The sequence below is a fragment of the Garra rufa genome, chromosome 9, assembly GCF_049309525.1.
Source record: "Garra rufa chromosome 9, GarRuf1.0, whole genome shotgun sequence".
Classification (NCBI taxonomy): Eukaryota; Metazoa; Chordata; class Actinopteri; order Cypriniformes; family Cyprinidae; genus Garra; species Garra rufa.
This window is the reverse complement of record NC_133369.1, coordinates 47885983-47958071: the sequence shown is the minus strand read 5'-3', so window position 1 is coordinate 47958071 and position 72089 is coordinate 47885983. Positions and strand designations below refer to the sequence as shown.

General features: G+C 35.1%; 2 protein-coding genes and 1 long non-coding RNA gene across 3 annotated transcripts; 1 reads left to right on the top strand and 2 right to left on the bottom strand.

Moving 5' to 3' along the window:
* The first annotated feature begins 32581 nt into the window (after positions 1–32581).
* csf3r (colony stimulating factor 3 receptor) lies at positions 32582–48719 on the top strand. The gene is made up of 16 exons (XM_073846831.1): positions 32582–32753; positions 33089–33157; positions 33651–33944; positions 34179–34305; positions 38356–38531; positions 39379–39536; positions 39642–39795; positions 41230–41294; positions 41504–41702; positions 41794–41982; positions 43103–43201; positions 43345–43491; positions 43586–43720; positions 46067–46163; positions 46247–46328; positions 46448–48719. The coding sequence occupies exons 2-16, from the start codon at positions 33100–33102 to the stop codon at positions 46928–46930; spliced, it is 2463 nt and encodes an 820-aa protein (XP_073702932.1). The 5' UTR covers positions 32582–32753; positions 33089–33099; the 3' UTR covers positions 46931–48719.
* Positions 35580–37800, bottom strand: LOC141342389 (uncharacterized). The gene is made up of 3 exons (XR_012356686.1): positions 37707–37800; positions 36314–36358; positions 35580–36195 (listed from the first exon to the last, which is right to left on the bottom strand). It is a non-coding gene; the product is annotated as an uncharacterized lncRNA (long non-coding RNA).
* Positions 48720–50867: 2148 nt separating the features above from the next.
* Positions 50868–64768, bottom strand: cyb5r4 (cytochrome b5 reductase 4). Its single transcript, XM_073847139.1, has 17 exons — positions 64557–64768; positions 62882–63000; positions 62603–62756; positions 60643–60743; positions 59042–59126; positions 58772–58807; positions 58587–58659; positions 58077–58134; positions 57861–57954; positions 57725–57757; positions 57402–57524; positions 56630–56770; positions 56364–56513; positions 55766–55916; positions 55087–55173; positions 54625–54786; positions 50868–52185 (listed from the first exon to the last, which is right to left on the bottom strand). Exons 1-17 carry the CDS (start codon positions 64660–64662, stop codon positions 52131–52133), a joined length of 1728 nt encoding a protein of 575 aa, XP_073703240.1. The 5' UTR covers positions 64663–64768; the 3' UTR covers positions 50868–52130.
* Between the last annotated feature and the right edge of the window lie 7321 nt (positions 64769–72089).

Here is a 72089-nt window from a genome sequence, read left to right as displayed (position 1 = left end):
ACAGCACCAACGCTGTGAGGGAAGTGAGAGCGACTAAACAACAAAGAAAAGGCTGATGCTGACAGTTCTCATCTGTGGTCAGTGTTTTGTCATCTGCTGTGTTCTGGTTAAACTTTCCAGACACGAAGTCAGGAGCATCTTTAAAAACAACAAAAAAAGCCCTGGCTCACATGGCTGTCTCTTACTGGCCCTCAACAAGAAGAAAACAGAGGGGGGTTAAAAAGCATATTAATTATTAAAAAGCATATTACTATATAATCGATGTTACACTATATGGACAGTTTTCAAGTACCATTAGTAATTGTAAATAGTAACTTTTTTTTGGAAGTTGCATTCAAAATAAGCTTGGCCTGAAAAAAATAAGTTTGCCAAATTTGATGATTTCTTGCTTACCTTTTTATAATCTGAAGAACTTTATTTGCCACAAAGAACCTTTTGTGAAACAGAAAAGTTCTTCAGATGTTAAATGTTCTTTATGGAACCATTTAGACAAAAATGTTATTCTATGGCATCGCGAAGCACCTTTATTTTTAAGAGTGTACAGCCACCTTGTGCTTTGAAATTTGATTGGAGTAATATGTATATTAATCCTGATTAACTCAAAACTCACATCAGATGCTAGATGCACACTAAACAGTTAAAAAAAATAAGTACAGTGAAATTATACTTTAAAGTGGTGCTTGATTCATCAACAAGTAGTTCAAATTAATTAAAACAAATAAGTTTTATTAACTCAAAAACTAAAAAAAAGTCCCAGGAGCTCAAAATATCTGAGTTAGTAGAACTTTTCTTAAAATATAGGTTTGCTCTACTTAAACTATTACTTTGAACGTTTGGGTTTACAGTGCAGTCAAAAACAGTTTTAAACTATTTTAGTGGATCTTAATATGAACAGGGGATGGACTTGGCCTGAAAAAAATGTGAGCTTTACACTCTGGCACAGCTTAAACTATAAGTGATTTTTTAAAATCATTTTACATGGGGTTGAATGAGTTTAGTGCAAATCATCAATACAACATGTAACACTTTTAAAAAGTGTTAAAAAAGAAAAATAACTGCTGACCTTCTCTAAGCCAAACATTGGAATTGCACCAACAGTATGACTCATATGAGACAAAGATTTGTTAGATTAAAGGAAACAGAGGTTTTGAATCAGAACACAGAAGAGTTAAAGAAATGATTCAGCTTTTTAAATTATATTTTTTGCTAAAACATTTTTGAAGCTATGATTGCTTTGCATATTGGGGTTTGCCATCAATTTTGGCAAACTTGACATGGCTTCATTTATGCTGCTTTTGTTAGACAAAGTCATTATATTTTTCTGCATGTCACTATAAACCATCAATCTACAGAAAATGTCTGTGGAAGGATTTAGGAAAAAACATTAATTCATTAACCCTGCTTTGTTCAGTTAATAGTTAATAGTTTGGAACATTATGACATTGAATACATGATGATGAAAATTAAATTTCCTGGCTTGTCTGACACATAACACATTTTATTCTCTGGAACTATGTTTTGGTGTGTATCCACCTTCTTCCTCACTTCACCATGGGTGGCAACATTACTGTAGGTTGCTCCACACTTTCATATAGATGTTGTAATCAGCTAGACAATTGTACGTTGCTAAACTTCTAGAATCATCTGCCCTCTTAGAGAGTAATGACAGGAACAAAATGCTTTAAAACCATTTCAAATGTGTCAACCACAAGCCTAAAACAAAAGAGGAATGCCAATTATCATCAGCTGAATAAGATTTTATTTTAAAATAAGATTTTATTTTAGAGAAAAATGGTAGGAAGCCTTTAAGAAGTTGTCAACAAAAAATTTTAATGAGCTTTTTTATTACAACTTTCTGTCCTCAATTCTTTTTTTTTTTTTTATGTGACAAACTTCATAAACAATTCTAACGCAAAGCTTAAAAGCTTAAAACTATTTATTATGAGCTTTCACTTTAAATCACTCAGCAACTTACACTCTTAAAAATAGAGGTGCTTGAAAAGGTTCTTCACAGCGATGCCATAGAAGAATATTTTGGTCCACAAAGAACCATTCAGTCAAAGGTTCTTTAAAGAACCATCTCTTTCTTACATTTTAACAATCTGAAGAACCTTCTTTCGCCACAAAGAACCCTTTGTGAAACAAAAAGGTTCTTCAGATGTTAAAGGTTTTTTATGGAACCATTTGAACAAAAAGGTTCTTCTATGGCATCTTGAAGCACCTTTATTTTTAAGAGTGTAGATGGGTGAAACACATACAGTGAGGATGTTTATGGTACGTCCTAAATGAATATGGCATTTGGAATGTGAACACACATAAAAAATGAGGGCACGATTCCAAAAAAATAATAATAATAATAATAATAATTTTAATTATTCTCAATGGCAAAAAAATGGATATTAATTACAGCATAAATATTAATTATTACCACAAAACCCTCTCAAAATGCAAAATGCAAAATAAAAAATATTATTAAACAAAAATGAATTCGAATGGTTTTACTGAAAAAAATTACAAGATGCGTTACAGGTGTCCGGTCACTTCTGACCGCGAAGAGCACAAGTGTGACTCCGAAACGAAGAGCACCAGAGGGTTTTAAAGAACCATTTCTTGCTTACCTTTTTATAATCTGAAGAACCTTATTTGCCACAAAGAACCTTTTGTGAATCAGAAAAGTTCTTCAGATGTTAAAGGTTCTTTATGGAACCATTTAGATAAAAAGGTTCTTCTATGGCATGAAGCACCTTTATTTTTAAGAGTGTATGGCCGCCTTGTGCTTTGAAATTTGATTGGAGTAATATGTATATTATTCCTGATTAACTCAAAACTCACATCAGATGCTAGATGCACACTAGTGTTTAAACTGTTAAAAAAATAAGTACAGTGAAATTATACTTTAAAGTGGTGCTTGATACATCAACAAGTAGTTCAAATTAATTAAAATAAATAAGTTCTCAAAACTCAAAAACTAAAAAAAAGTCACAGGAGCTCAAAATATCTAAGTTAGTAGAACTTTATTTTAAATAGGTTTACTCTACTTAAACTATTTGATTACTTTGAACATTTGGGTTAACTGTGCAGTCACAAACAGTTTTAAACTATTTTAGTGGATCTTAATATGAACAGGGGATGGACTTTTTCACTGAGGAAGTTTGATTATGGATTATATTTTGGCGGGGAAACAACGATTTAAAGGTAAAATGCCTTGATGATGGATTTATTGCAAATACACAGCTTTTTGCTTCACTATATGTTAATTAATGCTCTGGAGTGGTGTAGATTACTTGGGGATTATTGTGATTTTTTATCAGCTGTTTGGACTTATTCTGACGGCACCCATTCAAGTGGTGTACTGCTAAATTTCTCCAAATCCATTCCCATGAAGAAACAAACTCATTTATATTTTGGATATCCTGAAGGTGAGTAAACTTTCAGCAAATTTTCATTTTTGAGTGAACCATTCCTTTAATCATTCCTGTGGTGCCATCGCAAAATAATTTCTAACCCCTGATATAATGGACATTGAAACCATAAATCTAATTACAACATCTGTTTCTGAGCTGTCCGGGTAGCTTGGTAATGCCAGTAAAACAAGTTACGAACTGGAAGTTCATAGCATTCTCCAATGCATAATGCAGAAAATCATACATCAGTGTTTTTAGGTGAAAATTAGACATGTTGTCTCAGGTAAATCACTCAAAGTTTCCATAAATTCCATTCATTACAAAGTTACACAAGGATTCTGAAGTAAGGATGCTTAGCCTCGTGCTTGTCTTTCATCAGCTATGCATTGTTTCATTCGACATTGTGCCCAGGATTCGAAAATTGTATGTAGAGAAAATCACAGCGTTTATTCCCTCTGGAACATTTCCTTTTCAGAAAGCTTTTGTAATTTCCCATTTTGTCGAACCAAACCACAGGTCCGAAAAGAACACAACCATTTGCAAAGCCATTGCCTGAAGACAAAGGAAATCAAAACTCACTCTCTCCCCAATGTGAAGTAATTATGGATATTTCATAATGGCAGCCTGCAATTGTAGCTTGCATGATTATGCGCCACTTTCAAGCTCGTTATGTAAGGAGTACTTCGCAGCAATCAATGTCTGTTTGTGACTATTCATCGAAGCTCCAGTAAAACTATTCTATGGAATGCATCCAGGCCCAGACCATGTTATTGCACCATTTTATGACAAACTTAGATGAGGAAATGTTATTTTATTTAAGGAAATGTGTTAAAATAGGCATAAAAATGTCATTTATTATTTAAACATATGTGACCCTGGACCACAAAACCAGTCTTAAGTCGCTGGGGTATATTTGTAGCAATAGCAAAAAATACATTGAATGAGTCAAAATGATTGATTTTTCTTTTATGCCAAAAATCATTAGGAAATTAAGTAAAGATCATGTTCCATGAAGATTTTTTGTAAAATTATTTTTAGAAATATATCAAAATGTAATTTTTTGATTAGTAACATGCATTGTTAAGAGCTCAATTTGGACAACTTTAAAGGTGATTTTCTCAGCATTTTGATTTTTTTGCACCCTCAGATTCCAGATTTTCAAACAGATGTATCTCGGCCAAATATTGTCCTATCCTAACAAACCATACATCAATAGAAATCGTATTCATTGAGCTTTTATATGATATATACATCTCAGTTTTGTAAAATTTAACCTTATGACTGGTTTTGTGGTCCAGGGTCACATATTATTGCACCTGTGGTGCTATATAGTACATTTACATCTCTACGTTTAAAAGTAAAAATGTAAAATATGAGCCACAAGTATTCAAAACAATTATGTGAATGTTCAGTAGTAAGTCTTTGGAAATTATAAAAAAAGATTAAATTGGAAGCATACAGTGCCTTGCGAAATTATTCATACCCCTTCATTTTTTTTCACATTTTGTTATGTTGCTGCCTTATGTTAAACTACTTTAAATTACTTTTTTCCCACATCAATCTACACTCCCTACTCCATAATGGCAAAGCACAAAACAGGTTTATAACAACTTTGCAAATTTATTAGAAACAAAAAAACTGAAAAGATCCCGTTGCATAAGTATTCATACCCTTTTCTGGGACACTCAAAATTTAGCTCAGCAGCATTCATAGTGCTTCTAGATGTTACTACACTTCGAGTGGAGTTAAACTGTGGCAAATTCATTTGAATGAGTATGATTTAGAAAGGCACACACAGGTCTCTCAGAAAGGGTCTAACAGCTGAAAATGCATATCAGAGCAAAAACCAAGTCCTGAGGTCAAGGTAACTGCCAGTAGAGCTCAGTGACAGACTTGGGTTAAGGCAATGATCTAGGGAAGAGTTCAGAAAACAATCTGCTGCATTGAAGGTTCACAGAAGCATGTAGCCTCCATTATCCATAATGGAAGACGACTGGAACAACTAGGACTCTAGAAAATGTCTGCCAGCCCCCATCCAAGCTGACAGAGTTTGAGAGGTGAAAAGGTGAGGCAAAGAATGGCAGATAATTGCCAAATGCAGATGTGCAAAGCTTGTCACATCATACCCAAAAAGACTTGAGGCTGTAAAGGTGCTTCAACTATGTACTGAGTTAAGGGTACGAATACATATGCAATGTACTTAATTCAGTGTTTTATTTTTAATAAATTTGTAAAATCTGCAAATCTGGTTTTTGCTTTGACATTATTATGGTGCATGGAGTGTAAATTGATTTGGGGAAATCTTAACATAATGCTGCAACAAAACAAAATGTGAAAAAAATGAAGCGGTATGAATACTTTTGCAAGGCATTGTATATGTCTCTTTTGTTCTCTGATGGAATCTATGCGTTGCACACCTGCACTGGGGCTATAACGTAGCTTTGCCTTTAATTTAGCGGTTCACTGAGCATGCCTGTAATAGGCTTTGAAATGTTGCATGTAATATGCGTGCATGTCAGATATTTTTAATTAAACATTACCTATTCCTATTATATACAGTGCTGTGGGAAAAAAATAGTACACCACATAACAAGTTTTAAAACTCAAAATAAATAAAACCTCAATACACTGGTCTGGTTTGGTCAAAAACTACTTCATATGCAATTCTACTGCTGCTTTAGACATGATAGGCCTAAAATCTGTTTCCATCTCCCCAGTAACAGCCTGTACGACATGCTGCTGTGTAAAGCCAACTGAGAGATCTTTATTCTGAGCCCCATGTTTGTTAATGAATTATCTATTTGATTGGCTCAGAAAACAGTCACCTGCCACCTAAAAGCCAGATCCATTTTATCACTGCCAGGGCATCCAGCTCATAACAGCACGGCGCATATGAATGAAAGCTTGTGTGTGTCTTTGTTGATCCAATCAATAATCACAATATGGTGTTCCTGGCACCAGCTGTCTGAGGTTCATTAAAAGCAGGGCAAGTGTCCGCTGCACTGTACTGCACACTGTGCCCTGATAAGGGGGCTCAAATATGGAAAGAGCAACTGAAAGTCAAAGAATCTGTGTGGCGTCTCTAAACTCCTTCAAGGATGCTGAGGACCAAAAGATGCATGAGATTAAAAAGAGCGGTGACACCAATAAAAACTGCCCTTGCAATTAAAGTAAACTAAAATTGGCTTTTTGATCTTGTGTCAAAAAAAACACTGACGCTGAGCTGAAGCAGCTCTGCAAAGAGGAGTGGGCCAAAATGTGTTTTTGTTATCAAGTTATTGTTGCTAAGAGGGGTGTAAGTAGTTTTTGACTCTGAATAGTTACAACCCATTTTCACATTTTCAGGAGCACCGAGTGTTACCTAACTTTTGTTGTTTTTGTTGTTCACTACAGGTCATTTTCACACATTTTTTACTTTCTGGCTGAAGATATGATTACTGTCTATGTAAAAATATATATTAAAAAACTCCTAGACCCTCCCTGTCCTAAACTAGCTTGCTAGAATGATGGTCAAGTGATATTGTGACATTCTACAATTTAAAATAACTATTTCCTATTTGAATATATGTAAACATAATTTATTCTTGTAATGGCAAAGCTCCAGTCTTCTGTGTCACCTTTAAAAATCATTCTAATATGCTGATTTGCTGCTCAAGGTGTTTAGTAATTTAGTGGGAAATTGAAGTGATTAGTTTGAGGACATTTGTCTTTAGTGGTTACCTTACGTCCATAAACAGAAATAAGAAGAGTGTTTGCAGCTTGTTCTTACTATAGTTATAATTTAAGCTTGTCATCACGGTGGCTGTTTTTAATTGGTAAAGTTTTAATTGGCAAACTTTGTTAATGTGAGAAAAACTTGTTGTGAGAAGAACCTTTTGTTGTTTTCTTGTTTTGCTATGGTCAGTGAGGTAAATTACACTTATTTTCTGCTTGCAATGCCTGAGAGAGAAAAGGCAAGCAATTCTACTCTGTGACCCTGTGAGTAAATGTTAGAGTGAAATGCCAGTAACGTAATTTAAATCAGGTAAAGATTTACTTTTTATTTTTTGGTCAGAACAAAAGCAGCAGTTATTTTACTTACTTGTTCAGATGACTTTTTTTCTTCGGTTATATGTCTACAGGACGTGTGTGGATGTACAGTGACAGATCTGCTCTGGTATGGTGATTACAAATTCATGTTACCTAAAAAAAATAATCCACTACAAATTACTAATTACTTTTTTTTTTTTAAATTGTAATTTGATTACAATAGGTTTAGGTTTGATACAAGTTATCAAACCTTAAAAATACACTACAGAGTGAATCTCCTAGTTCTTTCAGTAATTTAATATTGACTGAAAATTACATAAGTATCAAAACAGCAACTTGAATGATAACTTGCATTTTTTCCTGAAACGAAAAGAACTTAAAATGTTCCGTCATTTTTTTTATAGTACAGACAAGAGTAATACATCATTTAAAACCACAAAAATGAACCAAAACCAACATAGGCTCATTGGAAAAAAAAAAAAAAAAAATCATACCCATGTGTATGAATCACTGCAGTTTCCAGTTGAAATTAACACCAGAGGCAGTAAAACTCCAACGACTTTCATTTATTTTCACACAAAGTATGATTTACACAGTTTTGAGTTTTGATTAATATAACCTAATTTTCACACAATTACTTGCAGAATATTATATGACTTCTGAACGTTGTCGTCACATATACAGCTTCATATGCATGAGTTTTCTAACTCAGCAGGTTTGCTTGGTAGCTCACACAATAAGGTGTTGCATTTGAGTGATGAAGTGCTCTGGTTCAATCCCCTTGAAACTATGATTCGACAAAAGAGCTCAAATCCACATAAGGAAGTTAAAATAACATGGCTGCCTCAACAAATGCGTTTTTATATCACTTTTTGTTAACAGTGTCAGTTAGGTTTAGGGTTGGGTTTGGTATTGGGGATATTTCCAACACGAGAGCATTAACCTTTAGTGACACGCCTGGATATTTGAATTCTGAACAGCCGCAATGCATATATCAAGCAGTGTAATAAAATTGCAGCAATATGTGCATATACCAACATAATAAAAACATGCCACGATCACGTATTGAACGTGTGTTTTAGCACCACTCTCTGGACATTTCATTTTGAAACTGCCGAGAACCACGATGAAGATTCATCAAGTTCATCTCAGCTACTTTTTGAAAGAAGACAGGCTGAGAGGAATCAACCTTGTGTTTACCTCAGAAGAAAAACTTGATGCAGTGTGCAGCTTGAACCAGCAGAGGATATAATTCTGATAAGTCATTTATTCTTACTTATATTAGTGTTATTGTGACATAAACTTCTATGCATTTATTAGTTGGACTTTTCCCAAACTATAATGCCAGACTAAAACATGTGAAATCAAGTTTAACATTTTGAATTTAGCTCGCATTCTCTGGTGATTTATTATTTTCTATTTCAAGTACATACAGTCCTTCTGAGCTTTCTATTCATAAAATCCTGAAAAAAGTGGACCTATTACATTTTCCACAAAATATTAAGCAGCACAATTATTTACAACATTGATGATGATAATAATAAGAAATGTTTCTTAAGCATTAAATCAGGATATTATAATGATTTCTGAAGGATCATATGATACTGTATGATACTGAGTAATAATGCTGAAAATTTATCACAGGAATACATTACATTTTAAAATATATTCAAATAGAAATCTGTTATTTCAAACTGCCATTTTAATGTTTTACTGTGTTTGTAAATGCAGTCTTGGTGAGCATGAGGAACATCTTTAAGAAAATTCTTATTATTAATATCATTTTAATAATATTATAATAACGGTTCCAAACTTTTGACCACTATGTGTATATATATATATATATATATATATATATATATATATATATATATATTTATTTTATTTTTTTATTTATTTATTTTTTTTTCACTTAAGCACTGGAGACAGTATTGGAAATATCTTTATCATCTATCAGTTCCTTTGTTGTCATGCATGTTAAAGCTTTTAATGAGTGCTCACTGTGCACTGCTGCAGTGCTGTATATCTTCACAAGCCACATTTGAGCTCACAGCTGAACCTTTGCATCTGTAACTTTCCTTTGAGTTTGAAGCGTATGGAGGGCATGAGACCGGATTAATTAGTCCCCAGACACAAGCTGGTACTCAGGGGCCAGTGCTACACAGATGCACAGACTCTCAGCATCCACATGAGCCATCACACAACACAACATCCTCATGCTCACTGACACAAATTGCTGCTCAGGACATGTGGGCATATCAATTTGAGAGAGATTGTTTGCATTCACTGCCAAAAGGCTTTTTCTTAATTAGAACTGAATGTAAAGGTGGCATCATATTGTCACAGGTAATTATCAGTCTGTTATGTGTGCCTTGGGTATCTTTTCTCTCTCTCTTTCACCTTTGCCCAATTTGCTGGGTAATAGAGACAGATGTCTGCTGTTGACTCACTCCACATGACCAAAGCAGAAAAATGGACAATGGAGATTTTTTTTTTTAATTTCACTGACAAATTGCTTGTATATAAATGTGACAAGTAGTGCTTCTTTTCTCATTGTATTGTACTATCTACTTATGAATGAATTTATCTCATTTCATGCAAGCAAGGATATTTGCACTGAATAATTCATCAAAGGAAATTTTCAATGCCTTTTTGTAATAACAGGGCTGGGCAGTATAATGGTTTGCCGTGTGATGGTAAAAAAAGTGTTACAAGTTTTGTCATTGCAGAGATTTATTGCAGCATTCTTCATTAACCCTATAAAGCTTGATGTATCATATTGGATATGAACATTTCTAAGGCATCTAAATTATTAGGCTTTGTTAGGCTTTAATGGGTTAATACAGAATTAAAATAATGTCCATTCATGTGTGATTTATCATTTATTGTGTTGATTATTTTTGTTTGTACTCCGAAACAGGCGGAGTATTATCAGAAATGAGCTCCCAGCTAGTTTAGCATTTGCACATGTGCTGCGTGATATTACTGCTCCTGCTTCGGCCATATTACGGCAGCAAACTTCCTTGACTATTACGCCGGAATGGGAGTGTAGTTCCTAATTTTATCAGCCTAGAAAATTGAAGCTTTGCATTTCCACCGGTCTTAGTACACGATATAACTACAGAAGAGTCAAGTTTTAAATAGGACAAATATCGAAACTCGTTGGTCATTTTTGAACGTGATGCTATTGGTCTAATAGGATTCAATGATCTATGCTAAGCTATGCTAAAAGTGATATCGCCAGAACAGGAGAACGGCTGAATGGATTTCAAAACGGTAAAACTCAACTTATTAACTCGGGGGGAGTTGGAGAATGAGCCTATTTCCAAAAAAAGTGGAGTGTTCCTTTAAGACATTCTAGTCAAATGTGTGGGTTACATACATAATATGAAGTTATGCATAGAAAAGATTAGTTGCTCATAAGTCCTTTTAGCATTATTTAGGTGCATATATATATGAAAAGGCAGTTTCTGTGCCATTCTGTGAACCTGATGGTATGTCCTCTGATCTGAAAGGTCAGAAATTCTAGAAGGAGCCTGGTCTTTGTCCTGGGTGGGAGAGGCCACTCAACAAAGTCTTTGCTAATGATTTTCCTCATGTGATGGTCATGATGTGCTGTGTCGTTGACCATTAATCTTGGGTTTCTTGCCCCAAAATTGTCAATCTCCTTCCTGAGTTGGAATTGTCAATAAGTGTTCTTTTGTGTTAATGTTGCAAGCTGTTCAAAGCTGCTAGTTGGAGTTGGTTGGTTAAAGGAGAAGTTCACTTCCAGAACAAAAATTCACAGATAATGTACTCACCCCCTTGTCATCCAAGATGTTCATGTCTTCCTTTCTTCAGTTGGAAAGAATTTGTTTTTTGAGGAAAATATTTCAGGATTTTTCTCCATATAGTGGACTTCTATGGTGCCCCGAGTTTGAACTTCAAACTATCCTAAATGTGGTTGTAAACGATCCTAGCCGAGGAAGGGTCTTAAATTACAATTTATTTTTAACCTCAAATGCTCGTCTTGTCTAGCTCTGCGTCAACTCTGTGTATTCCGGTTCAAGACAGTTTAGGGTATGTCGAAAAACTCCCGTCTCGCTCAACTTCAAAATCGCAGTTTTACCTTTTTTGTTAAGGGTGTTTGATCTTCTTTGCATGTTCACTTTGCAAACACTGGGTTGGTACTTCTGCAGTGATGTAGGACAATTAAGAAAAAGAAGATGGGAGTTTTTCAACATACCCAAACTGTCTTGAACCGGGAAAAAAGTTCAGGCTGAGCAAGACAAGACGAGCAGTTGAGATTAAAAAGTATATAAATTGTAATTAAAAAAATAATAATAACCAATCGTTTTGCTAGATAAGACCCTTCTTCCTCAGCTAGGATCATTTACAACCACATTTTGGATTATTTGAAGCCGCATTTAAACTGCATTTTAGAAGTTCAAAATCGGGGCACCATAGAAGTCCACTATATGGAGAAAAATCCTGAAATGTTTTCCTCAAAAACATAATTTCTGAACGACTGAAGAAAGAAAGACATGAACATCTTGGATGACAAGGGGGTGAGTACATTATCTGTAAATTTTTGTTCTGAAAGTGAACTTCTCCTTTAAGCTTATTTCAGGCTGGCTGGATCTAGTCTCGTGTAGCCAGACCTCCAGACTGACGGCTGAATTCATGGCAGCTTTCATTGGCCAAGGCCCGCCGATAAGGCCGTTTGACCGACATGTCAAACAACCAATCACAGTTCGTTTCGTTCAACGTCACGTTTCGGTGCGTGGAAATGCCCCCACAACTACAGACTGCCGTGCAATTCAGTCATTGAAATAACCAGCATTGAAAGTTAAATAAGAAGCAGTAAGTCAGTAATTTGTTCGCGAACGTCGCATATGTGTATAACAACAATGGCGTCTGCATAAGCATATTTTAGCAAAACGCCGAGTAAATCAGTCTGCGCTTTGTTTCCCGGCGGACCGAAAATAAACGCAACACTCGCGTCTCCCGGAAATCCGATCAAATTCAACTAATCAGATGACGACTTCGACATTCCTGAAGTGTTTCCAGTTAAGTGTACCATATGCATCAGACGTTTAGCCAACATTCTGTGGGCGTGATGTCTGAGGCTGAGACTAGGCTGGATCTAGAGCCTGATTTACTTATGTTGTCTTGGGCCTCTCATTCTGCTTATCAGTTCATTAATTGAGTTCTAACCTAAACTGGGTGTGTCCAGTGAGGGAGACATCCTAAATATACACTGCAAGAAGATATTTCTAAGCCATCAATGACTATTAATTATTTCTGCTGGCTTCGACGAGAATCAAATGTGATGTCTTTCATTAAAATTGGCTGCTGAAACCTATATGAAATACAAACCTTATCTCTTTCACAGACAGATGAGACGGACTTGAGAAAGCAAATGCACTTGGAGGAAAGGAAGGTGTTTGTTCCATTTTCATTTGAGAATGAATTTACATTCACATGACACAAATTACTATAGCTTTTGTTGTGTAAGCAGTCTCTTTTGTAATGTGGGATGTAATTTTGCAGCTAACAGTATGGTACGCCTGGCATCGAAAAAAACAGTGTAACAATCAATTAAACCTGCTTTTGTAGTTATGCTAATACCACTTTCCTCATGTCGTGTGACCAATTGGACTGTGGCATTATTTGAGAGAATTCTAAGAGAAGGTTATAATACTTGAGGAAATTCTGAAACATTTTACCTTGAAATGTATATATTAAAATTGATAGGATATAAAACTAAAAACCAAACATTTTTTGAGGAAAATGTTTTGCAATACTTGAACTGAGCAATGTGCAGTATATACTGCATACTGCTTAGTAGTAATATTTAGTAGTGTGTTATATTGTTATCCCTATTGTTATGACCTCACTGCATTTTTTTTTTATTTTTTATAAGACCTCATTACAATGCATGTTTAATTCAGTGAGTGCTATTATTTTGCATTTGGCAGTTTAAAAAGTAGTCAACAGATGGTAAAAATCAATACAGTATTTTCTTTCTGGTTCTTCCATTACTCTAAAAATGGAAGGTCAAATCAAGCGCTTTTTTTTTTTTTTTTTTTTTTGCATGTAGTAGTTAATCTGGATTCTGTGCTAACACAGAATTTGCATGTTGTGCTCAGTACTGAATACTGCAGCAATAGCTTGAGTAGTATGGTATTTCAGACACAGCCAGTGCTTTGGCTTTGGCAGATGTACTGTACCTGCTGTGATGATTTAATAATTACCACAATCACATCCCTGTGCAGCTACGACTACATATACACTTAGACTCTACCATTAAAGTCATACATTAAAGCATATTCTGTAGCCTCCAGTTAAATTTCCCTCTTCTTATTACTTTCAATAACTTTCACTCATATTATTCTGATTTCAGTTAAATCTTGGAACTCCTAACAAAGCGAAGTAAAGGAAAATAATAGTAACAATATATTTAGATAAAATGCATTTTTTTGTATATGACTACATTTTCAAATGCAAATGCATATACACATCCTGTTTTAAGCAACCCCTTCGCCAAGTGGCTTGTGAAAACAAGACTGAAAACTGAAAACAGACTGTCTGACACTATCTTCCTGTCTGAGATCAACAGTGTTGACCAGAATAAGCAGCAATGAGAACCAGACTTTATGCTGCAACTCACAAGACTTGCCATGACCTGATAGATGACTCCCATTTGCTGGCATGTGGTTTAAACTTTAGCTACATCTTTAGAAACTGTTTAAAGGTGCATTTAGCTACATTACATGAGAAAATGCTGATGCTTAACCCTTGTGCGTTCATAAAAAAAGTTACACATAGGTGCAAAATGGACAAAAATGTCCATGTCCAAAAACTGCCATAAAAATATAATTTATTAATATTTTTTTCCACTTTCACTGATGTTGATTTTTTAACCAGCATCTGTTCTATCCATAGATACCAAACATTCATTAATTTCAGAATTATAACCCTTTAAATGCTGGTTTGTTTACATAATGCCACAGTTTTTTTTTTTTTTTTTTTTTTTTATGAAAAAATGAAAAATAGTAGTTAATTTCCATATACTAAATGATAAGCAGAATTTTTTTTCTTTGCTTATTAGCTTATTGGGTGTGTCAATGAAGAACAACAACATTAATTTTGAGGCATTTATATTTTTATGTAGTGTCAGATTAAAAAAAAAAAAAAAACAAAAAAAAAAAACTAACACTTAGGCCCATAATGGACAAAAATGTCCATGTCAAAAATCTGTCATAGAAATGTTATATATTAATATTTTTTCTCCTTTACTGACTGTTGTTTTTTTATCAGCATCTCTTCTATTCATAATTACCAAACATTCATTCATTTTCAGAATTGTAATGCTTTAAAAGCTGGTTTCTTTACATAATGCTCACTGTCAGTGGGCAACACCAGCTCCAGAGCTTCATCTGCTGAGTAACGTCTCTTCATCTTGCAAGCAATGAAATGACCAAGCCCTTAAGCACCAAATATGTATAGGTTTTGCTTTGCAAACACCTGTTTGGCTGTGTGAACACTCAAACTTTGTACAAAATCTACCAGACTAAACAATCAGCATTTTCTTGTGGTGAAAACAAAAACAATGTGTTTAGGGGCTTCTGAACTTCTACATCAAATTCAAGCTCACCTTTTATCTCTGTACAAAAACAATAACAAATAAAAAAATGCAATCAAGGATTAGGATGTGTGTTTGGGTGAAAAAGAAAAATCCTCAAAGCTCATTAACCTTCTTTGACCTTATTCATAGTTTTGAAATGACCCTATGACCCTGCCAAGAGTTAGACTCATACATGGAGTGGGATTTTTGATTGCCAGTACAATATCATTTCTTTCAAACTAATTACATCCATAAAGTTTTCAGTAAACACATGCAAACCACACTAAGACATCCTTACCAACATACCCACACAATTATAGCTGCATTATTTTTCCAATTGACTCTATAATAGACTACTGTATAATATGCATAAGCAGAAAACACTAAAAAGTGAGTATTTCTTTTATACAAAAATGTACACAAGGGTTTTAAGTTACTTCTTTTTTTATTGGACAGGTAAGAGAAAAGGAAGATAAGGAGTCAATCATGGTGAACCACACTGATGGATGGCAGACATTTTTTATAATAACCATTCTGAAGAGCATTTTAATAACCCTGTTAATAACCCTCTACCCTGTACAGTATAATAAATGTCATTTGACCCTAGTTCCTGCACTGTTTCTCTGACAAAAGCAGTGAGACAGACACTGATGATGAGAAAATTGGATTGATGAGAAGATTGGTTTCAATGACAAACCAGCAAAGCAATAGAAGATAAGAAAAGTAAATCACAAGACAAGCCACATATAGCTCTTATCTGCTCTAGAGCTAAATGAGGAGGAAGAGATAGTAATCCGGCTACATTCACCACATGTTCCAGCTGCACCAGGAGAAAAAACAATTGACAAATGATTTAAAAAACTCTCACCCTAAAAGGGAGAGTTTCAACAACATAAGTTAAGCTCCGTCACATTAAGTCTATTTATAATCTCCACCCTCTTGATACTTTGCACATTTACGCTACAATGGTGCTTTCGGTTAAATCCTATTTTATTTCTATAGCGCTTATCATAATGCATATTATTACAAAGCAGCTTTACAGCGATCAGTGTCTTAATACTCCCAGTGAGAAAGCCAAAGGCGACAATGGCAATGGAAAAACTCCCTCAGCTGGTAAGGGAAGAAGCAAGAAACTTTGGGATGTACATTAATCAATTAATTTGAAAATTACAATTTGTTCGACCAGTCAAAAAGTGATTGTGTTTTACAATCAACACCTATGGAGAGCCAAATTAATGGGTTCATCATGTGAGGTCACTAAAACCATTTCTTCTGAAAATCTTTTAGGACATATCTGAAAATAACGCCTATGCAACACTGGAAAACTGGATAGTATATATAACCCTTTGTATGTATGTATGTATGTATTACATGTTTTATTTCAAATCGTAAAGTAGTGCACATTTTATTGGTACCAGATTAAACCACAGATATGGGTAGGGTCTCTGTTTTGAACCAGTGAACCAGTATCTAATGTGGTTTTAACTGCTCTTTGGTCTGTTTTCTAATATATGTTCCATTTTAATGACAAACGTGTGTTTAATGAAAAAAATGTGAAAAAATGAAGTGATATTGTCTCTAAATTGCCTGATTAGCCAAGGCATCTTTTTAAAAAGCACTACAAAATAATAAAACGACACAAATTTTTATCACAAAGTTAATATTTAATGGTATTTAGCGATTTGTGGAGTTTTGTATAGCATCAGAAAATGCTTTTGCTCAGGATTGAGAGAAGCAAAAAAAAATAAATCATGTTTCCAAAATACACCTTCCGTACTGTGTGTCGGCTATTTTTTCAAACACCTGCTTTGCAGAGTTTTTGCTTTAGTGAACATACACTGCTGAGTGCCAGTGTTGTCTTTTAATTCTCTGGCTTTGTGGTTCTTCATGTGTAAGCTTTGAAAAATTAGCTTTGTGCTTGAATTGTATGCCTTACGCACTGCCAATGCTTTTCTTGCTCACTGCTCTGTTGTTCTTATTTTCAGCATTGTGCTTCGTTACTAACCACTACTACTACTGCAATATGCAAAGCTTCAAAACATGACAATTAAGCAATGTTCTTTAATATTAATTAATACTACCTGATTGGTAAGTGATACATTCTGGATGTGATGTTTCATTCGAGTCTTTTCATGCACTTTGACACTTGTGATCTAGAACATTAGCCTGTTTAATAAGTAAAATATGAATGTATTTATTTTATTATAAATGTTCTTATGTGTTTCAAATCAACATGACTAGGTAACTTTGTAGCATTTTAAACTCCTTTTTGCAGCTCAAATTGTCCTTTTGGGAATTCTGAAGGTGTCTCTTTGAAGGCATTACTTTCGTGTAATGCTCAGTCCATAAATAGGTGACTGCCTTGGCCTGGCTGTTCATTCTCAGTTTCCCATCACCTTCAATTTTAAATCCATTATTCGGTGTGCCATTTTTCAAATAATGGAAGGCCACGTTAATTACTAAAGTATGGGAACGGGATAAAGGTGAGTGTCCAATTACAGAATTAAATCAAGTTGCTGTTTAGCTTGTCAGCGCTGACAGAAATAATTCTGGTGAATTATTAAATGGTTCCACTGCTTCCCTGAAATGGAACTGTAAGGTGTCTCTTTATATTGAATGCACTGGTTCTCTACCGCAGCCAAATACAACCATTGCAAAGTCTTTCTTTTTTTCTTCTTTTTCGCTGCAAAACAGATATACAGACAACTTGTATTGCAAGCTGCTTGCGGGCTACAGTTTCTAACAGGAATAAATCCAGTCTCGCATGAGAACTTCTGTCTGACGTATGATCTTACATTATTTCCTGCATCACTTCTCACACGTGTTTGGTGGTGAAACATAGTTTGTAGAACAGGAGTTGTTGGCGATTCGTCATAATGAAAAGTTGTGTAATGTTACCCCTGTTGCTGATCCGTTGTTTTGTGTCTGCACAACAGCAGTGTGAGAACAGCAGCGATCCAATGACTTGAAAAATGTGCAGTGTCAAGGGCAAAATCAGTCACACTTTATATTAGGTGGCCTTAACTATTCTGTACTTACATCAAAAAATAAGTAATATTAAGGTGAGATATGGGTAAGGTTAGGGACAGGTTTGGTGGTATGGGAAGGTTTAAGGGTGGGTTAGGGTGTAAGGGATGGGTCAACAGTGGTAATTACAGAAATTAATTACAAATGCAATTACATATAAGTTTTTAAAAATCTAGAAGTACAATGTGAAACATGTATGTACACAATAAGTACATTGTACCAAATGATTACTTTAAATGTAAGTACATAGTAGTTAAGGCCACCTAATGTAAAGTGGGACCGCAAAATCAACAAAAATCCAGTTAACACCCCCCCAAAAAACTTATTCAGAATGTTCACACTGTGATTGAGCAATGTTCAGATCCTCTGAATGCTAACAACAACCTGATTAGTGAACAGTTTGAAACAATCAGCCAGTGTCTATAAGCGTTATTATGACTTAGTCATGACACAACTGATCTATGAGCAGAAAAAGTGGCCACAGCCTGCAAGGACATGCCAATTGTCTGCATATGTCAAGTTAACTCAATCTCACTTATTGGAATCCCTGATCTCAGTTGAATTATCAAATAACTAGCCTAAAACAATGCTTTGGAGCTGATTTCACAAACACTGGCACACTGGCAAAAGCAATTCTATCAGACTCAAAATGCAAGGTCTTGCAGACATTACACTAAATTAACACCGGCCAACCTGCCAGATGCGGGTAAAAATCAGCTGTGGCAGGTGATACTGTCAAATCACTAGCCAATTTGGCTGGTTACATTTTATGTATGTTCACTCATTAATTTTTTGGGGAAGTTCATGAAAGCCAAATCTGCACATGTTTAGCGCAAATACTAAACTTGTGAGACATCATGATGTTATGGAGTATATTGCAAAAAAACAAACAAAATACACTAACTACAGAAATGCATGCAAACACGACTATGTGATGAAGTCTGGTTGGACAAATTTAGTGCGTGTGTGCATTTGGAGTGTGTTATTTTACTGCATGAATCAGTCTATTAATATGCATTAAGAACGATCACATAATTCAAGATATGGGGCAGAATATGTATACATTTATGTCATTTCATACAGTTATAATATCACACAAAGAGTGCCATTTTTTTTTTTTTTTTTTTAATCCTCCTGTTATCCTTGGGGTCAATTTGACCCCATTCAATGTTTAACGTATGTACATATATAATTGACTTTTTTTTTTTTGCTTCAGATTGAATGACTTTTCCTAATTTAATGGGGAAAACTTGGTAAACATAAAACTAACATGATATTATTTGTTCAATGCCCTGTACACATTTTTGTTACATCGGTGTTCTTTGGGGTCAATTTGACCCCAGGTTCTTTTAGCTGTATAAAACATAAGAAATATAAAAAATTTACACACATTTGTTTTGGGTGATATTGAGGTCACTATAACATGCTATGATTTTATAATATGCACTATAATTTTATATGTTAAGTATAATAAAAATAAAAAATAAAACTAACACAACCATACCTGTAGTATTGCGAGAACCACTGTCAGTTGAATTGCTCTCTCAATCGAAAATGGCCTCTACGCAAAGGTTTTCTGTCAGTGAGATTTTGTCACAGGTTTTTGACAGAGAAAGTTGGGGGGTGTTTCAGAGTGTTGTTAAGTAGTCAACAAAGACATCAATTACCTGACACTAACCTTTTAGCAAAAAAATATCATATTCTAGAGGTTTTAAATTTGGGGTCAAATTGACCCCAGTGGGAAAAAGGTGTTAGCGGATTTTAGGGTAACAGGAGGGTTAAATCAGCATGATTACAAATGTGGTATTGATTTTATACAGTTCAATAAACATTAAGAGACTTACATACGTTTTAGACACTATATTGGCTGTTTTTGCTCTATTTCACCAACAAAAATCATTCCAAACACAGGCACAGCACTGTTTTGCATCTCAGAGCAATATGACCGTGTTTTCTTTCCTGAATGAAACAACCGTTTAAATGATTTGGTTCAATCGCAATGACTCACTTATTAACAGTGACTTAATGCCACCTACTGGCGGTTTTGATTTCACATTTAAAGTATCTTTTCGTTTTTAATTTATTAATAATTGTAAATATCAGTATTCAACATTTTATGTTTAAAATATCAAAACATTATTTATGCATTTGTAACTACAGGTTAAAGCATTCCATGACTGATTAAATGTAAGAATTTCATTCAAAAGATAATGTCTTTTTTAATAAAGTCCCAGAAAATATTACGATTTTTTTTTTTTTTTTTGTCAATATCACACACCCCTAGTACTGACACCAAATGATTTGCTCTCACGTCCGGTATAGACAGCCTCAAGCTGTTGGTTTATTTCTGTTTCTTGTTTTCTTTTCTTTTTTGGCTAGTAGAATTATGCATGGCCAGTAACTTAAAAATTTAGTAGCCAAATTGGCTGGTGAGTAAAAAAGTTAATTTCAATCCCTGCATGTATTACTTAAAAGTTTTGTTTTAAATGGACATCCCCAATATTTTCCATTTCCACAAAGTAGTTAGCAACTTTTTCACTTTTTTTTTTTTTTTTGATATTTTCCGCATCCAAATCCCTGAATCATCTCATGTTGAATCACCGGCATGAGTGGGACAAGATATGGGATCTTTTGGACCATAAAATCTGAGAGACATTGAAAGACCCTTTTGTCATTGCTGATGCCACAGTGGAGGTTCAGCTGTATTCAAGTATATCGTATCATCAGAACGAATGACAAACCTGAGTATGAGGCCAGTCACCAGACCAACTACCCTTATCACTTCCATTTGGCCTTCCAGTTCCTTGCAATTTCAGCCACATCTGTGCCACACGAAAAGGAATATTCTCAAAGGTAGGAAAAGTTTTCTTCAAAAACTTAGTGCCACTTGTTACAGAACATCGGGTAGCATAATTTCAACCCAATGTTACATTACGGCAACTACTAAAAATGCTGATGTAGCCAAATACAAATACAAAAACACTGACCTTCAAATCAGAAACAATGGTTAAGAAGACTATATGTGATATATATGATAACATAATATACCAAAGAAAATGGTGCCCACTATCTGCTTTTTTCTGTATTTTTCTTAGTTTTTAACCACCATGTGTGATGTTTCATGTCAAGTATGTGCATCACTGGCACTGTTGTCTTATTTTTAAATGAGTACATTAACTTTTTCGAAAAAAAATGCAGAAAAGCAAATGAGATTGAGAGCTAGCTGTATGTACAAACAGACTGTTTTTTCTTTCTTTTTTAAAAGAAAATACAGATGAATAGGAAATTGAGGAAGGGAGATTTTGAAGTTATGTAAACCATTCTTTAAAATTTACAGTACTGCTATATTGAATAGATTTATTTTAAATCATAGTTTGTCATAAATGAGTCGGTTCGTACTTGACATTTACTATAAGATTTAAGTATTCCACAGACTCTTATTGACAAATGTCAATTTCAAATAATGTCATTTCTGTTGTTCGCAGTAGTTTTAGCTGTAGGTGCCCAGGATCTTTGTACTACACTGAATTCAAACGTTAGCCTGTTTAATTTATTTTAGGCTATCAAAGTTTGGCAATAGGAGGGTGTGCTATTGTATTGAAAACAGCATGTAGTTCCATGTTATGACAATCTCTCATTTTCTACCCATCTATTCTCTACATTGTTCCATATTATGGTGATGTAAGTAACAATGAGACTGCTTGGCTTACCTTTGCGATTCTGTGACAAAATGGAAAACTGTCAGACATTCCAATATATGCTTACTATCCAAGATTGTAGTTCACAATAGGGTTTTGTGTTTTTGATTAATTAAAGCAGGTTTTTCCTGTGCTTCCCCAGTGCAGCCTCACACAACTCCAGGCGAACATCTCCACCTGAAAGGCCTTTCAGAATAAATAAATAAATAAATAAAAAAACGATACATTTAGTGGAAGCAAAAGGTTATGCTGAGCAGTTCATAAATCAATTGCCTTGAAAAGGGAGCTGGTTTTAAGCCTTTCTCCTGAACGCAAATGGAACCGTAATTGACAGAACAAAGTGAGGCAATTAACTATGTTTTCTTAAAGGAGTGAATATGGAACGGCATGGCCATTCATCACCATATGTCGGACTGGCGCTTCTATGAGAAAGCGTGGAATGAGGGGGGGATTATTATTATCAGCAAGCTCTGTGTTTTATTTGGCTGTGATAGTTAATGAAAGGAGTGAGCTCTTGTCTCACTGTCTCAGTGAGATAAACTAGTTTAAGAATCCTTTTTTATTGGAATTCTAAAACTTTTTTTTTTTTTCACTTAATATACCAAGTCAGATAGAACAGAATGTTAACTTTTGCAACTGTCATTGAGAATCTAATAAAATTATAGGTTAGGAACACAATGTAGAAATGAATAAATGCAAAAGTTTCAAAAATCTTTAGGCTGGCCTAACAAAAGTCTTACATTTTGATTGATTGTGTGAAAAGCTACTGAAGCTTATGAGAACTTTGAATCTTGGGAGCCTAATTGTGCTGTCAATAAGTTAGCAAAACTAAAGCCCTGCTGAACATCATCTTGACAGAAAAGATTGTTTTTCTGTGTGCTTTATGACGGGAGAAGCCCAGAGTCAATAATGGAGTAAAACTTGAGACTATCAATCAGATATTATGAGCAAATGTGTCACATAGGTCATATCTGGATAGACGTTTAGCACTTTGTACTGCTAAATACAAAAATCATGTTTTTCCTTTTTTTTTTTTCCCAAATTGCATATTTTTAGGGTAATACAGTATATCTGTCTACTGACATCCATACTTGATACTTGATTTATGACCACTTTCATCAGCCATGTTAAATTTATGTTGTCATTATACAAAAGTATGGATATGGAGTCAGAAGGGTCATCATCTATTGTGGTTTAACAATGTGAAACTGATTTTTATAACAGTTTTGTTTCACTTTTGTTTCTTTTTTAATTCTACATGATGGATAATAGGGTTCACACAAAATGTTATTTTTTATTTAGTTTTGACCTAAATAAGATATTTCACATAAAAGACATTTACATGTAGTCCACAAAAGAAAAGTATAGTTAAATTTATAAAAATGACGCTGTTCAAAAATTTTGTATGCTTGATTCTTAATACTGTGTTGTTACCTGAATGATCCACAGCTGTGTTTTTTTTTTTTTTTTTAGTGATAGTTGTTCACGAGTCCCTTGTTTGTCCTGAACAGTTAAACTGCACACTATTCTTTTAGAAAAAAAATTCAGGTCCCACAAATTCTTTGGTTTTTCAGCATTTTTTGTATTTGAACCCTTTCCAACGGTGACTGTATGATTTTGGGATCCATCTTCTCACACTGAGGACAACTGAGGGACTCAGAAGGTTCAAACGCTCACTGATGCTTCAGAAGGAAACACAATGCTTTAAGAAAACTTTTTGAATTTAATGATCAGGGTAAATGTCTTATTTAGTCTTCTGGGAAACATGTAATTAGCTTCTGAAGTGCAGTACTAACATATACTGTGTATATATATATATATATATATATATATATATTTTTTTTTTTTTTTTTTTTTTTTTTTAGGAAAAATAAGAAAAATGTACACATCTTCATTCTGTTCAAAAGTTTACACCCCCCGGCTCTTAATGCATCCATTTTCCTTCTGGAGCATCAGTGAGCGTTTTAACCTTCTGTAATAGTTGCATATGCATCTCTCAGTTGTCCTCAGTGTGAAATGATGGATCTCAAAATCATACAGTCATCGTTGAAAAGGGTTCAAATACACAAAAAGAAATGCAGTTTAACTGTTCAAGACAAACAAGGGACTCATGAACTGCTATCACTAAAAAAAAAAAAAAAAAAAAAAACACAGTTGTGTATCATTCAGGTGACACAGTATTAAGAATCAAGCATATGTAAACTTTTTAACAGGGCTATTTTGTAAATTTAACTTTTATTTTTATTTGTGGACTATATGTAAACGTCTTTTATGTTAAATTCAGGTCAAAACTAAATTTAAAAAAATAAAATGCATTTTCTATGAACCCTATTATTTTGGTAAAATAATTAAATAACCTGCTACAATCATAATAATGAGCTAGCAATGATAGTTTACATAAACATTTACCAAAAGTGAGTTGTCCAAAACTTCAGAAGTGTACATTGTATGATTTTTGTCTTTTATGACTAGTTCCGAAATGTTCTGGAATGTTCCCGAATGCACTGTAATATTACAGAATGTTACAGAAACTTCTAAAATGTTTAAAATAGCATGCAAAATTTGTACAAAAAAAACATATCTGTACTAAACCAATGTTTTATAATTAATGATAGAAGTTCTACAATTTACCTAACCTGAATATTTACTAAAATATTGATGCTATGTAAAAATAAATAGTATACTAATAAATAGTATACTAGTAACACAAATTTACAGAACCATTCAATAAATAAATAAATGGGTAATTATTAATCAAAAAACAATATTGACCAGAAAACCAAATATTGATACAAATTTTGTTATTGAATGCTATTGAGTTCCAGTTGACTGGTGTATTGGGTGCTGAAAGAACACAAATGTGCAAATAAATGACAAATCATGCTTAGTGAATTCCCACTGAATATCATTCAGATAAATTATTGTTATTTTTTTATGCATAATTAAATTGTTCCATATTCAGTTTGTTCACCCCTGAAATAAACCGTCTCTATACACTAGAACCCCCACTGATCTTTGCTGAGCCCTTTTTCCCCCAATGTCCCTCAGCCTTTCTCTCTCTCTCTCTCTTTGCTACAGTGCTTTGCCGATCTGCCATGGTTAATAAAACTCTGTTGTTTCCTCACTCTCACTCCTTCGTGTTCTTCGCTGGCTGTCCCTCGCCTCGTGCCCTTCCCCGCGTGCAGCCCTGCCATCGCCACTGACCTGTGCTAAGCAGGAGATCAATAGTCAATTCCATTTTGTGGCCTGCCTCTGACAGCTATTAGATAGGAGTGGATTGGATGCTTGTAAGTAGCAAGAGCGTGAGTCTGAGCTTATCTGACCCCTCCTCCTCCTCCGCTGTCTCGGTCTGTTCTCATCAAGACGGCCGTCAAGCGCACAGAGCTACTTTCCAGTTTCTCAGCCTTACTGTTCGCTCACAGATATGGAATGGTCTCCAGATGATCCAAATTAGCATGTCCTGTGTGAAAATCTTGTATGAAGTCAGTGACTTTGAAATAATGTGTTTTGATACAAAATATTGCATATGCTGACTTTTAAAGGGATAGTTCATAGTTGTCATTAATTACTTCATGTCCTTTCAAACCTGTAAGACATTCATTCATCCTCGGAACGCATATTAAAATATTTCTGATGAAATCTGAGAACTTTCTGACCCTGCATAGACAGGATAAAATAGACCATGCTATGAGAATGCTAGGAGAATACTTTTTGTGCACCAAAAAAAAGAAATGTCAGTCTTCGACACATTTATGAGAGTACCACAATGTGAACAATGAAAGAAATTATTGAATAAAGTCATTATTTTAGTTTTCTTTGAGCACAAGTATTCTTGTAGTTTCATAACATTACGGTTGAACCACTGATGTCACATGGACTATTTTAACAATGCTCTCACTACTTTTCTGGTCCTTGAATGTGTCAGTTGTGTTGCTGTATGCAGGGTCAGAAAACTCTCGGATTTCATCAAAAATATCTTAATTTGTGTTCTGAAGATGATCGAAGCTCCTACCGGTTTGGAACAATACAAGGGTGAATAATTAATGACAGAATTTTTATTTTTGCATTTATTTACTTGTCTGCCACATATGGAGCCACAAATGGGACATGGTGATGGAAAAAAACAAAACATATATGAGGTCGAAGGGAAAATGCTAAAAGAAAAAAGCAGAAGTATTCCCCCAAGAAACGTTGTGCTTTCTCACAAAACATTTGCATTCTCTTGCGAAAATACTGCGTTCCCTGGAGAATCTTTGTGTTTTCCATAAATCAGATCTCTGGAAATTAGCCTGAAACCTGAACCTTGAATCATTATTAGCTGAACTGTCTTGAACATTAGTCTTTTCTAAAATAAAATCTATGATTTCCAGTGTTGGGGATAGTTACTTTTAAAAGTAATGCATTACAATATTGCATTACTCCCTAAAAACGAACTAATTATGTTAGTTACTTTTTATGGAAAGTAATGAGTTATATTACTTTTGCATTAGTTTTGTGTTACTTTTTAAATCTGGGCAAAGCTTGCTTGTTTGTTTTTAATATAAAAAGTTTAGCAAATGTAAAAGCTCTTTTACACCAAAAAGTGAAATAAAAAAGCCTAGGCTGAATGAAAAGTAAATTCACATCTGTACAGTAGAACTGCAGGAGAAGGAAGTTAAACACTCTTCAGCAATGAGAAAAATTAGTACAAATTTTTGTTAATCTAAAGTAAGTTTTGCTTATAGTATGGTTAAATTGGATCACAAAGGTCAAAGGTCAGCAGCAAAGACATTGGTTAACCCTTGTATGGTGTTCGGGTCTGTGGGACCCGTTTTCAGTTTTTTTTTCAAAAGAAAAATTAAACAATTATTTTTTCAACCTGAAATTCATTGGCTTTGGCTTATTTTCTGTGAAGAACATAAATCCGAACAAATTTTCAATGACTGCATACTGTACCTCCCCCCACGCATTTACATTACATACAAGGTGTTCGGGTCCACTGGACCCAGGTCTAATAAAAGTGTTGAAAGTGTAGGTCCAGTGTTCCTACACTCTGTCTTCATCCTTTCTGGTGATTCTGTTTTCTTCCCCTCCCCTTCCTGCTCCCGCACAAAGTTGTAACATTGTTGAAAATTCAACTATCAACACTGTCTGCTCTTACATTCCCGCACATTTTATCCTCTCTCTTGCGGGAACCAAGCTTTATTTTCTCATACCCTGTCCCACCTGCAAATTAGGGGCATAATACTATAAATAAGACTGCCAGTGTGGTTCCTTATCACAACTCATCAAGATGGCCAAAAGATTATCTGCTGCGAGGGCCTTGCAATTGATTTTGGAAGAGAGAGGAGCTTTTGATGATGATGTCGAGGAAGAGGTTTCAGAATATGAGGATCACATTTCTGAAAATTCAGAGTCTGACAGTGACTTTGAAGAAGAGGATGAGGTTGAGCACCATTTAGTAACAAAACGAAGACGAGTACCCCATCAGCAGCCAGCTCCAGGACCAGAGCAAGCCCACCAGACAGCAAGTGAAGAAATATGGATGTCAAAAAATGTCAAAAAAAAAAAAACGAGAAGCACATTAATTCATCAATGTGATCTAACAAAGGTAAAGGGGGAAAATTAACCATGTTTGCTGTTCATTTGGCTTGTAATTGGGATGAAGTAAACATTTGTTGAGTAATTTAACATAAAATTGTTTGATAGTGTTAATTTAACAAAAAGTAACTGGCATTGCTTTTTTTGAAAAAGTAACTTAGATATTCTCTTGTAAATGAAAAGGTAATGCATTACTTTAGTAGTTACCTGAAAAAAAGTAATCTGATTAAGTAACTTGCATTACTTGTAATGTGTTGGCAACACTGATGATTTCTTTGGTTTTGTAAAGTGACCTTAAGATTTTGAAGGGCGTTACAGAGATAAATATAACTAAAACTGTGGTTTTGAAGTTTTGCAAACATAAGTAGAACACTGTTTTTCCAATGAGACCAGCTATTTTTGGTGTTCTGTTTGGTGTCAAAAAAAGGCTTTCAAAAGGAACTTATATGTACATTTTAGACACTATTATGTACCGTTAAAGGAAAATTTAGCATCCTTTAGGGTTAAATAAAGTATAAATATGTACCTTATTCAAAAGGTACCACCCAGTGGCAGCTGTTCTGAGTGTAGCAGTGCAGATATTACACACTTCACCTTTAACACAAAATCACACACCCATTGCTGTTTTAGCACAGTGGGACCCCTTCTCTTACAACACTTCCTGTTTCAAACCCACATCTGTCTCCAGCTTCCTTTCTGAAAAATGTACAGAACATACTTAATGTTCAAGTAATGGAAACTATCCGTCCAAGCAATTGTTGGTAAAGCGTAGTTATTTTGACTATTGTGTCAGACGTGTTAACCTTCAAAATGAGGATTCATTCAACACACACACATTTCTCTCTTGTTCACATTTACAGGTAAAATATAATCAAGGATTACATTATGGGTTTCTACACAATTGTTGCTTATACTATATTTATTAGATTTGAAAAAGTAACATCACAGTATGTCTACTAACCATATGCCCTATATATATATATATATATATATATATATATATATATATATATATATATATATATATATATACCAAATAACTTTTTACCAAGATTGAAATTTGACAAATTTGGCATTTTGGTAACAGGTGAAAATTATGTCTCCTGCTCTGTCGCTGCATTAATATAATATTACTGAATATCACATTTCTTTGTTTGTTTTGAAGGTTTCTTAGATGTTTAATGTTGTCTTGTAAAGAGGACATGAAAGATTGAGAAAATCTGCCCCCTTCCTCTTTTGACATTGTGCAACAACATTGTAGATTTCACAATAATGGAAGACTAGAGGTGATTTTGGAACGGTTCATTATCATTTTCAACATCATCTTTCAACAAAAAGTTTAATATTTAAAGAACACAATTAAAGCAAAATAAACAAGCATTACCTAAACAAGTGTTCAATGTGTACCAGTGTGTGGTTTGAGGGAAGGATGGGCAAATACATTTATTTTCAGACACAAACCAAGATAGAAATGACACCAACAAGTCCCTAAAAAAAAAAAAAAAAAAAAAAAAAAAAAAAACAGCATCAGCTACTGCATCGAGTTCCTGGAAGCAATTCGAGAGAAGGGCAAAAGCATGTAAAAATAAGAAAAAGACACGGAACTACATAAATGGAAAAGGAGAAATTGGCAACCTCATTTGTGTTCACAGGCATATTAAATCGTGCAGCTGAAGTAACGTGCCAGACAGTGACAAAAGAAATCACTATAAATATAATAACTGCTCTCTAGCAGGCGGGCTGCAAAGAACCACAGGCAATTAGCCCGGGCGAGGAGCAGAAATGCTGGGCGGCAGTCGCAGAGAAAGGAAGGCCTTTATGTGAGCCGCTGATAAGCAGAGAATGGAGCAGAACTTTAATACTGTGGCTTTGCTCGTGTTTGGCGCGCACTCTGAGATTGGCAGAACTCTATAGCTCTGAGCTTGATTGCATTGGTTTGACCCAATTGTGTGTTGTAATAAGTAAAAGAAATAAACTGGACAGCTCTGGATTAACTCGCCAACACTGTAGAAATCATATATAGGCCTTTAACTGTGTTATTCTGAGAACATTAACATTAATTATTTGTCTTGTTTATAGCCAAAATATCTACAAATTCATAAATCAAGAAGGATTTTCTAGACAAGTAAAAATTATTGTCTTGTAAGTGTTTGTTTTAAAACAAGCAAAATAATCTGCCAATGGGGTAATCTAAATAATTTTATTTCAAGCAGACAACTAGATTATTTTGCTTACCCCATTGGCAGATTATTTAGCTTGATTCAAGCAAAACCTCTAAAACTTCTAAAAACGAGACAATACAATTTAATTTTTTGATATTTTGGCTTGAAACAAGACAAAAAAAAATCTAAGTAAGAAAATATTTTTCGTTATTATTTAGTGATGGTAAATTAATTCAAGGAATAGTTTACCCAAAAATTAAACTGCTGAAAATGTACTCACCCTCGGGCCATACAAAAAGTAGGCCTAAATGATTTAGTTTTTCTACATCAGAATAAATTTGGAGAAACGTAGCATTCCATCACTTGCTCATCATTGGAACCCTGAAGTGAATGTGTGCCGTCTGAATGAGAGTCCAAACAGGTGATAATCCATACGACTGTAGTCCATCCATCAATTAACATCTTGTGAAATTGTGAAACCTGCATATTTGTAAGAAACAAATTCATCATTAGGTCATTTTTATAACAGCGTTTTCCCTAATAAAAAGTAATCTCATTTGAATCAGGAGAGAAATATGCATACATTGAGCATTGTTTACCATGGAAGACAGTCCTAAACAAATACGTTGGTGGATTTTGATGTGAGACAGGACGATTTTCACTAAAGGAGACATTATTACAGATTATAGATTCATATTTTGTCCAGGAGCAACAGATCAGCTGTTTGGACTGATTGGACATTCTGATGGCAAAGATGGGTAGTAACTTTGTACATTTACATTTACATTTAAGAGTAGAGTCGATTCCCCTTTGAGTCGATTCTGTTCATGGCCTTCCCTGCTAAAAAACAAAAAAAAAAACAAAAAAAAAAAACAGCTAAAACCAGTTTAGGCTGGTTTGCTGGTTTTAGCTGGTCAACCAGGCTGGTTTAAGCTGGTCATCAGGCTGGTTTTATTTGATTTTATTTAAGTAATATTGTTGTAGAGGTAAGCTACATCAACTGAAATCTGTAAGTGAAATGAATGAAAAGTGTGGAGTGTGGCATTTCATTGATTGCATATTTCAGAGATTGTTCAGATTTGCCCCCAAAAAGGTAAAACAGCGATGTAGGGCGATTTTGACATTGAAGAAGAAAATGAATTCACACAGACTTGGACAAGACAAGCGTTGAATGACCAATTGTTTTGCTAGATAAGGCCCTTCTTCATTGGCTGGGATCATTTAGAGCCAATTGGAACTGTATTTAAACATCATTTAAACTGCATTTTGGAAGTTCAAACTTTGGGGCACCATTGAAATCCATTATATGGAGAAAATTCCTGAAATGTTTTCCTTAAGAAACAATTTCTTATCGACTGAAAAAGAATTCTGATGCATATGCAAATTCTCTCATCAGCATAAACAACAAATGTTATGTTATATGAGTTAAGGTAGTTCTAAAATTGCCCCCAAGTAAGTAATGTCCCTGTAGATATTGTGATGTTGATTTATATTAGTGGTGGGCCGTTATCGGCGTTAACGTGCTGCGTTAACGTGAGACTCTTAGCAGGCGATAAAAAAATATCGCCGTTAATCTATTCTCAAATTTGGGTTGGGAGCTGGGTCTAAACTACGCAAGATATGATGACTTTCACCTTGATATTTTAGCGCGGATGACGTATACCTAGTCGAATTGCACTGCAGGGGGTGAGAACGAGTCTTCAACTTCTGTGAAATTACCACATCAAATGAGACGTGCAAACATGGATGCAGCTATGAAGCCGCTTCAGGGCAGGTGCGTTGCTAGACCCTTTTTACTGGGGCACGTGAGTTATAATTTACTTTGATAATCCCGAAATAAAGACATTAAACTATATGCAACAACCGAATTGACGCTTCTAAAAGCAACGCAGTTTAATGGAAGACTATGCACGCAGAAATCCATGCCCGTGCGCGTCTGTGTATTTAACGGCAACGCGCACGTCGTGCAGCCTTTTGCGCAGAAGTACTTGGTTACACAAGTTTGTATAGGTAATTATGTTGTAAATGCAATTGTCAAGCAGTCTGTGATGCATTTTGGAAACAGGAGATGAGCGCCTGATCCAATGCGCCACCTGGCCCGTTCTCGAAGACTTACTTTTAGTCATTATTTGGGTAGCACACATATTCTGAATGCCTTCAGCAGAATTCAAATTAGCCATTTTAATCTAGATTAATCTAGATTAATTCCAAGATTTAATCTAGATTAATCTAGATTTTAAAAAAAATTAATCTATGCCCACCCCTAATTTATATACATACAAACATATCCAAAGTAAGAGTAGACTGAGTAGATTTTGCATTGGATCCTTTTTTTACTCTTACTCAAGTAAGTATTTACATTAGTACTTGTGCTTTTACTTGAGTACAGTTTTTGGCTACTCTACCCACCTCTGTCTGACGGCACCCATTCACTGCAGTGGATTCATTGGTAAGCAAGTGATGTAATGCTAAATTTCACAAAATCTGTTCAGATGAACAAACACATCTTGGATGGCCTGAAAGTCAGTTCACTTTTTGCATATTTTTGTTTTGAGGTGAACTATTCTTATGGGATGAGCTCAAAAATATCACAAGAGCTCTTAGATGAAGCTTGTGGCCAATGAGTATAGCATTGAATAGACATTACAAAAAGTCACTGTGAATATGTACTGGTTTGTTTTATGTCCATATAATTTTGCAGGTATGAGGTGGACTTACGGTGTCTTCTCACAGAATGTGTTCTGTCTGTATTATTTTATTTTAAATGTACACATGTAATTTCTCTATTCTCACAGTCATGAGTGCCAAAGTGTTTGTCAAATTAAAAAAGGCACTGCAATCTGTGATTAATGAATCCATGCTTTTTGTTTTTAATTATTTATTTTTACACAAATAATTGTGTTAAACAGAATCAAATTGAAAAGCTTCCTCTTAAGTAAGGGTAAAAAGTGGGAGCAGAAACGGACACAAGTGTGGATGGTTTCACAAGAGTTTGACATTTCCTGCTTCGGTTTGTACTTGTGGTTTAGGATGGTAAGAACGATATGCCACGGAAGGACTGACAGCAGTGACTCTTTAGTCAGAGCCGTGAGATCTTTCTCGGAACAGCATCTGGATCATTTCAATAACTTTTTTTTTTTTTTCATAGAAAAGTTCAACTGCGCACCAGACCTCGCTGGACAGTAACAACACAGGAGTTCAAATGTGACCCCTAAAAATATCTTCAGATGCAGAGCAATCTTAAGTATGTATTGTACTTTCATTTTTGTTACCTCCTTAATTTGAGTAATCGTTAACAATGTACAATAACTTTTATTAAATTAATTTTATAAAAAAAAGTCAGTATATAAACATTATATACCGCTTTAAACACTTACATTCATACATATACAAACTAATGTTCTATACAATGTTATTGTTAAAGGTTATTATAAGATGTTACTATTTTTAATTAATTAAATTTTTATTTTTGTCTTCCCCTTACTTTCTTTTTTAGATAGTATATAGGCTGTTAGAAACGGAAGGTTTTGTAATTTGAAGACTTGCAATTTCTCTAAAATGGTAACACTTTTTTTTCAGTTGTCATAACCATGGCATCAGTCTGGCTTGTGCTTGTGCTATGGATATACATTAGTGCCATGATAAAAGGTAAAACAACATTTTTACTAATTGTATTATTATAATATCTATCTATCTATCTATCTATCTATCTATCTATCTATCTATCTATCTATCTATCTATCTATCATCTTAAATACTGTTTAAAAAACCAAAGTTTTTTTTTTTTTTTTTAATGTCGAGTAAGTATTATAAGAATCCTAATTGCGCAACCATTTTGTTTTATTCTGTTACTTTTATATAACTATCTATTTAACTATCTACTGTTTAGACAAACCAAAGGTTTTTTTTTTCTTCTTTTTTTCTTGCTCATGTCGTGTAAGTACTACCCACATGTTTTGAAATGGAGGATGTTGTCAGGAATATGTCACGCAATGCTAAGTCACAAGACTTGAGTAGTGGATTGGTGTGTTGCTAGCTAGTTTGTTATTAGAGCCCAATTTCTTTCCCTTAATTCACTTTAGAATACGATTTAAAACTCCAATTATTGATGTTTAAAATCATACACATTTATTATCCGCAGTGAGCCAAGCATGTGCTAAGATTCACACTCCTGCCACTGTGGTGCTCGCTGGCTCTCCTGTATCAGTGTCCTGCTCCATAGAGAATGACTGCTCACTGACCAAAGGCAAAGACTTTCATGTGGCATGGAAGATCGACAATGATTTTGCCCCAAGCAATTTCTCTTACCAGGAGACTAATAGGACGTATGGTTTAATCATCCCTAGTCTACCAGAGCCTGGTGCATCCATTGCTTGTGCTGTTTGTGAGGGGGAGAACTGCCAAATTGTTGATGGAGTGATGGTTAAAGCAGGATGTGAGAATCTTTTTTATGATTATAATTTAGTATTATGATACTAAGTAAATTACTAACTTGGCTTACATTCATAGAACTTTAATATGGGTCTATTTTTAATATGACATATGTTTCAATTTACACCAAGTTAAATATGGTGCAAGCTCTGAATGAGATCAAGCCATAATGTAGACTACTCATTGTTGTCATTCCAAGACAAAGTTTACCTGGCTTCTAACCTTCCTTTCTTTAAAGATCCTCCATCTGTTCCTAAAGACCTGGGCTGCTATTTGAATCTAACATCCTCAAGATTGCTGTGTCAGTGGGATCCTGGTCAGGAAGTAAAAAGCCGTCCTACAAACTTTATACTTCAAATATTTAGGTACTAATTTCTGCTGCCATTTTCAGAACTGTTTCTTGTTTATAGATCAATCTCACAAAAATCAATTTCACGTTTTACTCTAAAATCAAAATAGCAGAAAAAAAGGAATTATCTACACATAATTGATGTCAATGGTGCCCCCAAATTTGAACTTCCAAAATGCAGTTTAAATGCATTTAATGCACCTTATCTAGCAAAATGATCAGTTATTTTCTAAACAAATTGACAATTTATAGACTTTTTAACCTCAAAAGCTCATCTTTTCTAAGTCTGCGTGAACTCTTTTCCTTTAACCTCAAAAGCTCATCTTTTCTAAGTCTGCGTGAACTCTTTTCCGGCCAATACAGTTAGGGTATGTCGAAAAACTCATCTAATTTTTTTCCCCAACTATTCCAATCATTCTAAATCTCAGCAGAAGTACTGACCCAGTGTTTACAATGTGAACATGTAGATCAAATGCTCTTTCCAAAAAAGGTAAAACAGCGATGTAGGACGATTTTGACATTGAGAAAGAAAATGAGACAGGAGTTTTTCGACATACCCTCACTGTATTGACCGTATATTAAACTGGAAAAGTTCCCGCAGACTTAGACAAGATGTATACAAATTGTCAATTTGTTTTGAATATGACAGGTCGTTTTCAATAGGGTCTGGCTGCAGACCTGCACCTCCACTGCCAGACCTGCACTCTCAGACCTGCACTCTCCGTTTTTTTTTTTTTTTGACCTGCACTCTCCGTCACCCAAACTTCCTCTGCAGGTGACGTCACTTGCAATCGACACCTGCACACTACGGTACCTGCGACGTCACTTGCAATCGACACAAAAAAACGCAAATAAGTTTCCAGTCGTTCGTTTGCGTTGCCAAAGACGCTGTATTGAAGCTGTTATATGGTTTAAAGTACCCGTAGCCAATAAAGACGCAGTAATGATGCTGTTAAATGGTTTAAAGTACTTTAGTAGTATAACCAGACAGAAACTTTCCCCCCAGTTATTTTTTGCTGCTTGTTTATCATAGGAGTATAATGTTGTACTTTATCATTCAAGTAGGCTACAACTATATTACATTACCAAACTATAACATTAACAAAAATTAAGCAGATGCAATTTTTTATTTTAGTTTTTTATTGTAAGCTAGTTACAAAGAGACAGACTATTTACTATTATTTGGAAAACTAGCAATAGTTTTATAAAATAGTAATATAAAAATAAGTAAAAGCTTAAAACACTTCCACAACAAATAAAAACAGAACAGAAAGAATGCAAAGAGGCAAATTATGTATTTTCTTTTATTTCTGCAAAGAAGCACATTATGCATTTCCTTCCTTTTCAGTTTGACAGAATACTTTCAGATTCATAACATCAACTACATGTTCAAGGAAGAAGTCAATGTCCTTCATCGCAGTAAAGATAAAGCTGAAAGGTTCCAGAGCAACAAGTCTGTCCTCTGAAAATTCAGCCTTCTGTAATTTGTCCATGGCCTCATCAACATCTTCATCCTCCATGCAGAGTACTTTGGGCAGCTGAACAGAACCAAGCAGCACACTTGGCTGTTCCAAACATATATACGTATACGTAGATACCCCATTGGACCGCTCCAAGCACATAGATGCGTCCGCCATATTGCAGCGGTCCACTAGACGTCATTCACCATACTGTAGGTTCGCAGACCAACGGCTGTGCAGGACTGTTATATTTAGAATATTCAGTGATTACTATGGTGATTTACCTAGATCTATGGGTGAATGACGTCAACTGGACCGCAGCAAAATGGCGGACGGCTTACGTATAAAGGCCCATAGAAACAGTCGCTAATGAGGCATCTACGTATATATATCTATGGTTCCAAACACCACTTGCTGGCTTTATTTAAATCTCCCATCAGTTGATTCTGTAAAATAACACAAAGAACAAGAGAGATACAAATGTAAGATACCAAAAACATTAATTCAGTATTGTGCAAAAAAAAAACAATTACTTGTGACCAGTCCTGTAACAAAATAATGTACCTCTTGTGATGATTCCATCAGTACATCTATACTTGCATCATCTGCCTAAGAGCAGGATAGAAGAAACCAGTTATACACACACATACATATATTTATAATATATAAAATGTCACTCAAATGAAGTAATCTGAATTGAGAAGAGTAGGAGCAGAAGAAAACACCAAATGTGGTGCTTTACAATGTTTCACACTACCTGTTTTGCTAATAAAAACACCACATTTAATTGTCTCATTCTACTTATATTATCATTAACACAACAATCACTTCCACTAAACTATACAGTAGTTTACGTGTAAGCTATATAATTAACTTACGAAAGCATATATACCATTCTGTTCAGTAGTTTAGCTTACTTTAAATGTATTTAAGTCAGTGACGGAGTGGTTGACTAGTTAGGCTATACAGCTTAGGGCTGCTCGATTTCAACAAAAATCATAATCACGATAATTTTGGTCAATATTGTAATCACGATTATTTAAACGATTATGACAGGGTCCAAAACTTTCTATAGTAATTAATTTAAACATAGCAATACAGCGAAAAAAAAAAAAAAAAAAAAACAGTGATTAAAAAAATATTTTTCTGAATACTTTTCTGCAAGTCTAAAGTAGTCTAACAATACTACATAAATTAAATGTAATTATTTGAATGTAAAATAAAACTGCATCTTCACTGTAACAGTTAAACATCCTTTGTGTCTGATTAAAACTACAAACGTCCTTCATTCAAAAGCAGTGAGTGATTTTTCTTTAAGTTTTATTCATATTAAACAGACAGCAGAAGGAATCCTATGTGTTGCGCTTAACCGCACGGACCCAATATACTGTTACACACGTTTTTTAATTTCAACTGTTTATGGTCATTTAAGACATAACTGACAAGCGTTTACATGAATAATCAACAAGCGCCTCATTTTCAAATATTTTTGCGTGTATTTGACCGTTTAGGCGCGCACCTGAGTTAAAATATAACTTTACAAGTCCATGTTCGGCTCCGTCTTTGAGCGCATTCAAAAAACACCGCAACTTTTCCGACGCGCTATTAAAAACATAACATCAAAGAAACATGAATAAATCAAGCATGTCCCGTTTTATGAAAGTCACGTAACATGATTTTGCTGATTTGCATGTGAAATTAGGCTTTTATGGAAGAGCGAAAGCGCACCACTGGAAAGGGGGCGGAGTGGGGCACAATAATCGTTTCATCTCGATTACTGCATTTTCATGATCGTTTGAAGCAAAAATCGAAATCGAATTTCGATTAATTGCACAACCCTAGCTAATGCAACTTTTTAAACACAACCAGTGAGCAGCGAACACGTTGGCAAACATAATTTTGTATATCAGAATACAATCTAATAAAACGTATAATAAACATACACATATGTACTTACAGCAATGATTCTTGAACGAATTCAGAAGTTATTCTCAATCCAACACGTCCCACTACACGCAGATTGCAAATAGCGCAGGTACCGTAGTGTGCAGGTGTCGATTGAAAGTGACGTCACCTGCTGAGGAAGTTTGGGTGACGGAGAGTGCAGGTCGGAGAGTGCAGGTCTGACAGTGGAGGTGCAGGTCTGCAGCCAGACCCTTCTCGTCGTTTTGCTAGTTAAGACCCTTCTCCATTGTCTGGGATCATTAAGAGCCATTTGAAGCTGTATTTAAATACATTTAAACTGCATTTTGGAAGTTCAAACTTGGGGGACCCATTGAAATCTATTATATGGTGCTAATTACCGCAATGTTTTCCTCAAGAAACAATTTCTTATCGACCGAAAAAAGAAAGACATGAACATCTTGATTTCTTCTTTAAGTGCTTTATTTTACAACCGTGTGACATTTTGCACTCCAGTAATAGAAAATGGAAGAAATGTGTTGGATTTTCATAAATACGTACATGTAATAGTGAGCAAATACAAGTTTTCTTCCTTATGATTTCTAGGTTAGACACTGTGACCTTGTGAGATTCATTCTCACGGTCATTTAGAGTAATTAAAATTTGCTTGATGAACATACCTTATTCATTTTAAATTTCTCCAGGACTGAGTCAAATCAGGTTAAATGTGATCCATATGAGATCCCACCTGGAGCGCATTCCCACTCAATTCCACGGGAACCTTATGGTCTATTTTCAGAGGTGGAGATTAATGTGACAGCAGTGAATGTCTTTGGGAATGCCACCTCTGAAACACTGAAGCTGATTCTTATGGAAGCAGGTAAAAGAGCAATACACTTTATTCCTCTATCAAGAATTAGGAACTAATATGTATTTAGTGACTTTATACCAGGACTGTGCTCCATTCTGATTTTTTTTTTTTTTTTTTTCATTTATTCAATTTATTCAATTGCTGAACGTGCTATCTTCCCATGAACTATATTTGTGATTGTTAATCACAAAATTTGATTGTTTTTCAGAGGGGGTCTACTCATTTATTCTATGCACTGTATAAACAACAGTCTGCAAATCTGATTGGCTGAAAGCCTTTTTCAGTATGTGATATAGTGATAACAGAGCTCTGACACTTTCATTGTTTGAAAGGTGCCAAAAACCAGTATAATTGTGTAAATAATACTGTTTTTTGTGTCATGGAATGTAGTTTTAAGAGATTTTATAGTGATATATACATACATGTGTATATATATACTGTTGTGATTTGCCCATAGGCACGAGGCCGCAACCTGAGTACCAAAGGTAATCACAGCATGCCGATATAACGCCATATCTCACATCTAATCGTGTGATATTGCATTTATACAACAGTTTGATGGCACGAGTGTATAAATACATAACAAACAGTAATATTTATACAATGATACTGGTTTTGGGTGTCCGCCATGACACTTGGCTATAATGAATTAATAAATAAATTATTCTAATAAACAATGTAGGAAATAATAACTATATAAATTTGGATTTAATTTATGTATTTCATTTTATTTAAAATTTTATTCTGCGTGAAGTTCTTATAATTGCACAGTAAGTGGTCCTGAAGGATATCGGGCCTGTTTCTAAAATACAGTATGTGCTGTGATACAATTAATGTAGTTTCAATTGTATTTCAGCAATTTTTGAGCCACCCAAGATTAAGAGAGTTGAAGCAGATGTGTTGGGCTGCTTAAATTACACCTGGAGTCTCGCAAAATCTCAAACATGGTTGGAGACGAATTTGAATGTAGAGTTGAGATTAAAAATGGTAAACAACCAACAAGACAAAGAGCTGGTAAGTGATTGAAGTTACGATAAATGTTTGTCTAAAAGCTGCACTGTTTGTGAGTTTATCTATTTATTTATTTTTAAAGTGTCTTAAATATTTATTCTGTTATAGGTTTTTCCCTTCATGAAATCAAAAGCATACAAAATAAATGTATGTGGCCTCCTTCATGGGACAAATTACCACGCCACAATACGAGTGAGGTATAGCTCATTGAGTAAATGGAGTGAATGGAGTGATCCGAAAATAGCCAACACACTTATGAAGGGTAAGAAGTTACTATATTACGATAAAATTTACTTAATTTATTTACTAAATTTATTTAATTACTGTACAACAATTAATAAAAATAATCACATTGTGCTTACGTAATGTAATAGTATGGTGATTAGGGTTGCCTTTCAATAGTTTTTTTTTCCTCTGATTGTAACTACTACTGACAAATTATGAAATAACAAAATTATCTTTAAACAAATAAGTGAATGCTTAGTAAAAGAAAAAATTACACTTTATTTAGACAGCATTTTAGACATTCACAGAGGTCCGACATGTCTTGTAGTTGGCCACCAGGTTTGCACACATCTCAGGAGGAATTTTGTCCCACTCCTCTTTGTAGATCCTCTCCAAGTGATTAATGTTTAGAGGCTGATGTTTGGCAACTCAAACATTTAGCTCCCTCCACAGATTTTCTGTGGGATTAAGGTTTGGTGACTGGCTAGACCACTCCAGGACCTTAATGTGCTTTTTCTTGAGCCACTCCTTTGTTGCCTTGGCTGTGTGTTTTGGGTCATTGTCACGCTTGAATACCCACCCATTTTTAATGCTCTGTTTGAGGGAAGGAGGTTCTCACCCAAGATTTGACAGTACATGGCCCCATCCATTGTTCCTTTGATGCGGTGCAGTTGTCCTGTCTCCTTAGCAAGAAAAACACCCCCAAAGCTGTTTCCACCTCCATGTTTGACGGTGGGGATGGTGTTCTTGGGGTCATAGGCAGCATTCTTCTTCCTCCAAACACGGCGAGTTGAGTTGATGCCAAAGAGCTTGATTTTGGTCTCATCTGACCACAACACTTTCACCCAGTTCTTCTCTGAATCATTCAGATGTTTATTGGCAAACTTCAGATGGGCCTGTACATGTGCTTTCTTGAGCAGGGGGTCCTTGCGGGTGCTGCAGGATTTCAGTCCTTCAAGGTATAGTGTGGTACAAATTCTTGGTGACTATGGTCCCAGCTGCCTTGAGATTATTGACAAGATATCCTCCTCTTCAGTTCTGGGCTGATTCCTCGCCGTTCTCATGATTGGAAAAGTCCCCGAGGTGAGGTCTTGCATGGAGCCCCAGACCGAGGGAGACTGACCATTATTTTATTTTTCTTCCATTTGCGAATAATCACACCAACTGTTGTCACCTACTCACCAAGCTGCTTGGCGATGGTCCTCTAGCCCATTTCAGCCTTGTGTAGGTCTACAAACTTGTCCCTGATATTCTTGGGCAGCTCTTTGGTCTTGGCCATGGTGGAGAGTTTGGAATCTGATTGATTGATTGCTTCTGTGGACAGGTGTCTTTTATATAAGTAACAAGCTGATATTAGGAGCACTCCCTTTAAAGAGTTTGCAAAACAAGACCATCTAAAGATCTCTGAAGTCCTCTATTAAACAAAACATGATTATCTCTGAAAAATATTAAATAGTTGTTCTTTTTTCAGCTCCAACTGGTAGCCTAGAGACATGGCTTAAAGTTGATGATCAGAATGCACAACTCTACTGGAAGGTGAGAGTCTCTATGATAGTCCTGTCACAATTTAGAAAATGTATACGTTTATATTATAGACGAGGCTTACAGTATGTGTTTGTGTGTGTTTAATATTATTTTTTTGCAAATTCAGGGAGGAGTCCTTTTTCCTGTGATAACTTACAGCATCTCAGATACTTGATTTAAATTTGTAACTACCCTTTCATCTCTCTATCATCCTATTTCAGCCCTCAGAAAATTTCAGTGCCAATGGTTGGAATTTGTCGTACACTGTTGAATCAAGGGAACCAAAAAAGACTTTGTGTCATACACAAGAAAACCACTGCCTTTTCAATCTCTCCAAGAAGGTTAAAACGGTTTACCTAAGAGCTTCTAATGCAGTGGGGAGCTCGAATCATACTGTAGTACAAGTGTATCGGATGAAAGGTATTGCGTTCTCACCTTGATATATCAGACAAATGTTCTGTTCACAGTGTATTACTATGATGTCTGATCGTTTTTTATTGTGTTGTTTTAGGGCAGGGCTCTGTCTCTAATTTCAGTGTTCATCCCCAGTCAGAGACGTCAGTGCTCATCAAATGGGAAAGACTGACGTCCCCCCATGTCACAGGATACGTGCTTGAGTGGAGATCTCTGAATGAGACAGCAGCAACTCCCCTGTCCTTTACTCTGATGGACAAAACCAACTACAGTACCATAGTAACAGGTGTTTATTATTGATAATAACTGATAATAACTGAGCAGCAGAGCTGGGTAGTAACTGATTACATGTAATCTGGATTAAGTAATCAGATTTCAAAAATTAAGTACTTGTAATTATATTAGGTTACATTTTCAAATTTCAGACTACAGTTACTTTTTAATGGATTACATGATTACAAATGTATGTAATGTAATGGTTTACATGATTACAAATTATTTACACAATAGCAACACATTACACAATAAGAAATTATTCATAAATTTATTCGCTCTAATTCCCTTATTGGCTTTTCTAAATTAGCCTACTGCTTATATACATTCAGAAAGTCTTCAAGTGAGGTGACTAAACAGCATTTGACCACAGATTTGCAAAAATCATTTCAGGTGTTTCAAAATTGATTCAACTGCTAATAAACAGATTTATTTTTTATTTTAATTATTACTCTGTAGGTTATTTCGAAATTTAAATTGCCAAATTTCTGTCTTTTTTCTGTTTTTTTCTGCTTTTTTTTATTATATTTTGAAAAATATTTTTAATGATTTAATTAATTATTAGCTTTTCATTAAACTCATAAACCCTTCAGTTCCTTCACAAACCCCAGTTTGGGAAACCTTGATGTAATTTAATGTTTAAAGCACTTCATGTTGTTAATAACAACAAATGTAATATATTTTCTTACTGTTCTTACTGTATTTTTATATCAATATGGTATAAGACCTATTTAATATACGAGTTAGGTAAAAAGTCTAATCTATGGGTAATCTAAAAGTCTGATTATATTACTGATTATATATTATATATCTGATTCAATATTTGTCAGTATATGTCAATATTTAGCATCATCATCATTTTAGAATGATTTCTGAAAAATCAGAGTCTTGTTGTGTTATATTTCGATCTTTATTCCAAACTTTGCATTTTATTAATTAAGAACAACTCTCAAATTAGATCTTGGCGGAATATAAATTAGTTGCTCTTAATATTTTATGCTTTACTCTACAATAATCAAGTCATTTAACAAAAAGTTACTTAAAGTAATTTGGTACTTAATGTTTTATATTTGTAATTGTTGTTCACAAAGTGCATGCAGATCTAATTATGGCTCCTTTATTTCCAATATCAGGTTTGAGGCCTTTCGTGCCCTATAACATGTCTATTTATCCTAAATATAATGACTGGATTGGACGTCCTCTCACCTTCACAGCATACAGCAGTGAAAAGGGTATGTAGTGCTTGGAAATCATTTGTGGATATTTGAAGGCCTCATGTAAATTGGGGAAGTGACGTGAAATAAAGCAAAGCCAGATAATGATACAATACTTCCATCTAGTGGGCTCAGACTTACATTTTCATATATAATTACAGCACCCTCTGTGGCCCCAAAGTTGCATGTTACGAAAATCACTCACTCATATGTGATACTTCAATGGAATGAAATTCCTCTTGAGAAAAGAAATGGGAACATTCAAGGATATACTGTTTTCTTTTGGCATGATATGAACAATATCAAAGGTATTCAAGGATTTAAAGTTGATCACAGACTTTTGGATGGAAGATTTCAGAACTTTTTTTTTTATTAACCATAATGTTTCTATTCTGTTTCAAGTAATGACGACCAAGGGGACCAGTCTTGAGGTGAGAGATCTTCAACCACTTACCCTATATAATGCCCTTGTGACTGTACATACGATGGGTGGAAGTTATAATGGATCAGTTGAGTCCTTGACAACTGCAGTTATTGGTAAATATAAGCAAATAAGCATTACATTGGTCAGAAATCTCAGTAAAGACATTTATAATGTTACGAAAGATAAGTAATTGTTCTTTTAGTTAATATGACATTGCTAAAAAAGGACATTATTTTGTGTATGGTGTAATGCAATGTCTTTATGGTCTTCTCTGCCCTGCCTTTCTGAAGCAAGCCAATTTTACAAAACTTTTCATTCTAAAAAATGCAGTTTGTTCTGATTGGCCAGCTATCTAGTGAGTTGTGATTGTCTGAATACCTCAAGTGTTTGACAGAAATGTTATGCCCCTAAATTATATTGTTTATTTTAAAAATACAAATCTTTGGTGAATCAGTGTCATTTGCTGAGTAGTCTCATAATGTTTTCATGTACTCCATGTGGCTAGATTATATGTGTTTGCTAATTTTACCCTAAAATCTCAATCCTGTTACTTCCAGTCCTATCACGCATATACTCATGTATCCTACTTGTATATAGTAACAGGAATGAGTAGTGTCATCTGATTTTTTAATGTATATATTAGTCTACATCCAAATTAATCAAGATATATTTGAAGATGCATTATTTTCTACACTGAGACAATGTTTTTGCTCAGAGGAAACCTATGGTTGTTTTTACATTTTAGATTATATAACATTCCTGCAGGAGTTTATGTGAGCTGCGCTGTAAGAAAACAGTATCCACAGGAAAACTGAACAGGCATTATTTATATATCCATTTTAATTTAATATTTTATATTTATCATTTTTATGTTAATTATATCTTATCTCATAACTCACATGTGTAGTCAAATGTACTCTAACATAATGGATACTCTTTCCAGTTACCCAGTTTTATTCCTGTTATTTATTTATTTTTCTTTTAAAGTTAAACCAGTATTTTATAAATTAAGTTTGGTCCATAATTTTTAAATGATTATTTAATAAATTGCATCACAGGAAATGTATAAGCTTGAGGTTTGAGTCATCTTTAAAATGAAAAAATGGGTTTGTGTACTAAAATACACCTAGTGTACATCAATAGTGAATTTTTGGTAACACTTTACAATAAGGTTCATTAGTTAAACATTAGTTAATGTACTAACTAACCATGAGCAATACATTTATTACTGTATTTACTAATCTTCATTAACGTTAGTTAACGAAAATACAGTTGTTCATTGTTTGTTCATCTTAGTTCACACTGCATTAACTAATGTTAACAAGATTTTAATAATGTTTTAGTAAATGTTGCAATTAACATTAACAAAGATTAATAAATGCTGTATAAGTGCAGTTCATTATTAATTCATATTAACTAATGTTTATTAATGAACCTTAATGTAAAGTGTTACCGATTTTTTTTATTATAACAAGTTTAACAAGTTCTTTAAAATAAACACCTGCCTGAGGGAAAATGAAGTGGAAACACAAAGAAAAATGCATCCTTCTTTCATTTATAAATTGTGTAAAAAATTCTATATAGTTACATGAGATGGACTAATACAGATTTTGAATTGTTAAATATGTCTATTACTAGATTTAGTCTTTAAAAAATATAGAAAATATATATTTTTTATTTATTTATTCTTTTTTTGAGAAGATTTTTGGAAGCAAATGGCACCCATTCGGTGGAATGGCCGATAGTCAATCGCAAATTCTTTTAATATGAAAATGTACTTACAAGCTGTGAGTCAGAACTGCCACACTGTCCTTGCAAAGTTGGAATTGCCACACGTTTTAGAAACAGCCTTTGCAGGCATAAAGTTGTTCTCTCCCAGGTTCAAAAAACAGTCTTCTGTAAAATGCGCTGCACACACTCGCATATTTGGATTGTACTGTTCAGGAACAGTCTTGTAAATACAACTTAACCACTAATTTCTATTTTTTTTCCTCTTTTGGAGGGCCAAACACACAGCGTATTCATGACATGGCAGCAGAAACAATACTACAACAAAAATATTAGTTACAATAAATAATACATTTGGACGGTGTCATGGGTATCTTTCCACACAGTGACTGCATGTGAAAACCAAATGTTTTAGAAAGGCATGGATGAATCTTAACTTTTAGAAACAATATCTCTTTGGGTTTGAGACTTTAAAGTGACAACTTTTACAAATCACAGTGACAACTTTTACAAATCACAGTAACTAGATTTTAATTTTCATATTCAAATCTGGTACTTTATACTTCATATTGTACTTTATTTATCAACATTTTCACTTTGTTTTTAAAATTGAATAGCTCTTGTGTCCTTACAGGAAAGAACTTTTAGCGAAGTATGAATAGTAGCAAGCAAAAAAAAAAAAAAAAAAAAAATCACTACTGGTTTGGCTGATTATTGAAAATGTTTTTCAGGTGGAATTGACATGGTGCTGTTTGTTATCCCAGCATGCATTGGGTTATCACTTCTCATCATCATTGTTATGTTTGCCTGTTTGGGGAAAAATGAACGGTGAGTATCCACAGGCTTGTTATTGTGTACTAAGGCCAGTACTAGACTAGTATTATCATTTCATTTCTATCTGTTTTTCATAGGGTGAAGATGTGTTTGTGGCCTATAATTCCTGATCCTGCCAACAGCAGTATTAAGAGATGGACCGACACTGACCCATTGCAGGTATGAATAATTGGCATATCATTTTAATCGACAGATCAATATCTGAAATAGATTAAAATGACGTTAACAGTCAATCAAACTGCTTAATAAATATCTGAATATCTCTGTTTTTGTCCAAGGGCATGCCCCCCTTTAAAGACGACAAGGAGCCCGTGCTGGTGTATCTGTCCCACTTCAGTCTTCTTGATCTGTGTGAGAACGAGCCGTTCAAGAGTGACTATGTCAAGGAGAACCAGTGGTCACAAGACATCGCCAGCCATGATGAGAGTCATTCCTCATTCCAGACCCGTGTCAGATACGATTCGGAGCACGACAGGGATTCTATCCCTTATGCCACAGTAGTTTTCGGCGGCCCGTATCAAAACCATTCATCCTGTCCACCAGCCTACATTCGCTCTGAGTCCACACAGCCTCTGTTAGGGGCAGAGGACCCTGGCAGCCCCTCACCGTATGAGAATGTGTCACCAAGCGAAAATGTTTCTAAAGTACAATGCTTCAATACATTCTCCCAGAATTCGACTGATAGTGAGGAGAGTGAAGAACTTTGGGAAGAATTTCCTATGCTCAGATCCTTAGAGATCAGGGAGACTGATCACATCTAATCTCAAGTTCATTCAGTTTAGGTTTATGTGCTTCCTTTTTTTTTTTTTTTTTTTTTTTTTTTGAGGACGTACAGAAATATTTCTGTTTTTGAAAATGATTAGCAAAATAACATCTGTATGTTTGTGACTAATAAGCGCACTCGGTTTGTTTTAGCTTTTCTTTCATTATTAACCTTATGTAGTATTGCCAGGGACTGCATATAGACCATAGCCTGGAAAAAATCCAGACCCTAATCTATTAAGATTAAGGGTCTGGCATCGAGCAATGAAAAGAGCCTAACTCGAGGGGCGGCACCAAGCATGCATTTGAAACTCTCACTGCACGCAATTGGATAACGCCACGACCAATCACAAATTCACTAAGCCCCATACGCTTAGCTACCAGTGGAGCTAACTGATAGATTAAACTCTTGCCGTATCCAGTCGGCAAAACAGCAAAAACGTCCTTCTTGCAAAGGAACGATCCGAGCGCGGTTTTCTGTTCCTCTTTTATATGAAAAGCCAAGTCTAACTCGTTCATTGTAGCGGCCAAAGCCGTTTCAAACATCTGGTGTTCATCTGTAGCCATCTTTCAATGTTAATAATTCCAGACATCGCAGCGCTGTCGTCATCAGCTCAGCTCGCCTCTGGCCCGCCTACATCAGATACACCGATTTGATTGGTTCCCAGAACTGCTTACGTAATGCAGTAATGTGCAACATTGCTCGATGCCAGAAGCTGCGTCCGAAATCGCATACTGCTTCAGTAGGTACTACATTTAAATTTGAACGTACTTCATGACCGTTAAAACAGTACGTTCTATATAGTATGGGTAGTATGAATGAAATTCGGACATACTACATCCGCCGCGTCTCCACTTTCCACCATTTTTCGAATAACGACTCCTCTCCTGGAGCCTGAAGTGTCCATGGTATGCGTACTGCAGAATTCGGGCGGAAGCAATAGGTCATCCGGGTACTTCTCACCTACTGTATTTCGAATACTATGAATTCGGACATACTACTCGTCTCACATACTGTTTTTCGCATTCTATATAGTCGCAGCGAGAGTGTCTTGCAGGGACAATTCAAATTGTGCTCTTGCGAGACCTCTGGATTTCCAGGGTATATAGACCAATGAGTGGGAGAAAATGTAAATCCCAATTTGGCAACTCTAATAAAGTAAGTCCTACCTTTTCCAAATAAGAGAGCCAATCAGCAAAATCACTGCCTGGTCTTTATTTGAAACTTGTATATGTGCATTTTATGTCATCCTGCCCTACCAAGTTCATTCTTTCATTGTAGCTAGACATAATATCACAAGTCCATTATTGTGTTCTTATCATTAAGAAACTGTAGCAAGTTTCTGCAGTATTTAAATAATAATAATAATAATAATAATAATAATAAGGATAATGCTACATGTAATCCAGTTTAAAAGGAGCACTTTTCAGGTTTGTTGTTATTGTTGGGGCTGTGGGCATATACAGTATAAGACAAAAAAAAATGCTGTTAACACTGATGTATGTTACTTTTTTGCCTGCATTTTTAATTCAACGTATATATCTGTGTGTGTTTTAGGTGTAGAAGAGAAAATGTTATGATAAAGTTATACTGTACATGTTACATGTTCATTTCCTTTTTAATGTTACCTTATATTTGCCATGTTATGTAGGCCACATTTATCTTATGTTTGTTTGGTGCATTGGATTCAGATTTTTTTCTTTCTTTTTTATCTTTTTTTTTTTTTTTAAGAATACAGATTGTGGTTACATCTGGCAATGTAACAACACTTCCTCTGGAAAGGACAACACAACAGAGTTACATGAATTTCTAAAGAAATTACGAAATAAATCAATAGTAACCCTTTGTTTTTTGTTGTCCTTGTTACACATTACATGCACTTACTAATATCAACAAATTATGTATGATTACATGCAACTAACCTGAAACCAAATCCTCATCTTAACCATAACCATATTGTAAATATATTTAGAATTACATTTAAAATTACTCAGTACTTAAATATAAGTAAATTATTGTGAACCAGAAATTCTATTATACAGCCCCTCACATTTCAGCAACCATTTTAGTATATCTTCTCAAGGGACAATACAATAGAACTGACACTTGGATATATTTTAGAGTAGTCTGTGTGCAGCTTGTATAGCAGTATTGATTTACTGTCCTCTGAAACTTATTCAACATACAGCCATTATTGTAAAAATAACTGACAACAAATAGTGATAACAGCAGTGTTTTTTAACATGCAAAACCACATGTCCTATTCATAATTTTTGTGTTTTTGTCTGCTTAACAGGACCATACAAACTTGTGTATCTTGTATTAGAGCAATTAAAATTAGGTGCTTTAAGTACAATTCTCTCATACTGACCACTGGATGTTCAACATGGCATCTCATGGCAAAGAACTCTCTGAGGATTTGAGAATTAGAATTGTTGCTCTCCACAAAGATGGCCAAGTCTATTAGAGGTTCAGTAACACCCTGGGTTTGCTGGTCAGGGTCATACAGAGGTTTTCGGAACAGGCCTTACAATGGTCGATCAATGAAGTTGAGCACTCATTCTGTGAGTCAGGTGCAGAACCTGGCTTCAAGAAACAGATGCATGAGTGCTGCCAGCATTGTTTTAAAGGTTGCAGAAGTAGAAGGTCAGTTTGTCAGTGCTCAGACCATATGCTGCCCACTGCAAAAAGTCGGTTTGCATAGGCGTCGTCCCAGAAGGAAGCCTCATCTGAAGCTGGGTCACAAGAAAGCCTGGAAACAGTTTGCTGAAGACAACCTGTCCAAGAGCATGAATTACTGGAACCATGTTCTGTGGTCTATAAGATAAACTTGTTTGGCTCAGATGGTGTCCAGCATGTGTGGCGTGCCCTGATGAGGAGTACCAAGAAAATTTTGTCTTGCCTACAGTCAAGCATGGTGGTGGTAGCATCATGGTCTGGGGCTGAATGAGTGTTGCTGGTACTAGGGAGCTGCAGTTCATTGAGGGAAACATGGATTCCATTATGTACTGTACATCCTGAAGCAGAACATGATGCCTTTCCTCCAGAAAATAGGCCGAACTGCAATTTTCCAAAATGGTAATAATCCTAAAAACACCATAGGGTGGCCAAGTGTCTCCAGACCTGAACCCTATTAAGCACCTGTGGGGCATCCTCAAGCGTAAGGTGGAGAAGCACCATGTGTCTAATGTCCAGCAGCTCTGTGAAGAGTGGAAGAGGATCCCAGCAACAACCTGTGCAGCTCAATTCCATGCCCAGGATGATTACGGCAGTGCCCGATAACAATGGTGCTAACACAATATATTGGCACTTTGGAGAAGTTCACTTAGGGTGTACTCACTTTTGTCGCCAGCTATTTTGACAGTAATGGCTGTATGTTGAGTAATTTTCACGAGACAATAAATCTGTACTGCTATACAAGCTGCACATTGACTACTCTAAAATTTACCCAAGTTTCATTTCTAAAATGTTTGCTGTAATGTGAGGGTGTACTCACTTCTGTGGCATACTGTACAAATGTGTGTTATAAACATATAATCAAACAATCAGCCATTACGCTTAAAGTCCACAACATACTTTTGAGACAAGACATCTTAACTTGCAGTTCATTAAGTGAGTCAGATACAGATTCTGGAACCACTCTGGGGCTGCATTTCCCAGAAGCATCACAAGCCTATGTAGAATAGCACCAATTGTTTCCATGCTCTTCTCGTCTTTTACAGTGCTTTTGGGAAATGCAGCCCTTATTAGATTCAACAAGTTAATTTAGCGAATGATTCACCAGACTTCTTCTGAGTAAGTCATCTTTAACAATTAATTAAAAGAACCAGTAAAATAGTAGAAATAGTAGAAATAGTTTTGTTTAGTTATTTATCTTTGAGTACACTAGATTACCAAAAGCTATAAAACCCCTTTCCACCGCAAAAAAAAAGAAAATTAAAAATACATTTAGAATTAAAAAAGAATCACAATGAGTGCTAGTTTTGTTTGCCATTTTGAAATGTAAGTTTTGATTTTTAGGTTAACTATTTATTTCGGTATCAGTTATCAATTTGATAAGAATCAAATTATATTGCATTTCCCTGATTTCCCCCAATTAGAATAAATCTTCATATATTATTTGCCACTGTTAACATCCTCACTGTTTTTTGCAGTTGAGAACATTTGTTTCAGACTATAAGACTGAAGATAGCAGCAGAAATTAGCATAAAACATCAAAAGTTTAGGTGCATCAAGACACAAACCATTTAATTCACTTTCTTTGTTCATTCATCTTAGTGCCACATCCCATCATCCCCTTGAACATGTTAAAGTTATCTGTTGGAAGTCATCAGTGGTTGACCAGTCAGTCAAATAATTAGCAGTTTTCAGAGCTTTCAAAAAATAAATATTTAGACTGCAACATAGCAAACACATTTTATCCAAAGTATCATGCAATAAACACTGCATAAAGAAATATTTCCAAAACAACCTGGTTTGCTGGTATAACAAGAAAGTGCTTTGCTATAATAGTAAAACTTTTCATCCCCCTCTAAACTGACAACTGACTAACCTGTGATACATATTTACAGATTTCAGTTGAGACGCAACAGCACTAGAGGCACAAAATATATTTAAGGAGTTTACATTTCTGTAGGGAAACTGCATTCCAGATAGATAATTTAACATTAGAATATTATCTGTACATACACTGAGAAACCTTATAAATTCGGCATTTCCTGCTAATAACAGCAATAACTTTACTTGTAAAATAACCCATCTCCTGCATCCTGATGTACTGACCATTTCAATTTGCTATATGGAGACACAGCAACAAAACTGGTTGCGTGAATTGCTTCCTTAATGACGTTATGTCCATCTGCATTACACAAAGTGCTCGAAATGTTCGATGCGATGCATTTACATAAAAAAACAAATACAGAAAACATAACTGATCGTGTTTTTCATTGCAAAAACAAACCTAGAATAATTATTCTGCACCATTTTAAACTACAAATGGAAAATAAAATGTTAAGAAAACAAACTTCTGACATTTGTCACCGCAGGCTTTTGACTGTGCCATTAGATTCCTACAAATTATAAGACAATATAGTAGAATGATGTTACAGCATGTTTTGACTGGAAAGTGCATTTTATATGCATAGAGATAATCTGCAAATAGGTGTATGTGAAATCCTTGTTTCACTTCAGTGTCCCAATCAGCCCTGAAAAATGTGAATTTCTTCTTCACTGAAGTCCAGTTGTCTGATCAATCTGTGAGAGTAAACGTTGAGAAAAATCAATACATTACCAAACAGTAAAAACACCTCAACAGCTTCTGATAAATCAAATGTATGTACAGTATCTCACAAAAGTGAGTACACCCCTCACATTTCAGCAACCATTTTAGTATATCTTCTCAAGGGACAATACTATAGAAATTAAACTTGGATTGTCATTATTGTCAAAACAGCTGTCAACAAAAGTGAGTACATCCTAAATGAAATTGTCCAAAATGTCAATATATTGTGTTAGCACCATTGTTATCTGGCACTGCCTTAATCATCCTGGGGATGGAATTGACCAGAGCTGCACAGATTGTTGCTGGGATCCTCTTCCACTCCTCATGGAGCTGCTGAACGCTAGACACATGGTGCTACTTCACCTTATGCTTGAGGATGCCCCACAGGTGCTTAATAAGGTTCAGGTCTGAAGACATACTTGGCCACTCCATCACCTTCACCTTCAGCTTCCTCATCAAGGCAGTAGTCATCTTGGTGGTGTGTTTGGGATCGTTATAATGTTGGAAAACTGTAATTCAGCCAAGTTTCTGGAGGGAAGGCATCATATTCTGCTTCAGAATGTACAGTACATAATGGAATCCATGTTTCCCTCAATGAACTGCAGCTCCCCAGTACCAGCAGCATTCACGCAGCCCCAGACCATGATGCTATCACCACCATGCTTGACTGTAGACAAGACACAATATTCTTGGTAGTCCTCACCAGGGCATCGCCACACATGCTAGACACCATCTGAGCCAAACAAGTTTATCTTATAGTCTCATCAGACCACAGGACATGGTTCCAGAAATTCATGCTCTTGGACAGGTTGTCTTCAGCAAACTGTTTCCAGGCTTTCTTGTGTGCCAGCTTCAGATGAGGCTTCCTTCTGGGACGACGCCTATGCAAACTGACTTGTTAAAGAGTGTGTGGCGTATGATCTGAGCACTGACAAGCTGACCTTCTACTTCGGAAACCTTTAAAGCAATGCTGGCAGCACTCATGCATCTGTTTTTTGAAGCCAGGTTCTGCACCTTACGCACAGAATGAGTGCTAAACTTTGTTGATCGACCCTTGCAAGGCCTGTTCTGAATGTAACCCATCTTGGAAAATCTCTGTATGACCCTGACCACTGTAGTGTAACTCTGTTTCAGGATGTTAATGAACCTCTAATACTGAACAATATTAGCTATCTGTTATTACCCATTATTGTTCCTTACTGAACAATTCTAATTCTCAAAAAAAAAAAAATAAATAAATAAAATAAAAAAATAATATATATATATATTAGGGGTGGGCATAGATTAATTTTTTTAATCTAGATTAATCTAGATTAAATCTTGGAATTAATCTAGATTAATCTAGATTAAAATGGCTAATTTGAATTCTGCTGAAGGCATTCAGAATATGTGTGCTACCCAAATAATGACTTAAAGTCTTTGAGAATGGATCATAAAGCTCATAAAGCTGTTCTATGATAATTTGTTGATGAAAATAAATTATGTTCAATTAGATGTACTTGTGTTTACTAACTAACTAACACTGAAATTATTTTTTCTCCCAATTAGATTGTGTTTTTTTAACGTCAACACCTACCCAACCCATTACATGTTACACCGTACTTTTATTTTGACAGGTTGCCGTGAAGTTTCTGTGTCATACAGTATGATATGATGCTAGTTTTCTCAAATGAAACGGTAAAAGTGACACTCACAGCAGTTTGGGAGATTGAGTTTATCTGTTCATGTGAGATGAAAATGCCAAAAATTACCGGGAGCGTCACGTGTGTTTCAGTATGCGTGTAGTAAAAGCTGGTCTCCATTATTAATACATACAGCTAGGCAAACGGAACATATCGGATTCATATTAAAACGGTCTTTTTGCATTTCAGTTTTCACATACACTAGTCCATATCGCGATTTGAATTAAGTGACTGACCAACATTTGATTTATGAATCCAAAAAACGACGAATTTACGTGGCATTTCGCTATAGTAGATTCGGTTTTTATGAATGGAGGACGACGCGATCCCGTCTGTGTTTTGGCGGAGGAGACTTAAACGCGCGACCATATTCTATAGTCTTCGGTATACATCCGCGTTAAACTATCAAGGTGAAAGTCATCATAGCTTGCGTAGTTTAGACCCAGCTCCCAACCCAAATTTGAGAATAGATTAACGGCGATATTTTTTTTATCGCGCGATAAGAGTTTCACGTTAACGCAGCATGTTAACGCCGATAACGGCCCACCACTAATATATATATATATATATATATATATATATATATATATATATATCCAAATATATCCAAGTTTCATTTCTATAGTATTGTCCCTTGAGAAGATATACTGAAATTGTTGCTGAAATGTGAGGGGTGTACTTACTTTTGTGAGATACTGTATGTGTAAACCTTTAAAAAAAATGACTTACTGCACTGCCAACTCTGTGAATCCGGTTGGGCCGCACACACACACTAAACACTTAGCATTTTCTGGTCTCTCCAGGAAGTTCTGCAGCATGCAAGCATCTATCCGCCCTCTTCTGCCTTTCCAAGAGTCTGTAGGCTCTGACAGAACGTACTCCACTACAAACCTAAAACAAATACATATATACATATATATATATAGTTTAAATCACAATGTATCTGAACTGAGCTGAAAAATGACACTACTTCTTCTGTAGAGTTACTCTACAGCGGAAGTTTATGAATTTTCTAAATTTAACACGGTTATTGTCCTGCTTTGAAACATTCTGTATTGCATAAAGCTCTATTTAAAAACTTGACAGCAGCCAGTAAGGCAGATAACATAAAACACAGACTTCGCCTATAGAGTATTCAAAACTGTGATGTTCTTGATAAAACAGTCTGATATATAATGTCATAAATTATACCTTTCCTCTTTCGTACAAAGTTCCTCCAACTGTGTGCACCAAAGTATGTCCCTCTCCTGACGATTAAAGAACATCAGCTTAGTTTTTCTGAAAAGACAAACAAAAAATTGTATTAACATCCTTGTTGTTATTAGTCAACTGTTCTAAAAAGTATTTTTTGCAGCACTGTCAGAATAAATATAATTTGTGTGTGTATTAGACAACATAACATTCTGTAGTTTATTTAATAATGGTTTAAGGCCATTTCGCTATTTCAGGCATCATACAGTAACCAGCAACAACCACCCCTTTCTCTTCTCATCGAAGACATGTGATGGGATATGTTGTGGGTGCTTGTAATGACTTTTGCATCTTTTTCTGACAGTTTTAAAATGCTTCCACACTGCCCACATGTTTGCTGCATTAGTGCGCGGCTCTATTTGATCGTGTCACGTCATTGTTCGATATAATTTATTCTGCCTTTTCGCTTATACGGCCAAACACTGAAAGAGCTTTTTTGCTATTTTCGGCCGAATAATTTCGGTTGCCAAACATTCTGTGCATCCTTACACTTTATACATCGATTAAAACCACCTTGACACCAGCAAAAGTGATTTCAACGTTTTCTTTTTAATTTGTGACTTAAATAGTGTATGCCGTTTGTTGTGTTTTTTGTTTTTAAGATTTGTACGGGGCAGACCTGATTGATGTAAGGTCCTTTAGAGCCAGACGTATGAGACGAGCCATGGGCGTGAAACCTGTGCCAGCCGCTAGCATGTACAGATGAGTGACATCACGCAGGATCCGCATAGTGAAGGACCCCTCAGGACCACCTACTAGCAGAGAGGATCCTGGAACAGACCAGAAACATGAAATTAGTTATTAAGGTTTGTTTGCAATTCAATGCAATTCCAGTTTTCATAATTATTTTCAAACTGAAACCTACTATTTGTTTACTATTAATTATTAAGTACTATTTATTTGCTCTGTGTGTGGAAAACAGGGTTGTGAGCAATGAAGCTTTTTATTTCTAATTCAACTGAAATTTAAACTGAGATCCCAAACAGGGACTACCATAAACATTGGAGTTTCAATAATAAAAAAAAAAAAGATAAGAATTAAAAGTAAAGTAACATCCATATAACCCTAATAAGTGGTATGGTTTTACAGATCTTACAAACAGGTTTATAGACAAGGGTGGGGTTCGAATTCCAGCTCATGAATTGCCCAACCATGGTACAAAATCATGTAATACTGTTTCCTTCTTTTAAGAAAAATAGATATGAGAAGTTACAAACCAATTGGAAGGTTGGCAAGATGTGAAGTCAACAATCCGTCAGGATAGATCTTTATCATGAGATGTAAGTCTGAGCCCATTTCAGCGCTGGATTGTGTGGGAGGTATTAGCGTCTGATCCACTGGTGTGTAGGGTTTCACAACATCTGTACCTGCTCACAAAACACACAAAACCAGCCTGCTGAAAACTCCATTAAAACTGTCACCTTCCATGGGTTCTCTTTAGATCAGTAGAGCATATGACATGTGACATATATTGACGTATTACCCTGGAGAGATGTTTTGAGGTAGACATGTCTCCCCACAGGAACTTGCACATATGACCCTGGAGGAAGCTGTAAACGCAAGACCTGCGTGTCGTGTGTGACGTCTGTTTTCGAAACCAACACACATTCCCTGTAGAAGAGCTCTGTGATGAAACAAATGTTGTTAAACCTTACTTATTTAATTTGTTAATGTTTTACCAAGTTATTTCTTTGAGAGACCTAGCAGCCGAAAACATTTCAACATTAAAGATATTAAATGAGATCGACACTTCTTGACTGGCAAGACGGCCGCGAGCGGAAACTCAAACAGTGAAAGTGAGTTGTTCAAAACCTTTCTATTTAGTAAACTCTGTGTACACAAACAATGTTCTCAATGCTGGAGTTCATGTGTAGAGACCCAGCTGATACTTCGAAGCAAAGTTTCATGGTGTGTCGAGCCTTCTTAGTGTTGTAAAAATATCGATTTTGATGCGCTCAAATTTATGCCCCTAGCACTCCCATTCACCAGCCATTGACCACAAAACGAAATCACGGTCAGTCCCAAAAACGGCTCGTTTGTCGTAATTATGCTTTTAGATATAAGTTTGTCTCGTTTACAGTAAAAAAAAAAACAGCCCAGGTTGCATTTTGGCAATAGTTATGCTTTAAGACTGCTTTTGTGGTCCAGGGTCATAAATGTGTTCTTCAATGCCTTTATCTTCTCAAAATTAAAAAGCAAATGATCTGTACTTTAGACATTTGTCTGACAATTGTGATCAAATATTTGTTACTCACCACGATCTTTACACTGAATAAATGAGTCGTGATGTTCTAGTGGTTGTCCCACTTTCGTCCACTTGTCTTTGACAGACTTTTGCAGACACACCTGAATTTTTCCTACAGAGTGGGCTGTCAAGACTATAGGCAGAGAATAACAGGGAGACACTTATTTAGAAGGAGAAAAATAAATTACTGACAATTTATAATGAACAAAAACTTGAAATAGTAGTACTGTGTACATTTCAAAGTAAACTATTTTTTTTGCACAGATTTTGCAATATTTTCAAAATATTTATACACACACACACAAAACAAGTCTAATTTAAAATACTACTCACCTTCAACACGTCCTTGAACTTCACTTGACAGGTCTAAAAAAAAAAAGGAACAGTGTTATGAACTATTATAGCATTTTATAACAGCTATAGAGATATACATAACAATGAGGGATTGGAGAAATGCAGAAAGACCCACGCCAGTAGAGAAGGTACGACATCTTCCCCAAGAGCATCTCCACTCGAAGAGTGTCGCCCTGTAGATCCACCACTGCACAGCCAGCACTGGGAATCTGGTGATGGGAAAATAAAATGTTTGACTTTTTTTTCTTTTTCTTTTAAGTTTGAAAAAAAAAAAAAAAAAAAAGACTATTCAGAGAACCATTGCATTTTATGAAAATGAGTTGACACTGACCTTTCGCTTGGTGTAAACAACAATATTGACAGTGCCATCTGTCTGGAACCAATCATACCTAAAAGTGAACAAATAAATATCAAGAATCAGCCAGTGTGACATCATTTAAGTGAGTCTGACAAGTTTATTTTTAATTTTTATTTTTAATCATTTTTGTCCAGCTTAATGTTTTTTATTATGTATTTTAAGATCATTTTAATCGTTTTATAACAACTTTAACATTATTTCTTTTTCATGAAATACTGATATTTTTAGAGTGCTGTTAGTGAACTCCTTCTGAGCAGTAACAATTAATCTCTGGTCCAAAGACTGAATCTGTCTATGATAAAAACAAAAACAAAACAAAGGAACATTACCAGCTTAAAGTATTATTCATTAGACCAGAACTAGCCCTAAATTCTGCATAACAGAATAAAAAAATCTTAATAAAATACAGGCCAGCTGATACAAGTATCATTTTCATTATAATCATGATATAAAGGAGAAAAACAAAACAAAAATAAAACATACCGAGGGCGATGATCTTTGACAGGGAGAGGAGTACATAAAGGCTCTTGTTTTAAAGGTGGAGGAAGAGATAAACCTGGTATGAAGAGTACCACACACAGAATTACTCCTTATAGTCAAATACATAAGTAATAGCATACTCAGCCTTTATAACTAGCATAGTTAAACTATTGCTTTTGATGTCATACCGTTCACATGAGTGCCCTCCGTCTTCTCTTTCTGAGCTGCAGAAACCAAAAAACCATGTAATAAGGCATTAAAACAAACTCCCCCAGCAATAACATAATAAAAAAAAAAGTCTTATTTTAGGTTTGGTTATAAAATATTCCATTACATTAACAGCATTTTAATAAGTACATAAATATTTAAACTACTGATTATTTCAAACAATATATGCTTGTATGAGAATAACTATATATTTCCACAAAATGAATGCACTGCTAAAAAGCTGACAGAACCTTGAAGAGCAGGGCTGGGCTTCACTGCCATCCTCCCTACCAGACACTCCTTCAGCATGGACTCATAATTTACCCACCGATGGACCTTGGGCAGACAAAAATCAGTAGTAGTAAGTATACAGTAATAAAGTACTTATAAATCATTTGCAAGTTATTAGTTTATAGTTAATTCATAGTTTTGAAATGTAAGTCTACATTTTAATACATTTTTAATACATTATTAATACGTTCTCCTAAATGTTTACAAATCCATTATGCATAAATTCACTTTAAGCATAAACATTAAATATATTACATTTCTTTAGTGTTAATTAACAACTTTAAATGTTGTCATGAACCATTAGTCTGTTTAAAAAAAATTGTTGGGCCTTGCTGTCAAACAATTAATGGCGACTGATCGCATCCAAAATAAAAGTTTTTGTTTACATAATATGTGTGTATACTGTGTATATTTATTATGTGGATATATATACACAGCATATATTTAGAAAATATCTACATTAATATATTTGTATTCATATAATTGATATTATATATAAATATATTTATCATATAAACACAATAATTTTCTTAAATATATACATGCATGTGCATGTATTTATATATACATAATAAATATACACACATATGTGACCCTGGATCACAAAACCAGTCTTAAGTCGCTGGGGTATATTTGTAGCAATAGCCAAAAATACATTGTATGGGTCAAAATTATTGATTTTTCTTTTATGTCAAAAATCATTAGGAAATTAAGTAAAGATCATGTTACATTAAGATTTTTTGTAAAATTCCTACTGTAAACCTATCAAAATGTAATTTTTGATTAGTAATATGCATTGTTAAGAACTTAATTTGGACAACTTTAAAGGTGATTTTCTCAGTATTTTGATTTTTTTGCACCCTTAGATTCCAGATTTTCAAATAGATGTATCTCAGCCATATATTGTCCTATCCTAACAAACCATATATCAATAGAAAGCTTATTTATTGAGCTTTCATATGATGTATATATCTCAGTTTTGTCAAATTTAACCTTATGACTGTGGTCCAGGGTCACATATAATATGTTAACAAAAACTTTGGGTGCAATTTTGGATGAAATTAATAGTTTGACAGCACTAGAATATGCAGATTAACATTTACAGATTAAAAAAAAAAAAAAAAGCTATACAACATACAACTCAGCCAATTAGGTTAAATGCGACATGCTATTTTATTGATCTCAAATTTAACAGAATCAACAGATGCCATGAATTCAATATTTAAAAAAAATAATACTAATACTAATATTAGTAATATGATATCAATATATAAAAAGTATTTCTGGACATTGTACATCCATAAAGTTGGTAATATGAAAATGACTCAAGCTTAAATGTGAGTTAATGTGCATGTCGTACAACCACACTTGAGATCGTTGTTAATAAAACAAAATTATGTCTATTTATAATCAATAAATTAACTACTTTGCACATTATTTATAAGTCATTTTAACTGTATACTTGATATAAAGTGTTACCAAAAAATCATTTAAGAGCAAAATATGGACTGTTTTCTGAAACACCTTTCGAATTTACAAACACTGCTCAGGAAGCATTTACCTGGTCAAACAGGTCAGTGCTATCAATACCAGCAGCCCTCATCAGCTCCTCCTCCCCGCCAGGGTGGAAATCCATGTAGGCACTCACATTATAGACCATACCTATAAAACACACACAAACATACATGTGACATAAGTCATGTGAACATCTGACACAGCGCTAACATCTTTTATTTCTTGCCTGGATACAAACTGAACTGACTTTTTTTATTTTTTGGTGGAAACCACAATTTGAAAGATTTTATGAATAGAAAGGACATCCTTCATAGAGACACAGCGACACACGTCATATTCTGAAACCACACCCACCGGGGAGGAAAACAATCCAACGCTCTCCAAGGAAGCTGCCTCCTTGTCATTTCTGACTTATAACAAATATCAGAACAATGTCTAAAAGCTGCTATGTGACAATGTGTAAAGTAAACAAGCTAAAAAAACAACAACAAAAAAAACATAAATTATAAAAAATGTGATTTTATAAAAACAAACATTTACACTGCAAAAAAAGGCTTGCCTTACTTTGTATTTTTGTCTTGATTCTAGTCAAAATATCTAAAAATTATTAAATTGAGATGCATTTACTAGATAAGCAAAATGACGTAAGATATTTAGTCTTGTTTCCAGGGAAGAAAAACTAAATTAAGTAAATTTTGCTTAAAACAAGTAAAATATCTGCCAGTGGGGTAAGTAAAATATTCTTAGAACAATAACTAACCCCACTGGCAGAAAGTTTTACTTGTTTTAAGAAAAACACACTTAAGTTAGTTTTTCCCCTGGAAACAAGACTAAATATCTTACGTCATTTTGCTTATTTAGTAAATTAATCTCAATTTAAGAATTGTTTGATATTTTGACTAGAAACAAGACAAAAATCCTAAGTAAGACAAGCCTTTTTTGCAGTGTAAGGACACAAAAGTAGAGCGCAACATGTCTTATTACTCTGAGAACTACGCCCGCTGGAGGGAAAATTAACGGCGACAGTAAACATTCATTATTTTTAACCATGTCAAATAATTATTTCACCACCCTGAAAGGAGGAGATATATCGAGAAACTAAATTTTATTGGTCTATGTCAGTGCTCCGTTTCCATACCTTCCTTTTGTATGTGAAATGATCCAACTGAATGGCCCAATGTGAAATACCCTAATATCTACAAATATTTGTGTCCTTAAAGGAGTAGTTCACTTTAAAAACAAACATTTACAGATAATGTACTCACCCCCTTTTTATCCAAGATGCTCATGTCTTTCTTTCTTTCTTCAGTCGTAAGGAAATTATGTTTTTTGAGGAAAACATCTCAGGATTTCTCTATATATAATGGACTTCTATGGTGCCCTAAACGATCACAGTCGAGGAAAGAAGGGTCTTATCTAGCAAAACGATCGGATATTTTCTAAAAAAAATTACAATTTACATACTTTTTAACCTCAAATACTCATCTTGCCTAGCTCTGTGTAGAGATTAAAAAGTATATCAATTGTAAATGTTTTTAGAAAATAATCGATCGTTTCGATAAGAACCTTCTTCCTCGGCTGGGATCATTTAGAGCCCTATGAAGCTGCATTTAAACTGTATTTTGGAAGTTCAAACTCGGGGGCACCATAGAAGTCCATTATACGGAGAGAAATCCTGAACTGTTTTCCTCAAAACACATCATTTCTTTACGACTGAAGAAAGAAAGACATGAATATCTTGGATGACGAGGGGGTGAGTACATTATCTGTACATTTTTGTTGAAAGTGATCTACTCCTTTAAACACTCGTTTTTTGGGTCGACAGTTTATAAAAATGTAGTTCTGTGTTTTTTAGCTTGTTTACTGTATACTTTGTCTTATAGCAGCTTTTAGACATTGTTCTGTTTTTTCTTATAAGTCAGAAATGACAAGGAGTCAGCTTCCCGCAATACAAAGTCAATGGAGAGCGTTGGATTGTGTTCAGGGTGTGTATTTTGACATTATACCTCTAATGCAGGTCCAGCAGTCGTTTCTGGTGTTGTGTTTCTTCAATTCCTCTTCTGTCACTTCAATTAATCGACCTCTCAGTCCAGTCAAATCACGTCCACTCTTGGTCAGCCTTATCCAATCCAGGAGACTGTGACCTGGCTTTAGCGCCACCTGCATTTGTTAAACGTAGCAGTAAATGTACAGTGCTGCATTTAGTGACAACTGAATGTTAAAGACAGAGACGTCCATGCATTTAAGTGGATTTTCAATTACAATATTTTAGTTTATGGACCAACCTTATTTCTGGACTGTCCAGATGGTGCGACTCTCTGCTGGGACCCAGCTGCCGGAAAAGACTGAGATGGCACATTCAACATCTCTGATGCTTTAAAACAAATCCAGTTCCTGAGAAAACCTGCCCAAACACACTGAATATCACTGATCAGATGACAAACCCTGGTAAAGACACACTGAAGAGCACTAATTTGAAAAAATACACTGAATGTCACTGATCAGAGGAGCTTACTTATGAGGAAGTGTTATTAGAGTGTTATGAAATGCGACTTCCTCATTTTGGCAGGTGGGCTTATTTTTTTTTTTTTTTTGAGGTATCGAACATGACACCATGATCCAGTTCAGCTGCTCTAAAACACACCAACACAGAGAAATGTACCTAGCGATGACACTGCTGTCAAAAAACCGACAGCACCTGAAGACTTTCCTACTCAAAAAAACTGTCGCCAAAATATGACGTCAAAGCGTCCTCTAGGCACTGTCGTGATTTCATAATAAAAGACAAATGTAAGTAGAATTAAATACCTAAACTTACATTTACACAAGACGCAAATTATATTGGTCTGTAGGGTTACCACTTTTAATACCCAAAAATAAGGGACGCATTCGGGGGGGGGGGGGGGGGGGGGGTCATGGGTCATCTCAAAAATGCTGCAGTAAAAAGGTTTCATATGAGTTTTGCATATAATATGGGACGTCCTGAATAAGAACTGATCATTGTTTATTTCTACTTTTTAGAAATGGGGTCTATATACCCTGTTAAAATGTAATAATGTCCCATATCTAAAAAATGCTGCAGTAAAAAGGTTTCATATGAGTTTTGCATATAATATGGGCCGTCCTGAATAAGAACTGCTCATTGATTTTTTTTCTACTTATTAGACTCTAAAGTCTAATAATGTCCCATTTCTCAGAAAAGAACCGTCAAGTACACCAATAAATAAAAAGGATATTAAAGCAGAAATGCAAATAAATAAGTAAGTAAAAATTCACGAGCATTTTGTAGTATTATCTCTCAGTCCTGGGCGTCTAAATGAAAAGCGCTCTGCAAGCGCGTTCTCTCTGTGTTGTTTCTGAAACTACCGTAATCACTGAAATATGCGCGCACACTTAAAATCAATCGCGGCTGGCTTGACCGTGTTTTTCTGAACCGCGGCTGGCTTTACCGCAGTGATTATTTGCATGAGACGCTGCTTTAAAAAAAATTATAAAAAATACGGGACAAAACCCGTCCCGTATTGATTCAAAACGGGACGCGCATTTTCATTCTCAAATACGGGACGATTCCGTATTTTAAGGGACGGGTGGCAACCCTATTGGTCTGTCAATATAAAAAAACAACAACAACAACATACAAATAGAGGAAATGATTGTGTTTTCATTCGTGTTTAAGTGACAATATTTGCAATATTCACTTTTTATATTAATCTTCATATTTCTTTCTTGCTCTTGTTTCTAGACCGATTAAAGGTTCATAAAAATGTTATGGGAAATCGATTACATTTATGCCACTTGAGCTAACATGATTTACTTTGGACCACATTTCATCTGATTTTATATATATATATATATATATATATATAATTTTATGTTTTATTGTTTGAACGTGCATTAGTACAACTGCTACTCTCAACGTACAGACTATTTCTTATCTATATTATGCATTTAAAAACTCACCAGTCATAACACCTGAGATGACAGAAAGGACATCTGAAATCTTTCCTCTGTTTGCAGCTCTAAAATCTTCCTCATCTTCTTCCTCAAAGTCCTCATCATCTTCCATTCCAGTAATATAACTTTTACGATCAGTGGTTTTTAGAAATATTACACATAATTATTTTTTAGATAAAATAAATGCATTGCTGAATGGCATTTTTGACAGGGGGCACATGCTGATCGGCATGACTTTTATTAATAGCTAATCTGTTTAGCTAATCCCACCCAGAGCCATATAAAAAGAGAGTTGCGACACTCCCATAGGCTTCCATAGGAACTGAGGAATGCGGAAGTAAAGCGTGTCATGGAGCGGTCAATAGTTCCAAACAACCAATAGCTCCTCCATTGAAGCCCATTCATTTCAGCGCTTCTCAAGCACAGTCGCAAGTATATTGAAGAAATTACTGCATTTCTTTACATTTTAACGCATCAGTTGACCTCTCGAAAAACTGGCCAATAGTGGTGTTTTATGAAGCATGTTATAGTTAATGTTTATCGTTAAAAAATAAACAGTTAAACTGTAAATGCAGCTGGATAACGTGAGAAACACCGTAATAGCGACCATAACCAGATACTAGTTGTCATATTTTTATGTTTTTAGTCTTTCTGCAATCTTTCTCTCCCTGTAGGAGGTTGAATGAGTTTCAGTAAAGACTGCATTCAAGAAACACGATAAAAATGTATGCTGAATGCAATTCGTTGCCTTGTGTTTTTTTAAACATTATTTTCATATTTTCTATTATGTTAAATGACATTTTTGCTTGCCTTTTATAATATTCACTTATGTTGTATATTTGAATATCATAAAACAAGAGTAAATTACTTTTTTTTAATTTAACATTAAATCATTAAATTGAAACATACTGTATAAAAAAAAGAGTGTTTGATCATGTCCAAATACACATGCAGATGTATTTAACCTTAAATATTACACTAACTGTAATCTAAATACTATATTAGAAAATGTTATCTTTTAAATGGTCAGGATCATTATTGCACATATTAAGTACAAAAAACCTCCTCAAAATATTTACTAAATAGAATTTAACTATATATATTACAGTTATTTAATTGAATAAAAGTTACACTTAAGGTGTTTGGTCACATTTGACTGCCAAAGAGTATGAGAACATATTAATTATGTCTCTTTATCACTCCCCAGAATAAAATGCGATTGTAAAGCGTATTCAGAGAAGTTATCAATACACAATCAATGCACATTATGTGTTAATAATTACTCGAAATTGCTGCAAATATAGTAAAACTGCTGTATATCCTATTTAACTCCATTCAAACACATTGACAGCGCGGAGCTGTTTGGAACTATTGAGAGCTCCATGAACCACGTGACCGTGCGGCGGCGAGATCAAAGCGTGTCGCAACTCTCTTTTTATATGGCTCTGATCCCACCAACAGGAACATAGTAAGAGTTCAATTTTCAAAATAAAAGTCTCAATCGTAAAGTTAGTAAAACTTTACATGGCAAGGATGTACTAGTGGTTTTCTTGATGAAAACAAATTTTAAATCCACAAATTGTATATTTTACAGCGCTTGTCAAAATGCATAAGGCAAAACATTTTTTTTAACAAATACTTTGATTAATTGATGCACAAGTCTCATCGTAGAACGTCTTTCAGCCAATCAACTGACAAGAATCTGGTTGTCATGACAACAGATTGGCGCGTTCTGCTGCCTTCTGTTGTCTTTTAAAAAGTACATGCGTTTTCGATTATGTTACGATCGTCTTTTCTAAATTTGTTGAAAAGTGCAGGTTTTGTCCACTCCATCACAGAAACATCATGAGGAAAATCAACACCTTAGACATAAAAAAGTGTATAAGAATGAGGTGAGATATTGTGAATATACAAATTAACTGTTGTATGTTGTAAGTTAGACTTATTAAAAGCAGCAATTATGATTTTGAAATGTCTGTAAGTTATAGACTTAATATGACTCAAAATTAACAATATTTTTATTGTTTCAAAATCAACTGCAACATATGAATGAACGTGGAGGCTGGAAATCGTCGTGAATCTTTCATGGGATGATTTCCATTTTAGGTAAGAAAACCACCTAACGTTACTTTTAGGTTGTTAACAGAACTCATAACAAAACTCACAGTTAACACTTTTAAGGTAGGAATAAGTCTCCATCCATGGACTATGTACTTTTTTTTATACTCGGTTCTTTCTTATACCACACGGTTAACATTGCCATCTGCTGGCACTTTTGAGAACACATTTAGTAAAATAATATAGCTGTCGTATCTGGTATCTTTAGCATAAAACAAAAATCTTTTTTTTTTTTCTTTGCTATTTCAAGTTTATTTCCTAATTTCATTGTAGAACGTATTTCAGTAAATCAGCTGACAAGAATTTGGTTGTCATGGAAATTATATTGTGTTTTTGATCATGTAATGATGTCAGAGTACACATAGAACTGCAGTGGCTGAACTGATTTTCTTAGGATGATTTTCACTTTTAAGGTAGGAAGAAGTACAGATTTTAGGTTGTTAATAGAACACTAAAATTCTTGTTTGTTTGTTTTTATTGTATTCAAACTACAAACTGCACTTTGACTGAGGGTGGAAATCAGCCTGAATTCATCTTGGGATGCTTCTGAATTTCAGGTAAGAAAAACAACCTATTTTTGGTTGTTAGTAGAAGTCATAATTAACACTATTGTTCTTTTTATTTGTATTGAAACAACAAATTACACCATTAAAGGAAACCTGAATCATTCTAGGGATGATTTTCACATTTAAGTTAAGAAGAATTACCAATTTTAGGTTGTTAATAAAACACTAAAACTCTTGTTTGGTTGTTTTTATTGTATTCAAACTACAAACTGCACTTTGATTGAGGGTGGAAATCAGCCTGAATCCATCTTGGGATGCTTCTGAATTTCAGGTAAGAAAAACAACCTATTTTTGGTTGTTAGTAGAAGTCATAATTAACACTATTGTTCTTTTTATTTGTATTGAAACAACAAATTACACCATTAAAGGAAACCTGAATCATTCTAGGGATGATTTTCACATTTAAGTTAAGAAGAATTACCAATTTTAGGTTGTTAATAAAACACTAAAACTCTTGTTTGGTTGTTTTTATTGTATTCAAACTACAAACTGCACTTTGACTGAGGGTGGAAATCAGCCTGAATCCATCTTGGGATGCTTCTGAATTCCAGGTAAGAAAAACAACCTATTTTTGGTTGTTAGTAGAACTCATAATTAACACTGTTGTTCTTTTATTTGGATTGAAACAACAAACTACACTGTTGGAGGATACCAGCCTGAATCATTCTTAGGATGATTTTCACACTGAAGGTAAGAAGAATTTCCAATTTTAGGTTGTTAATAAAACACTAAAACTCTTGTTTGTTTGTTTTTATTGTGTTGAAACAACAAACTAAACCAAACTGTTCGTGGGATGATTTTTACATTTAAGGTAAGAAGAATTACAAAATTTAGGTTGTTAATATAGCACTAACGCTCTGTTTTTTTTTTGTTTGTTTTTATATTGTATTGAAACAACAAACTACACTGTTGGAGGAAGCCGGCCTAAAATGTTCTTTGGATGATTTTCACATATAAGATAAGAAGAATTACCAATTTTAGGTTGTTAATAGAGCGCTAACACTCTTGTTTGTTTTTTTTATTGTATTGAAACAACAGACTACACTGTTGGAGAAAACCTGCCTGAATCGATCTGAATCATTCTTGATGATTGATGATTTTCACTAAAGGTAAGAAGAATTATGAATTTTAGGTTGTTAATAGATATCTTGTTTGTTTGCTTGTTTTGTTTTCCCATTCTTTTGAAACAACAACCTGCACTATGTGAATGAAAGTGGAAATCAGCCCAAATCCATCTTGGGATGATGTCAGTCCCAGGTAAGAAAAATTTGAGGTTGTTAGTATAACTCATGATTAACACTATTTTCCTTTTGCAATTGATATAGTTGAACAGCAAACTGCAACATTTGGTGGGAGATAGAAAGTTGAAGGAGGCTTGAATGGGATGATTATCAGTTTTTTCTAGCTTCAAACGCTGACAGACCTCTTGAGGTTTAGGATTCATTCATCTCAACAGCTTTGTGTGGTAGGATCCGCAGGAGCTTAGCCATAATAACCTGCTTGGCATCCTTGACATTCCTGGGCTGCCCAGACAGCAACTACGTGAGGGCCATTTTTCTTGTTATGGTATGTAGTTATCAAATATTAAAGTGAATATAGACAAAATTATGCACAAATAACATATTTTTGAAATACAAAACCTGTGCTTATTAAAAAAAGAAAAAAATGAATCAACTTGGTGTAATCTTTGATGACTAATTGACACATAGCTAAAACTGCTCGATCTTGCAGGTTTGCATTGCACAACATCAGAAAGTTCAGGACCTTCCTGACAGAGCATGCTGCACAACTCCTCATCCAGGCCCTGGTCATTTCTGGGCTTTTATTTTAAAGACAAACTCTGATAAAGGTTACAAGTTGAAACCAAATAAACCAAGTTTACTCTGTCGACTCAAAAGTATTTAGTCTGGCATCAACAAAAATGCAATATTTGTTGAGTAACTGTCATAGTATCACAGAGGCAATAATGTAAAATGAACTCAAATGCAAGTATATTGAAGTAAATTAAGCATCAACAAACCACATGTGAGTATCAGATACAAAGTTAGCACATCAGTATAAAGATCTTGCCTTTGCAGGTGACAAAGAGTGAAGACGAAAACAACCAAGGAGGATCAGAAAGTAGCCTATGCATAAAATGGAGATTTACTTATAAATATTAAGATGCATTTCTATAGCTCTGACTGATTTTAAATTGTAATTTTGTCAGTCCCTGAAATGGGTCGTACTTACATTACCTGAGCGGTTGAAGTAAATAAGCTACATTTGCACTCATTCAATTTCATCACTGAATTAATTCACGTTTTTAAATGAATCGAGTAATGGTGCGTTCACACCGGACGCGACTTGCGCGGAAAAAACGCGCTATTCGCGCGTAGTTGAACGCTTGAACATTTGAGTTTACTTGCGCCATTCGCGCGGTAAAATTCGCGTCATTCGCGCGTGACATTTTCTTCACAACAGACGCGAATTCGCGTGAAGGGAGGGGCTTCTGCCACTCGTCAGCGGGAAAGTAGTTGTAAAATAGGTGAATGAGCTCAATTTGCCAGCTTTAGCTTGCTTGTAGTCTCAATATGTATGTATATGTAGGTTAAATTGAGTAAAGAGCGTTTTTTAAAACTAACCAGATTGTCCGACCTCTTCACTCACTTTATTCTTAGCAAGATCCCTTTTATTCCTGTTTCTACAAAAGTCCAAAGATGTATCGTACAGCTCCGAGGAACCACAGACAGCAACGGTGATTTTGTCCGCCATTGTTGTTTCGGATTTCTGCCTCCGTCACTACTAGAGCAAGCTCCTGATTGGTTACCGCGGCGCGGAATATCGCCGAAGTTCAGATTTTTGAACTCGCGCGGCAATCGCTTGAACGCTCAATGCGCGCCGCGCCATTCGCGCTATTCGCGCGTTTCGCGCCGCCTCATTCGCGCGTTTCGCGCCGCAGGATGGCTATTCGCGTCTTTGCATTGACTTAACATGTAAATCACTCGCGCTTGCCGCTTCATTCGCGTCCGGTGTGAACGCACCTTAAGTCAGTGATTCAGTGAGTTGTTCATTAAAGCACTTGCTTCCTTTCTAAATGAATTAGCCGTTTGAACGAATCGATTGAATGAATGACTGAATGACTCACTTATTAAGACCTACTGGCACTTTTAGTTTTATATTTAGAGTATTGTTTCTTTTTAAAAATCATTACCTATTTCTGTATTCATTTGTATTTTTGTATGTTGAATAAAAATGTTTCTAATGCTATATTTGTGTAATGTCTATTCTATAAAACATAAAAATACACAATACAACCAACCCCATTTTAAAATATTAGATTATTTTTTTTTATATATTATTTATTTGTCAGGACAAAAGCTACAAAAAAAAAAAATCAAAAGTATAAATATGTTTTTTAAAAAGTCTGCACAAAGTGCAATTGTATGCATGAAGAAATATATTTTCTTTAATTGTAGTGTTTTTCGTTAAGATGTCTAATCTATTAGTCTATGTAGATTCAAAAACGTGTGGACCTACGGAAATTAATCTTACAGTAATTAATCTTTCAGTTTTAATTCATTTTCTCAGTTAATTTTTTTCCCAGCTCATGAAGGTTTTATTTTATATATAGATATCTCACGTCTGCAGCGTATACGTGCGTGAATCGAATTGTGGTTGCTATAGCAACGCTTAATGTGACGAAAATGCGGATATAAAAGCTTATTCCATGGAATGTCTGGATACTGGATTCTGATTGGCTGGCAGGTGTGCAGTAAAACCGTTTAATGCACAGGTAGTTCCAAGTCAGTTTAATCACCGTTCTATATTAATGCGCTGCTTTAATTGATGCACGCAAAAGCACAGAGAGAGAGAGAGAGAGAGAGAGAGATCGCATTGTGCTGTGCACATACATAAACTTCTTGTCAGCGTTTGCCTGCGATCCTTATTAAAATATCCTAGATACTAGATCGCTACATTATATTCCTCAGCAACGGGGTGGTAAAGCTGCTGTTTTTGAATGAATTGTTGTTTGTAGAGAGAGACGCACAGCATGCAGGCAGGTAACGTTACGCACACTAGAGGATGGATACCCGAGCCGAGCCCGACGGTACCCGACGGAACCCGACGGGCCGGGCCGGGTTCGGACAGATATTTAGAAAGGATGCTCGGGTTCGGGTCGGGCTCGGTTACATCAACGCGATAGTGCGCCTGTGTTATAACAGCGCTTTTTGCCCCGTGTGCACTGATGCGCTCATCTGTTGACATTTCCGAACGCCTTCCTACAGTTGCTTAATAAAAGCGGGCTTTCCACACAAAAAACTGCACGTGTCATTAGTATGAGAAAAAAAAAAGATTTTAACTGAGTCGGGCTGGGATCGGGCTCGGACATAAATATCTTAATGCCTGTCGGGTTCGGGTCGGGCTCGGTTACTGCTCTGTCGGACGCGGGCCGGGCTCGGACAGAAAAATGCGGCCCGATCCGCACTCTAACGCACACACACAACTGTCATCTCTCTTGCCTTTACTCTCTCTCTTGGTCGATCGATAATCTACTGAAACAAATGCTATTTTTCATTCAAATAAATGTGATTTTACCGGACTATTTAATCTCTGAGTCTGATTTGAAGCGGGCAGAATGCTAGAGCTGCGTGTCATAACTGACGAAAATAACCGTCTTTTTTATCCATTCAGTCAAATTTTGCGCTGCATATCAATCCTAGTTTTAATTTGTCTATAACCATGGAATAATCAACGGTTTGCCGTGCGTTAAAGGATTTAAAATGCACTTCGCGGAGGCAACCACCCTCCGCTTCGCGTCGGGCGGTTATTAGCCTCCACGTCGTGCATTTAAAATCCTTTAACGCACGGCAAA

Excerpts from the sequence above, each read along its gene's own strand:
- csf3r (XM_073846831.1), top strand. The coding sequence starts at position 33,100 with ATGGCATCAGTCTGGCTTGTGCTTGTGCTATGGATATACATTAGTGCC. Across the intron at positions 33,158-33,650 it reads CATTAGTGCCATGATAAAAG|TGAGCCAAGCATGTGCTAAG; the intron begins GTAAAACAACAT and ends TATTATCCGCAG. Across the intron at positions 41,983-43,102 it reads CTACAGTACCATAGTAACAG|GTTTGAGGCCTTTCGTGCCC; the intron begins GTGTTTATTATT and ends TTCCAATATCAG.
- cyb5r4 (XM_073847139.1), bottom strand. The coding sequence starts at position 64,662 with ATGGAAGATGATGAGGACTTTGAGGAAGAAGATGAGGAAGATTTTAGA. Across the intron at positions 57,955-58,076 it reads TTGTTTACACCAAGCGAAAG|ATTCCCAGTGCTGGCTGTGC; the intron begins GTCAGTGTCAAC and ends TCCCATCACCAG. Across the intron at positions 57,525-57,724 it reads AGTTCAAGGACGTGTTGAAG|TCTTGACAGCCCACTCTGTA; the intron begins GTGAGTAGTATT and ends CTCTGCCTATAG.